The sequence below is a fragment of the Pelmatolapia mariae genome, linkage group LG2 (genome assembly GCF_036321145.2).
Source record: "Pelmatolapia mariae isolate MD_Pm_ZW linkage group LG2, Pm_UMD_F_2, whole genome shotgun sequence".
NCBI lineage: Eukaryota > Metazoa > Chordata > Actinopteri > Cichliformes > Cichlidae > Pelmatolapia > Pelmatolapia mariae.
Window position 1 is genome coordinate 31,197,203 of NC_086228.1, and position 55,978 is coordinate 31,253,180.

A 55,978-nucleotide genomic window follows, 5' to 3' on the forward strand; every position below is an offset into this window, starting at 1 on the left:
ACAATAAAAGTAAAGGTGAATCAAATAGACCAGTACGGCTGGGATGGTCCATTTGGTAAAGTAAATCCGTTGGGCATCTTTCTTTGCCTTTAGACAATAATTCTGATGGCAAAAGAACCAAACGGGACAGGCGGGGAAAAAAAAAAAAAAAAAGTAATGGTAAATGGTCTGTACTTGTATAGCGCTTTACTTGGTCCCTAAGGACCCCAAAGCGCTTTACACATTCAGTCATCCACCCATTCACACACACATTCACACACTGGTGATGGTAAGCTACATTGTAGCCACAGCCACCCTGGGGCGCACTGACAGAGGCGAGGCTGCCGGACACTGGCGCCACCGGGCCCTCTGACCATCACCAGTAGGCAACAGGTGAAGTGTCTTGCCCAAGGACACAACGACCGAGACTGTCGGAGCCGGGGCTCAAACCGGCAACCTTCTGATTACAAGATGAAGTGCCAACTCTTGAGCCACGATCGCCCCAATTATAGCGTTTTAATCTTACAATATTAAGCACCTTGAGATTTGGCGCTACATAAATTGAATTGAACTGTTTAATTGACTGTAGGACTGATATTTTTTTTTGTATGTATTTTTGGGATGAAAAGAGAAAGTGCAGGGGTGCACTGCTTACACAGGTTGTGGGATACAGAAAGGTATCCAGATCCAGCACTTATTAACATTGAAATCAGAGCAGTGGTTCAATGCTACATCTTTTCAGTGGGAAACAAAGTCCATGCTACTTAAAGCATGGACAGTGAGCTTGAGCAGACATTAAAAGCATTGTAGAGACAGAGGTAAGCAACATCACCTTGATGTCTTACTGATGAACAAGCTACATCAATGCTACCTAATCGCTCTCTGTGTGGACCATGCAGAGGGTGAAACAGCACCAAACACACACCTCTGCTACACAGTGGCTCCTCACACAGTACATGTATGTTGGCAAAGCCTGTGCCGTCTGGTTAATACAAAATACGCTATCTGTGAAATTATCATATACATTATGTACCTTTTGACTGTTTACTAATACTTGCAGATTTTATATGTTAATAAAAAATTATGTTAAACATTTTTCAGCATTTTGTAGAGAAAACGTCCACAACAATCAAATCTATGCAAGTTTCTAGAAAGTTTTTATACAACAGGAGAATTCTGTAAAATTTATCGGGAAAAATACAGTTAAATATAGTAAACAATTCAATCACTAGATGGAGAGACAGTGAATACTTTAGCTGTATTTCTTTAAACACATCCCTCTGTGTTGTTGGCTACAAACCCTTGTTCCATTGCAGTTTTCTCTTCCCACATTGTTCTCACACCAAATCAGGTGGCTTGGCAGTGATTGACTTTTTTAGACATAAAAAACAAATCCCTCCCTCCAGTGAATGAGAGGCCTAGAGGGAGGTATTGAATAAAATGACTTCTCTGGGAGAAGCAGAAGCACGTCATCTTTTCACCGCGGAAAAACAAAAAAGACAATAAAGTTAAATTCAACAGTAAGTCCTATAAAGTCCTATGAGCCATGGACTAAAGTTAAGGGTTTCAAATGTGTGTGATATGATTTTGAGCCTAAATTCCATAAATTAAATGCTTATTGAATGCATGTGCTTGAGAACAACATGTATGGCTACGGAACGGCGATTCTCTGAATGGATGGATGATCATTAGGTGGATACTGATGGGCATGAATGAGAGTTTCAGAATTATGAAAGAACCACGCATGTTTAATGTTGACTCGTGCAGCCCCTCATAGGCGGACTGTCGAGGCTCCATAGAGACATAGTTACCTCTGGATAGTGACAGGCGGAAGGAGAAGTAGTTCCTATCAACTAGGTGCTATGTTAGTGAAATCATGATGGTGGAGTATTTATTTTCATGTTAATATAAAATACACATTTACCCTGTCTATTAATCTTTCTCGTGCATAAATGCTGTTATCGGAAGTCGATGATGAGTGATCGGCACAGCCAACAGGTTCTCATCGAGTGCGCACTGAGAAACCTTTCGTAGCTGCTGCCTGCTGTGGCACAGGAGTAAACTCCCTCTACCATAAAGTTTTAGACAGAGAAGCAGATCATGCGTTAATGTCATGTCCAGCAGAAAGACTTCTGCGTACTGCCCTCGTACCTTTCTGCTGCTGCTGCTGCTGCTGTTTGACGCAGGACAGCTGGGTGTCGAGGCTCACCCGTTACTCGTGTTTTTGATCGATGGATTCCGCTACGACTACATGGATGATCTGCACGATTTACCCGGATTTCGTGAGCTTGTGGAAAATGGTGTGAAGGTTGACCACTTAACGCCGGACTTCCCAAGCTTGTCATACCCTAATTATTATTCCTTGATGACAGGTAATCCGTCTCTTTATGTGTCTCTGTAGCTTCTAACACAATAACTGATATTTTAAGAAGACATTAAGTGTAACTCCCAGCTGATCAAATCAAATACGTTTGATTTAATAAGCTGGGAAAAACGTTTTAGGTCCTAAACAACCAGATCTAATTACCCGGACATGTAAAACTTGTAAAACATGTAAAACATAAAACCCAAGAACATAAAAGTTACACTAAATCGTTGAGAGGCCTTTTAATTATACATAAAAGCTCATTAACTTTGAGGCCGTGAGAGGACAACAAAAAACACGTAAATAGAAAAAGTAGGTGATTAAAATCCAGTCGTCTACACGACACATTAGTCATTAGAGTCAGTGTGCGATTTGCACATTCCTGTGTTGGTCCAGCAGTGTAATGGCGGCTGGGATAGTTTCAAGCTTTGCATCCTAAGTCAGCCTCCTGACGGGAACAGTTTGTGTTCAGAACAGAGGGGAAAGATGAACTTCCCTACGATTTCAGCGGGGACTGCCTGCTCACAGACTGTGGAAGCTCATTGTCTTATTTTCTTCAAAGCTGTTTTGATGCTTTCTTTTTAAGTTGGGCTGCTGGTAATGCTTAACTGATAATAAGTGACTTCTCTGTAATCTCTGACTGCCTAGTTAAACATCAGCAACATCAATTCACAGCTTTATACTGTCTAAATAATTTAAAAAGAAAGTCTGTCTGCAGTTAGTTTAATTGTATAATATTTAATAACTGAAGTTAACTATCTAAACATGGCACATCAAAAGGCTTCAATCCACACAGAGGAGATTTAAAAATCACAATACTGATGAGTTTTGGGTTGTGCTGTATAAGAGAACAGGAAATATTCAGGGATACACACGGTACAAAGTTTATGACCAATACTGATATTGTAAATGTGTAAATCTGCCATTAAATATCTGATGCAGTCTCTGCATCTGTTGATTTTTTTATACAAAACAGAAAAAAATATGTCTCGATGCGTTTTGTGTACCTTAAAGTAACACACAAATATAAATTGTTAAAACATAAATATTTGGTTGCCCATAAATAATTTTAACTCAAAAAAATTAACTTTTGTTTAAATAAATAATTTGAATTTGTTACAATAATTAAGAGAGTATAACAGAAGAAAAATGTAATACAAAATTACAAGACAATTTTGGAGACTGTATGCAATGTTATTGTAATTTTCTATCATTTATACAACAGTAGAACTGTAATATGCTCAAATCCAGAGCAGTTACATTTTTTGTTTGCCAGAACTCTTGGCATGGTGGAGTGAGCTACAGCTTTCAAGATGCAAGATTCTTTATTTGTCACATGCGTGGTTATACAGGTATAAATGGTAAATGGTCTGTATTTGTATAGCACTTTACTTAGTCCCTAAGGACCCCAAAGCGCTTTACACTACATTCAGTCATCCACCCATTCACACACTGGTGATGGCAAGCTACATTGTAGCCACAGCTGCCCTGGGGCGCACTGACAGAGGCGAGGCTGCCGGACACTGGCGCCACCGGGCGCTCTGACCACCACCAGTAGGCAACGGGTGAAGTGTCTTGCCCAAGGACACAACGACCGAGACTGTCCGAGCCAGGGCTCAAACCGGCAACCTTCTGATTACACATAACACGCAGTGAAATGTGACCTGATACGCTCCTCGACTGTGCAAAGAAAAAAGAGAGAGACAGACAGAACTTTATATACAGTGAATGAGTATATACAAAGAGGACATTATGTGCAGCAAGTGGGTGAGTTATGTACATTATATAAATAGAAATAAAATAATAAAACAATTTACAGCTTGTGTACATTGCATGGGAAGGGTGTTAAAGTGTCTTGTGCTGTAGTGAGGCCAGAAGGATCAGGATGATATGAGGATGTGGTAATGAGTCCTGTCTCAGTCACTTATGGATGATGGGGGGGGAGGGGGGCTGATTCAACACACGAATGGCCTGAGGATAAAAACTCGTCTTGAGCCTCTCTGTTCTTCTTCGGATGGTGGAGAACCTTCTGCCTGATTTCAGAAGCTGGAACAGTTCGTTGCTGGGATGGGACAGGTCCTTCAAAATCTGAGTTGCTCTAGTCCAGCAAGTCCTGACGTAAATGTCCTGTAGGGAAGGGAGAGCAGTTCTGCAGCAGCGTTCTGCAGCAGCGTTCTGCCATACGGATCACTCTCTGAAGAGCTTTTTTATCCTTGACACAGCTGTTTCCATACCAGGATGTGATGTTCTGTGTGAGGATGCTCTCCACAGCGCCTGTATAGAAAGTCCTGAGGATCTCTGGAGAGACCCTGAACTTCCTCAGTTGTCGTAGGTGGTACAGGTGCTGCCTCGCCTTTTTGGTCTGGACCTGAGTGTGGGCAGACCATGTCAGGTCTGAGGAGATGTGGACACCGAGATACTTGAAGGACTGCACCCTCTCCACTGGAGCTCCATTAATGATAATGGGCTTGTAGTCTCTGTTTTGGGGAGCAGGAGGGGACAAGAGTGCGACGGTAAAATGCAAACTGTGTCCAGGACTGAAACAGCCTCATTTCATATGGATAACAGAACTTCAGAAAGCATCCACATAAACACACTAACAGAAAATAAGCCAAGAACTTGGAGTGATAATACAGTCTAGTGTATGTGAACCCCAGACCAGCAGCCAGACCTCAACCTAACAAAAGGCTTGTAGCGCTGTAGCCTCTGTTTCTTGGTGTTTCTACAGCACAGTGACTGTGGTAACTGTTCTGAAGTTTCTTTACACTTGATGTTTGCTTTGGGTTTCTTTGATTTTGTGCATATGTAAATACTTCATGAGGGTAGGGAATTGTGTTGGTGTGTGGGACTATAAGGTATATATTGTTAACTTGTGACAATGCATTCCAGGTAATTTTACAGAGTAGTGAGAAAGTAATGTAACAAGGGGTGAAACAGGTAACTTTCTCTGCAAATAATTGAGTAACATACTGCATTACTATCAATAAAAGTAATAAGTAATATATTACTTTTAAAAGACTTTTAAAGATAGTCATTGTCATTGTCAGCACAAACACAGCTCACACACTCTCTTATGGCACGCACCGGCGAATACCCACCTTTAAGTCTACGATACATATTTCATATTACATGTTACAGTCAATTAAACAGTTCAATTCAATTTATGTAGCGCCAAATCTCAAGGCGCTTAATATTGTAAGATTAAAACGCTATAATAGAGGCGATCATGGCTCATGAGCTGGCAGTTCGTCTTGTAATCGGAAGGTTGCCGGTTCGAGCCCCGGCTCGGACAGTCTCGGTCGTTGTGTCCTTTGGCAAGACACTTCACCTGTTTCCTACTGGTGGTGGTCAGAGGACCCGGTGGCGCCAGTGTCCAGCAGCCTCGCCTCTGTCAGTGCGCCCCAGGGTGGCTGTGGCTACAATGTAGCTGCCATCACCAGTGTGTGAATGGGTGAATGACTGAATGTAGTGTAAAGCGCTTTGGGGTCCATAGGGACTAAGTAAAGCGCTATACAAATACAGACCATTTACCTTTTTACCGTTTATAATAACCCGATACAAAGAAACCCCAACAATCAGACAACTGAGCAAGCACTTTAGCGACAGTGCTAAAGGTGTGAGAGAAGGAGAAACCCTCAGTGCATCATGGGAAACCCTAGCTGTGCCCTAATGAAAGGGCCTGTAATAAAAGGACGCAGCATGTGCGCTCTGAAACCCATTCATTTCTATTGCTTGCGCCACGCAATAAAGGTTTCCTGTTGTGCTCAGCAAAGCACAGCGTAACGAGGAGTACTTGCACATGCCGAGTTCAAACCGGTTGACCTTTGACCGCTGTGCATTGCGACGTACCTTCACACGACCAACAGAAACAAAGCCTACAGCTGTGCGAAGTTCAACCACATGATAAAGGAAACCACTCTGTGCGTATCCGAGTTCGGTGAACTTTTTGACAGAAGTTTAAGTGCATATAAAGGGACCTCCAGAGCCTTTACAACAGCTCTGCAGACCTCAGGGGTGTGGAAATGTCACACTCTTCACTAGTGGGGATAGTTACAAAGCTTTCTTCTTTATGAATGAGCTGTACATGTTTTTTTAATTAAACATCTGCACACAATAAAACACAAACTCTCATAGACGATATAAAGTCATATCCAGTACACTTAGAGCGGCCGCAAAAAATGACGTACAAGCGGAGCACAGCCGCCAGTGCAGCACAAATTTTGGGTCCTGCTAGAGGTGAGTGCAGCGCATGCCGCATCTGATGTGAAAGGGTCTTTAGTCTATTGCAGCATAACTAAGGCTGGATTCGGAGTCATCTGATGCAGCCATAACTCTAAGGTTTATCAAAAAGGAAAGTTTGAAGCCTAATCTTAAAAGTAGAGATAGTGTCTGTCTCCTGAATCCAAACTGGAAGCTGGTTCCACAGAAGAGGGGCCTGAAAACTGAAGGCTCTGCCTCCCATTCTACTGTTAAATACTCTAGGAACAACAAGTAAGCCTGCAGTGTGAGAGCCAAGTGCTCTAATAGGGTGATATGGTACTACAAGGTCATTAAGATAAGATGGGGCCTGATTATTTAAGACCTTGTATGTGAGGAGCAGGATTTTGAATTCTGGATTTAACAGGAAGCCAATGAAGGGAAGCCAATACAGGAGAAATCTGCTCTCTCTTTCTAGTCCAGTCCACAGCACAGAGCAGGAGGTATGAAGTGCATCAAACAAACCCTCAAGATGTACTTATAATAACCATTTTATAGACAGTGATACTATTTATAGTCGTGGGGGAGAGTGGGCGTCGTGAAATGTTTTCTTCTTCCTGAGGGGGGCGTAACAGAAAACAATTGAGAAGCACTGCCCTGAGTCAAGTAAGCTGAGAAAGGGAGATCAACTTGGTTGCTAAGAGTTGCATGCAACACAAGAAAGTGTACCAGCTAACAGCAACTGGATCTTTGGGAGTTGGAAGCAAATCTAGTGTGAATGGCCTGTAGTATGTTAACCATCGATCACCAAGCAACGACTTGCCAACTGTCTGCACGAAATCAAATATGGATGTCGACTAACAGAGCTCTCGTTGTGGCCCTACTCCAGATGAAGAAGAAGAAGAAGATGATGATGATGAAGAAACATCTCTTGACTTCAGCCATCACTCACTAACTGCAGCAGAAACCTTCATCCATGCCCTTGTCACCACCTGGCTTGATAACTATAATGGAGCAGCTCCAGTATGTCCAGTGCTCCTCCAGGCTTCTATAAGGCACTAAGCTCTGGAAACATCATCTCCACCCTCAGAAATCTCCACTATCTCCTGCTCAAGTCCCGCATTACTTACAAAATCCTTCTTCTCACTTACAAATCCCTCAATGCCCTGGCCCCTCAGTACCTCTGCTGCACCCATACACACAGTCTCGGTTGCTGCATCCTCAGCTACGGGTCTGCTTTCTGTCCCCCACACCCACCTCCATCCCTTTGGGGACAGAGCCTTCAGTGTGGCGGCCCCTCACCCTCATATGAGCCCCGTCACTGGAGAAGAAACTTCTCAAAACCTTGAACCTTTAGCCTTGTTTTTGTTTATTTATACTGTTGTAAAGCATCTTTGGGTTTCTTGAAAGATAAATACATTATACTATACAAATCTAAGTCATTAATATTATTATTATTGCTTGCTGAACCAGGGGCCTGAAGACTTGTGTTCACCTAACACGGCCTCTTAACAGGTTATAGAAGTAGGTCAAGTCTGGGTCCAGAGGGTGGCCAGATTGTTCTGTCATGATTACAGGTTAAGCTGTTTATTTAAAAAGGTGAAGTTTGTGTGGTGATAAAAGAATCTGAGCGGAGCTAAACATGACTGGCTATCAAGGAGCGTCTGTAAGAGAGGAAGAAGGTTGTCAGTGTGTTCAGGGTACGGCTGGATATGCAGTTACTTGTGATCTGGAGTAGCAGGCAGTCCGAGGGGGGCACAGTAAAGGTAGAGGAGGGCCTAGTGGCATTAAGAGATTTGATTGGACAATCCAGTGTGAGTAATGAAAATGAACCAATGAGCTGCTGTCAGTGTTTGTAGGGCCGACCCATCTTTGTAATTTGAGGTACTGGGACATTGAGGTGAAACTATTCTGAAAATGTTTAATTTCATTAAATTATTCTTTACCTGATATTTTTATTTAAAGTTATTTTGGGAGAAAATATTTCAGTATTGCAGCCGGTAATGTGTACACTAAATGTTTCCTGTGGCTCTGTGAGCCAATCCATATTATTGCCTGAGCACATGATGATCACTGTAACACAGGAACTAGAGAACCCGTAGGTTCCTCTGTGGGGTTCTCTAGGATTACAGGCCTTGCTCCAGGCAGCAGAACTATCATATACAACAAAGGTTTTTATGGGTTTAATAATGATTTACAAAGTGATGTGCTCTGAGCAGTGGGGCAACTTTTGTCTTGCATACAGTGTAATGCTTTCTAAAGTGCAAAAGCCTTGTTGCACTTCAGCAACAGTCCTTTTTTCAGTAATGTTACTTTTTATTATTATTGTTCTTATTGTTAGGCCGTCATTGTGATATTCATCAGATGACTGGAAACTACATGTGGGATGAAGTCTCCAAGAAAGAATTCCTAATTGGGACCAATCCTGACAGCCGATTGCCAATTTGGTGGGATGGGTCAGAACCACTGTGGGTCACCTTGCAGAAGCTGGGAAGGAAGGTTTTCATGTACTACTGGCCAGGTACGTGCACACGATCAATGTGAAAACTCATTCTATCTGAAGTTGTCTGTGTGTTAAGGTGGTAAGTGGAAATGCAATGGCAAGCTGTTTTTTGCAAATTTCACATTAGCTAAAAGTAGCATTTATCAGTGTTTACAGTTTTGGTGGCCAAAATAGGGCTGCAACTATTGATTAAGTATCAATTATTCCGTCAAGTAATCGAGTAATCGGATAAGAAATGCTTTCGTCTGATTATTGAGTGATAATAAATATTCAAATGAGAAAAAAACATCTTTCGTTGGTTTCTATTTTAGACATTGCAATGTTTTAAGGTTTAACTGCATACATGGTTAAAAGAAAACAAAGGAACCCTTGTATGGACGTGCTGTCATTGAAATCGAATTTTTTTAAGAAAAGATTTTCATAAATGCAAAAATATGTAAATCATCTTAAGTACAGTCAAAGTCAAATAAAACAAGATATGTACACAATCTAAGGTACAAAAGATTTACCTTCACTATTGTTTATGCTGCTGAAAACAGCCATTATAATGGCGTAGACTTTAATTAATAATAACCTAACAATCCTCAGATCAGTGTCTCGGAGATTTAAAAGCTTTATTTTTATATTTATAAATATTAATACACTTTAATTAACTCAATAGTTTATATTATTTCACTTTTAATCTGAAAAAATGTTACGAAAGCCTTGAAATTAATATGGTCTAGTACACCGCATGCCCCCCTGTAGACTTAAACCCTGTGTCCATGTAAAGAAAGGACGGCTGCCGTCAGCCTTCAGGAATCTGAGTAATTCAACCAGTCTGGTATCAGAGTAAGTTAACAGCTCAGGCCCAGTTCATCTGCTCAGTAAATGGCTGCAGCCGTAGCCACTATTAGCTATTTGTTATCACCTCCTCCAAACCTCAGTGATTTCTTAAAAGCCTGTGATAACTCACCTCCTGTCACCCCGAGGTGGCTGTGACTGTGCTGCAGTCTTCTGGATCAATGGGAGGCTTTTCAAGCCTCATGACAAGAAATTAAAAATAGTCCAGCCTAGAAGTAATAAGTAATAAATGCATGCTTTATTTTCTCTGGATTTTCTGGATCTTTATGGAATTGGTACAACCTTCAGTTTGCTTTAGAAAGGTTCACTCCTGTGGGGGGGCACAGCAGTGTGGCTCTTAGTGCTGTGGTGTTCTGTGTGGATTCTCTCTGGGCACTGTGGCTTTCTCCCACAGTCCAAAGTCATGCACACGATTAGTTTAATTTGTGATTCTCAACTGGTTGTAGGTATAAATGTAAGCATGAATGGTTGACTGTCTCTTTTCCACGAGTAGCTACTTGGCTCGAATGGACGCAGCTCCACTAGACTTGACGCGGTTTTGGTTGTTTTTTATTACCATTGAGTACCACTTAATGTGCTTGGGGTCGTTATAGCAACGTGGCCAAAGGTCCAGTGTTCCAAAAATGGCAGTTTTGATTTTCGTGAAGGAGACGCTTTCATGACTTATCAAGTGACGCAACTGAGTACCTGATTGGCAACATGCAGTCTGTTGATGTCACATTTTCTGGTCACCTCAGATCGATTTGAGCCTTGACTAAGTAGGTACTGAAAAGATTCCTGTTACCAGGTACTACCACCTGATGGAAAACCTAAAACCGAGTTGAGCCGTGCCCAGCTGATTGAAGTGAAAAAAGGCTGTATATGTCAGCCCTGTGACAGACTGGTAAAATTTCCAGGGTGTAGCATGCCTCTCTCTCTGTGACAGCTGGTATAGGCGCCACAAATAGGGGCACCAAACACCTTATTCTATGTCTTGATGCATGCTCAATCATCCAGGTAAGGAAATCTCCAAAAGTTGATTCTGTTCATCTGGACGTAGCGTTTTGTGGGAGAAATGTTTCATCATCATCCAAGTGACTTCTTCAGTCTCAGCTGACTGCAGGTTTCAATCTTATAAACAGTACATTTGCATAATGACTGAAACCAGCCCACTGAAGGAACAATGGGCTGGGAGGTCAGTTCCTTAATCTTAATTATGCAAATTCTCATGACCATTGATCAACAACCACTGACCAAAACCCACTGATCAAAGAACACTGATCAATGTCCATGAGTACCATTCACAGAGAGTTGGGGAATGGCTGCAATCACAGCATTGTAAGATGGTGACAGATGTACCCTTAGGCCCCCTCCTCCATTCAGAGATGGTCTTTCCCTTTTCACGTAAATGGCCTCCTTGACTCCGCCCTCAAACCAGCGTTCCTCCCTGTCCAGGATGTGTACATCCTCATCATTGAAAGAGTGTCCACTGGCCTGTAGGTGTAAATAGACTGCAGAGTCCTGGCCTGACGAGGTAGCTCTTCTGTGTTGTGCCATCCGCTTCGGCAGAGGTTGTTTGGTTTCCCCGATGTATAAATCCTGGCAATCCTCCTGCACTTAACAGCGTACACTATGTTACTCTGTTTGTGTCGGGGGACCCGATCCTTGGGGTGGACCAGTTTTTGGCGCAGCGTGTTTTGGGGTTTAAAAGCCACAGAGACCCGGTGTTTAGAAAAAATGCGTCTCAACTGCTCCGATACTCCTGACACGTACGGGATCACTACAGGTTTTCACTTAGGCAGCGGTTGTCCTTCTCCTCCCTAAGTTACGCTGCAATAGGTCTAGGCTGCTGGGGGATTCCCATGATGCACTGGGTGTTTCTTCTTCACTCACTATGTGTTTATACACCACTCTGTGTTTAATCATTAGTTATTATAAATCTAAATCAGGTGTAAATATAGATCAGGTGATCCTGAATCCTCCCTTAGTTACGCTGCAATAGGTGTAGGCTGCTGGGGATTCCCGTGATGCACTGGGTGTTTCTTCTTCACTCACTATGTGTTAATAGACCTCTCTGCATTGAATCATATCTGTTATTAATCTCTGTCTCTCTTCCACAGCATGTCTTTATCTTGTCTTCCTTCTCTCACCCCAACCAATCACAGCAGATGGCCCCGCCCCTCCCTGGTTCTGCCGGAGGTTTCTTCCTGTTAAAAGGGAGTTTTTCCTGCTGCTAATCTTAGTATATTTCCGTTGTGTGATTCATTTTAATGCTTTCTCCAAAAATGTTGGCTGTGAAAGGAACACTCCAAATGCAACATGTCCTGCAACAGAGTGTCCAACCTAATATTTAATTAGTTAGTTAATTAGTTATAGGTGCAAAGGTAGGAGACGATTAACACGTCATTAGCATTTAATCTGGTTTATCACAGTGAGCAACCGTGCAAACATCTCTCCCAGCCCCACAGATCAGGTTTTTTACCTATGTCATCAAGATTTTACTAACAACTGACATCTGTTTTATACATTTTCTGTATTGGATCTTGTGATTGTTAGTCACTATGATATCATCATCATCATCATGATATCATTGAGTCTCATCAACCAGTCTGTCAAATTAATCAGAATATTTGTCTGATTTTTAAATTGCTGTTTTGGGTTTTTTGTTTTAAATGAAGCTTGAGGATTGTGGCTGTAGCTCAGGTGGAGAACAGGTCACCTACTAACTGGATGGTTGGTGGTTCAATCATACCAAGTATCCTTGGGCAAGATATTAACCCCATGCTGCTCTCCGATGCATCCATCAGAGTGTGAATGTTAGCTAGGACGTGCTTAGAAACAATGAATGGGTGAATGATCAAGTTGTGTAGATCGAGTACGAAAGCACTTTATAAGAATCAGTCCATTTACCATCTTGATAAAACTGATTTTAATACGTCTACAAACTTCCTGACATCATGTTAAATTTAGCATAAAGTGTACCTTAAAAATACATAGAAGTCATTTCCACTTAATGGAGTGACACAAGAATATGACAGAATATGCCTTTTTATGCCTACTTCACTTTTTTGCCCCTGTGAGCGTGCCACTGCTGATTTTCCGGATGTCATCCCGTACTCGCCTCCCACTTCCTGTCTGTCAGGTCAAGTTTGTGATCTACTGACATGTTCAAACTATCATCCAGTGACCTGTTTGACCAGTAAACAAACTGTAGGGGGGCTAGTAGGGAGGATGTGATGTCAACATCTCTTAACTGGAGATGTCAGACGACAGGTCTGCAGTCATTAAAGGTTTTTTTGGGAAAACTGTGGCTTGTTTGACACAGGAGGGAACTTTTTTCACATGTCCTTATAGGTGTGGGGGAGGGCAGGGGAAATGTTACGTGGCTGGGGAGGCTAACTGGGATTGTTAGCCAGTTGTTACCTCTCCACAGTGTGGGTCGATGGTCTTCTGTGGCTGGTGACCTTCCAAACTGATGCAGGGTCGTTAGCTGAAAACTGGTAGGCAGCTTTGAGCGTGTTTTCTGGAAGGTTCCACGAGGTTACTCTGAGGTGTTCTTCTATCGAGGTTTGTTTTTACTGTGTGTTTGGGATCATTGTCATGTTGGACAATGAAGCTGCTGCCACATGGTGGATCAAATCAGGATTAATTACTCCATAAAACAAAATATTCATCTTCAAGAATGAAAATTTATTTTAAAAGCAGCTAATGTCCAAACAATTTTAAAATACCTCCATAAAGCCTGAAGAGTACTTAAAAATTATAGTAGGTAAAAGTCAGGTTTCTCTTACACAAAATATCAGTAAACAACTCGAGAATTTTGCACAACATCAAAGATTTTGATAGGATTCATGTGAAATATGAAGTGGTAAGCTAAGACAAAAAATGGAGGTAATACTGTTAAATGAAACAGCTGTCTGAACAGGAAATATCCCAGCAAATAGAAGGAAACAATTCAGTTCTGCCATACTCGGATATTACATCTGGTTTGGATCTATGAAAAATTTAAATGAAAAACAAACAAAGAAAAAAATATTCTTGCACACAAACTGTTTATTAAGTTGAAAATGGATGAATGAAGAAATGTTAGCTGGGAATAGTTTTTATGATTTGCAGTACAAAAGGTCTTAAAGGTCAAACTCACTGTAAAGTTTTAATCATTTATTTTACTTCTTTTCAAAGCTTAACTTTGATTACATTTTTATATTTCAATGACTGAGGATATTGGTATAGTTGCCAGTGGAACTTGATCACTAGTGTTTACAGATTTTGCAAGTTCAAGTGAAAAATGAATTAAAGAAACGGGATATTCTTCAATGACTTAGACGGGCAGCTGATCTGAGCTAAAAAACAAAAGAAAACATACTTTTCAGTCGTTAAAAACAAAGCAATATGCTCAAAGACCTGTAAAGTAACGACAACTGAAAGCTACGGCAATAAAGTCGTGGCCGAGCACTGCAAAATAGAAAACTCAACATTTGGTGACATCCATTGGTTCTAGACTTATGTGATCATGGACTGCAAAGAGTTTTCACCCAAATATTAAGCAGATTTAGCTGTAGCACCTTACCTTTAACTTCCATTAAGCTGTAATGAATGTGGTAGAACTATTTCAGTGCTATTGTCTGAACATATTGAACACATGACTGCAGCCAGTGTTCATGGCCGCCTACAACTGCCAGACATTGTTATAGCATAAAAACTATGATGCCATCCAGATACTTGGGACACACCTCTGTACCACGGTGGATTGTAACTCAAACATTTAATATGTGATTTGTGGAACAGACTTTTTGGTTTGATTCAAGGAGTTTTATAAAATATTTGATTGAACAGTTTAACTATTGTATCCATTCTGTCTCCCAATGAAAAAAGACCCACGTATAAATTACACAGATATAATAAATCATGTTTTAAAAACAAAAGAAATAATAATAGAAAAGTGCAGTAAGTACGATAAAAGAATCAGTCTCGGTCAATTGTCTCATTAATTCTGAACTTCCTGAAAAAGGGGAATATGTATATAAATGGATGTAATTCTTAAACAGTTCATGAAACTTTTCTGTAAAGCCCTGTTTAAATTCAAATTGAAAGTCTGCACTTCAATCACATTTTGATTATTTCACTGCATTTTAACTGTGTCCAGAGGCAAAACTACAAAAATGATGTCATTGTCCTAAACATTATGGAGGGCTGCATTCAAAAAGCAAGCTGCTTAAAAAGTTACGTGGCAGCTCTTTGCTGCCAGAGGCCTTCAGATATCCAGTAGCATTGTTTGAACCCAGTGGCCGAGGGAAAGAGCAAGTGTGCAAAGAAGCATAAGTAGGGAACAAAGGCGCTTGGCCAAAAAACAATTCTGCTGCCAAGAGCTTCAGCAGAAGCACACTTAGTAACACAGGCACACTCAAAATTTCTTCAGAAATGTTCTTTTCTAGTTATTGTACAACTTGTTCTACCTGAAATTTTGAATAGAAAGTTGTGTCACAGATTTGAGATACAGGTGTCAGGACGTGTGGTAGAAAGTGTACTGTGACTTTTGGTGGCATTTTGTCAGATGGGTTTTGTGAAAATTGCAAAGAAACTTCTTTAGAAATTTTCTTTTCGACTTTTTTTTAGTCCAATAACAAAAAAATGTTACCTTAAACATATATGATAAACAGGCAGTATCATAGACTTAAATAGTTCTATTTCTCTCATGCTCGGCTGAGGGCAGACTGTATGCACTCTCCTTATTTTAAAGTATATTTCAGTAACTTTTCCAGCAAAACCTGTTTTCTACTTCTGTGATAATCCAAATGTCTAAATGTAAAAAGTTATTTAAAATCTGAGCTGAGTATATTTTCTTTGTAGAGATTTATATTTTCTCAATTTATCAAAATATTCACAATTAATTCAATTCAGTTTTATTTATACAGAAATCATAACAACAGTCGCCTGAAGGTGCTTTATATTATAAGGTAGACCCTACAATAATACATACAGACAAAAACCCAACAATCATATGACCCCCTGTGAGCAAGCACTTTGGCGACAGTGGGAAGGAAAAACTCCCTTTTAACAGGAAGAAACCTCCGACAGAACCAGGCTCAGGGAGGGGCGGGGCCATCTGCTGTGATTGGTTGGGGTGAGAGAAGGAAGACAGGATAAAGACATGCTGTGGAAGAGAGACAGAGATTAATAACAGGTACGATTCAGTGCAGAGAGTACTGAGTGATGAAGAACCCAGTGCATCATGGGAGTCCCCGGCAGCCTACACCTATTGCAGCATAACTAAGGGAGGATTCAGGGTCACCTGGTCCAGCCCTAACTATATGCTTTAGCAAAAAGGAAAGTTTGAAGCCTAATCTTAAAAGTAGAGATAGTGTCTGTCTCCTGAATCCAAACTGGAAGTTGGTTCCATTTTCATTTCATAGCACACCTTTACAGTGGACCACATGATCAGGAGCAGTCACTAAAAGAAGAAACAAAAATGAAACACATTCAATCTGTTTACTCATTTTTTTGTTTGTTTGTAGAGTCATATCATGCTTGTCTCTGCATTGGTTCTGTAGATTACCAACAACTTGATAGAAAGGCTAGTTTTAGTGCTCCACATAGTATGAACCTAGTAAGCAGTTGTGATGATAGTATATGGTTAAGACTGAATCTACTTTGTAGTTTGTAGACTCCTCTGCTTAAAAATAAAAGCAATTTGATTTGATTAAAATTGCATAATGGGTGAAAAATACTAAAGTCACTAAGAAAAATAAAATAAAATAAAGTAAAAATAAGTCATTGTTACAGTTACTGGTACTGACCTGCAATGATGATAAAAAAAATATTAGGTTTCATCATTCATATGCTAAAAAATGTGAACTTTATTGCTATTTTCTCACAAAACTTAGTAATAATACGTAATCTGACTGGTATTCAAAGGGTATAATTTCTGAATTTGAATTATATTTTGGTTTTCATGACTAGGACTGGAGCTAATTTAAAAAATCAAGTCAATGAAAGTAGAAAAATGTTTTAATATATATGAATTTTATAGCATTTTGTAAATGTAAACAGGGGGTGGCCATTTTTGGCCACGAACAAGCTGAGAGGGATTTTTTTTGTTTTTCTGTCACTGCACAAAAAACCCAAAGATGCATAAAACTCATTGATATTTTTAATTATTGCTACGCATCTAACCTCCACCATGGTTAGAAAATAAATCAGATGGTATGTTTCATTTGGAAATAAATTGGGGTTTTATGATTTTTTCTATTTATGAGTTCCTAGGATTATGTGATCTAACTGGTATTTAAAGGGTTAAAAATCTGAATTTTGATTTTCATGAACAGCATTGATGCCAATTTAAAAAATTAAGTCAATGAAAGTGGAATTTTTTTTTAATATATATTAATTTTATAGCATTTTGTAAATGTAAACAGGGGGTGGCCATTTTTGGCCACGAACAAGCTGAGAGGGAGTTTTTTTTATGTTTTTGCTCTCCCTGCACAAAAATAACAATGCATTATAATCAATGTTGATGTGAATCAATTACATGCCCCAGACTCTACTATTAATAATACAAGAAATTCCAGTAGCAATGCAATTATATAAAATTGTGAGATTTGAGGTTGTCTTCCAGCTAGTGCAGTGGACAAACAAACTGGTGTTTAAAAGGTTAAAAATTTAAAAGTAATAACTATTTTATATTTATGAAAAGAACTGAAGTTAGTTAAAAGCTTTATGCAGAAAAAATGGCAAAAAAACCATAAAAATAATAAAAATTACAGACCTAATCTGTTGGTGGCCACTTTTGGCCACGAACAAGCTGAAAGGGTCGTGATTTTGAACAAACCCAGAGGGTTAAGTATGGATGTAATTGTTATTTAATGTGATAACATCCAGTGATTTATTAATTATTTTTCTTACATGCGTAAGAAAAACATATGAAACAAATTAATTTTAAAGCTGTGAAATTTTGTGTTCGGCACCGCCTGGCTTCACTGCAAATGGCGGCTAACTTTATCACAGTGCTGGTCTGGGGTCAGCTTTAACATCACTCTGGGTTCTTGGCTGGCTTAGCGTTACCATGCTGTCTGTGCGGGTGCTTGTGAAGAGCTGCAGTTGTGTTTAACAGTATGATGCAGTTGTTTCTGTCCTGGAGCAGTCTCCACTTTAACATCTTGCTCTCATCCTTTTGTGCAATGAAAATAAAAGTAATGTCCATATCCTCTGACACACAGACTGAAATCAGCTGCTACTTCACACACGTGTTCTGACTTTCATTCCTCTTCTCTCGAGGGCATACCTCCACCTCTCTAGGCTCTCTTCCATCTAGATTCCTACTCTCACTACAGATCCCAATGTCCTCAGCAACCCCTCTGAGACACCTACCTGACCTCATCTGTCCGTCACCACTGCGAATAAGAACGGGCTTAGAGTTGGTTTCTTTACCACTGTCTCACTGTCCTCATACATGCACTGCACCAGCCATTCTCTAGATCCACAGTGCAGCTCCTTCTGGCTTTCTTTACACTTCTCCATCAACACTCTTAAAGCTAGCATCACATCTGAAGTGCTCTTTCTCAGCATGAAGCCACAGCAGTTCTCACAACTCAGTAAGTCACTCCATAATATGGCCCATGCCCTGAAAAGTATAGCGTACTGAAGATGTGGAAATAAATAAATACATGTACTTTCAGTGCAATTATTTCATTGTTTCCTGTAAAAACCTGACTTGTTACCTGACATTACATGTAATTACAGGGTACTTGCGCCTTAGTTGCAGGTTGCAATAGAAAGTGTTACCAACTTATACAAACCATCAGAAAATAAACAAGACGAGTAAACACAAGGGAATAATGAAGCTAAATTCCAGCAATAACAGAACGATAACCAACTAAAAACAAAGATTACAAAACTACAAAGACTCTTAACCCCAAAAACACAAAACCCAGGTTCAGAGACCCTGGGACAATGACAATCAAGGGAAATTGCTATAATTTCTTTTGTTAGAATAACAACACACATACATTCTGATGGCTGCTGGTCAACATAATAAAAGCAATTATTACCAAGTATATGACATACAGGTAATGGGCTATCATAGTATGTTAATTGTTTACAGAGGTGCCTGTAAATGATGGAGTAATTTCATGTATGTTTCAGGCTGTGAGGTGGAGATTCTGGGTGTCCGTCCATCTTTCTGTGAGGAATACGTGTACAACCCCTCAGAGAAAAATCTCACAGCATCAATAACAAATGCACTAACTGTCTTAAGGTAACATGATTTACTTCTGCTATCACATTAATTAAGGCTTCAACTTCAGTTCTGACTGAACTTTGAACTGCCAGGTTCACAGTGCCAAAGGTGATATTAGAATGAATTGTAGGAGGGTGGGCAGGTGAACGGTGGTGATGACTGCAAAGGAACAGACCAAGAACAAGAACAGGGAAATGGATCTGCACTATGAACCAGTCCTTACCGACGTACAGCGAAATGTGGACATAAAGACATTAAACTCAGAAGGAAGACGGGACACAGGGGACTGGAAGAGAGTGATTTAATTTGTGAGACATAAAAAAATGAGATGAATTCTAAGAGAAGCAGGTGGCTTTAACCAGACAGTTATGGGGCTTGTGATGGGTTGAATTTCATACGGTCCATTGTACTAGGGAGCGAGTTTCTTGGAGAAGGGAATTTCTCTAGAAGATAAAGAAACTCTCTGACCTTGACTACAGAGGGGGCCCAGTGTCCACCAGCGCTCTGCCACCCAACAAATCTGGTCTGTTGTGCGCTTCTGTGCAGCTCTAGTCTTCACACACCTCCACAGATGGGCACTCCCAATTCCTCCTCTAATGTGAAAAATAGGGGTGGTTGATAATCTAAGGATGCTTTGAAAAATAAGAGCCCTGTGAGCATACTCATTCCAGGACGTTTGGGAACTCCAAGAGGAAGGGTTACTAATAACCAGACAGCGAAGAGTGGCCTCTAGTCCCTGGTTAAGCTGCTCAGTTTGATCATTCATTTGAGGGTGGAACCAGAACATAAGCTGACTGTAGCTGCTAAGGCAGCCAGATTGTTTTCCACACATGTGAAACAAATTGGGGACCTCTGCCAAAAACAGTCTGGGCCAGGAGGCCAGTTTTCAATGAAAGGGGCTGACTGGAGAATCTTTAAATTATGGAAACAATCAGTGTCTTTTTATTAGAGGCAGGCAGACTAGTGCAATATGAAACCAAGATTTACTGGGAGATGAGAGAGATTGCAACAGACCCGAGGGGGCCCGGGAAATGCTTTCACTATGGAGCATATTACACAGGCTGCTATATATTCTCTTACATCTTTCTCTAGAAAGGAACATTGGAAATACAATTTGACAGAAAGGAGTGTTCTGCTTATCTCGAGGGTGGCCCAGTGGATCTTTGATGAGGCTGCAGAAGAGTGATGGTTGGGGGGCCAATTACCTGGATCAGGACTGGTTTGCATGGCCTGTTGGAAGGTGTCCTCTATTTCCCATTCGAGGGTGCCTACTACACAGTTACTACACAGTTACTACACAGTTACTACACAGTTAGGAGGGAAAGATTTTTCTGGTTTGATGGATTCCTTTTCTGACTCAAACTGATGAGACAGAGCATCTGGTTTTACATCCTCAGAGCCTCGATGTAAGTGGTGGAAAAGCTAAATCTACTGAAGAACAGAGACCAACACAGTTTTCTTGACTTTAATCGTTTAGCAGACTATATGTAGGAGAGGGTTTTATGATCTGTCCATACTGTGAATACCAGTTCGGCCCACTTCAAGCAATGTGGCCACTCTTCTAGCTCGACCCCCGGCAGCTCACAGTCCTGACATCATCTTTCTGCTCAGTAGACATTAGATGTTGAGAAAAGAAAGCCCAAAGATGGAAGCGGAGTTTTAATAACACCACGCCTACCCAGGAGTCTGAAGCATCCACTTCCTAAGTAAACTAAAGTTTGGGTGTGGTTGGATTAAGATGGGTGTGGAGGTGAACTACTGCTGGGCCACACCAGATACTGACTGGTTTTCTGCTCCCCCCAGATTCGTGAACAGTATTTGAGAGTAATGGCTCTTTTGTGTAAGTAGAAAATGTTTCAGATCTTTGAATTCAGCTCATGAAAAATGGAAGCAAAAACAAAAGTGTTTATATTTTTGTTTAGTGTACTTAACAGAAGGTTGGTGATTCAACCCCTAACAGTCTGCACGTCGTTGGGCAAGATACCCGAACCCTAACCCCAAATTGCCCTCCATTGGAATATCAATGTGTGTAAATGTTAGCTGGATAGAAAAACTGGCTGTACGAATGGGCGAATGAGGCAAGTTATGAAAAGCACTTTGAGTGCTTAGTACAATAGAAAAGAGCTATAGAAGATCCGATCTATTTACGATCTGTTTTGCACAGGGAGCGGTTGTTTGCTGACAGAATTCATTATTGTTGTTGTTGCAATTTAAATCCAGTTTGAATCAACACATTGCCTATGTTCCTCCATCAACTGAGCTCAGTCCTTTCTGAATGAGGTCTGCATCAGCTACGATGACCACAAGTGTCCGCTGCAACACTTAACAGCTGAACAGTTCCTCCAATAACTGTTGCAGCTTCACTGACATAAGGACAGTTACAGAAAATGTATACCTCACATCACAATAAGATGTCATACAATGTAAGCACCTTATTTTATTAGTTTGAGCCTGTGTTTCATTGCTTTTATTAACTTTACTACTGGAACATGGGTGTCTGAGGTAACTAGAATGCAGTGTCAGTTGTGGAAAGTAGGAAGGCACATTTATCCAGAATGAGGAGACTAGAGGTGAGAGTCCTAGGTGATGCACAGTGAGCTGATTCAAAGCTAAGATAAGTCTGGGTAAGAAACACATCACAGAGAGAGCAGAAGAACAGACAGTGCAACAAGAGACAAAGATGACCGTGACAGTTTTTGGTGCACTTAATAAAATAACACTTAGAGAAGGTCGTAGAACAAGACCGAGGCCGAGTGTGAAGCCATGACATCCACGCATTACATATATGTTTTGTATTTGTTTTATCTATATTTGCATTTCTGGAACTTTTATTGTAATGTGTATGACTAACCATTTAATCTGTGTGTGTGTGTGTGTGTGTGTGTGTGTGTGTGTGTGTGTGTGTGTGTGTGTGTGTGTGTCTTAGCTCAAACCAAGCAGACATGGCAGCAATATATTATGAGAAAATTGATGTGGAGGGCCATCACTTTGGTCCAGACTCTCGTCAGGTCAAAACAGCTGTGCAACAACTGGATCTTGCAATGCAGAAACTCAACAGCAAAATCAAAGTAATAACACTATAACTGTCATTACAACTGCAGATTCTGCAATTTTTCCTGTCATGTGGTTTGTTTTCATGTGCTTCTTGTTTTGCTTGCTTGCTGCAGGAGATGAATATGGTGAACCAGCTGAATATAATGTTGTTTTCAGACCACGGTATGACAAAAATCCACTGGATGGAGAAGGTCATAGAGCTGGATAAGTATATCAACATGTCAGACATTGTCAAGATGATGGACAGAGGCCCAGTGGTCAGTCTTTGGCCTGAAGAAAACAAGTTCCAGGAGGTGAAACCAGAATCATTGGTTCTCTCTGTGCACTATAAGTCGTTTCTGTGAGCACTCGCACTCTTGTGCTATTGTGATTGTAATCACAACCATTTTATGTTATGAAACTTGTGACTGTCAGGAAACTACACCTTAGTCAAATGAATGAGCCAATATTGGTTGTACTACATTACAGAATAACACATTGCAAAGTAGTGCATTAGATCATAATATTTTTCAATAATGCAGTGTTTCAGCGTACTAAATTCAATAATGACAATACAGTTACAATGATGTCATTACATCAAATATCGTTTTTTCCTGAGCACTTACACCAGTCTATAACTTTTGAGGACTAGAGATATGAAAAGGATTTTGTATTTTTATTGCATGACAAAACAAGATAAAGTGCAAACTGTGACATAGGCTGAACTACATTATATGCTAACACATCAGCTCTTTGCAAGCATCCACACAAAAACACACAGAACTCTGTGGAACTGTAACAAGGTGCAAAACTTTGGCAGAAAACATGTAAAAGACCCTGACCAGCTTGGAGAGCTAAAACCAAGATGAACTTTTAACATAATTATGGGATGAAAATGGTTGAAGAAGGAAAGGAACAAAGGATTATCTCAAAGCTCACCACATTATCTGTCAAACACGATAAAGGCAGAGTTATGGAATGCACATATAGGTTTACCAAGAGAGTCAGGTCCTTAGTATTATTAATGTTGTGACTGTTGATATAAGTAGTAGGATAAATTCTCAAGTGTACAGGGCTTTACTGCTTGCTCAGATTGAGACAAATGCTGCAAAATGGATTGGACAGCACTTTATGGTGCAAATGAATAATGATGTAAATCATACTGCAAAGCAACACAACTTTCTCATGGCAGAGAAATTGGATATTTCTTCGTGGTCAAGTAAGTCACCTGATTTCAGTCCATTCATTTCCTAAATAACAAGTGGAGGTAACTGTAGTAAAGGCTAGAGATGGTAATTAATAAGAATGTAGGGATTCTGATTCTGTTATCGATATTACTTATCAATTCGATTGCTTATCAATTCTCTCATTGGTTGTCACTGGGTTCTCACTAGCTCCACTTTACATTTGTGCAAATTAATTGCATGTTGTAAAGCTGAGGCTACAGTTGCACACACCAACACATATCCAAATCCTGATGAGGACACACATATGATCTTTAGCATCAAAGCCAACAGCACAAAACAAAGATGAAACCCAGCACAAAGAGACTTCAAAGCGATCGCCACGGTGATTCTACTGTAGAAACCTGAGAAGGTAGAAAGGCTGTTTCTTACCTGAGTTGCAGCTCACAAAGGACCGCCCACTTCCCCGTGGTCCTGGTCTGGGATCGGCATTCATTCAGCAGACATCACTCTGGGTTTTTCGCTAGCTTACAATTAGCATGCTATCTGTGCAGGTGTTTGCAAAGAGCCAAAGTTGTGTCAGCAACTTAATACAGTTGTTTCTGTGCTGGATGCAGCATTACACGCTTGTCCCTTTGTGCAATAAAAATAAAATGAATGTCCATATCCATGCTGTAAACTGCCCCACTATTTTCCTCCTCTGACAAATCAGCTCATTGTAGCGCAAGAACTGATCAGCAGAATCGATAGGCAAGAGACTGACAATTCCAAGGAATTCTACTAGGAACCGCTTCGCTAGAGGTTGTTTGGTTTCCCCGATGTATAAATCCTGGCAATCCTCCTGGCACTTAACAGCGTACACTATGTTACTCTGTTTGTGTCGGGGGACCCGATCCTTGGGGTGGACCAGTTTTTGGTGCAGCGTGTTTTGGGGTTTAAAAGCCACAGAGATGTAGTGTTTATTAAAAATGCGTCTCAACTGCTCCGATACTCCTGACACATATGGGATCACTACAGGTTTTCGCTTAGGCAGCGGTTGTCCTTCTCTCCTGGATCAGCTGGAGCTTTCTTTAGGAGCCTTTCCAGCTTTGACAAAAGTCCAGCTGGGATAACCACATTTACTCAGGGCCTTCTTGATGTTCTTCTGCCTCCCTGGCCGCTGTGTCAGTGGGGATGGTGTTCGCTCTGTGTTGTAGCGTCCTGGTGACGCCCAGTTTGTGCTCCAGTGGATGATGAGAGTCAAACCTTAGATACTGATCCGTATGTGTAGGTTTATGGTACACGTCAGCTTTTAGATGTCCCCCATTACTGATGGAAATCTCAGTCTAAGAAGGCTAACCTGCCACTTTTCATATCCTCCCTGGTGAATTTGATGTGTCGGTCCACCGAGTTAATGTGATCTGTGAATTGTGGAAAGTCCTGAGATTTGATTTTCACCCAGGTGTCATCCACATATCTGAACCAATGGCTTGGTGGTGTTCCAGGGTAGGATCGCAAAGCCCTCTTTTCCACTTCTTCCACGTACAAATTGGCCACGATGGGTGAAACTGGGGAGCCCACGGCACACCCATGTTTCTGCCTGTAGAACTGACCCTTGTATGTGAAGTAGGTGGAATGAAGACACAGTTCAAACACACTTGGTCGATGCTGAGAGTGGTCCTGTTGCTGAGGTTGGTGTCATCCTGTAATCTCTTACGGACTACCTCCAACGCTTCCGTGACTGGGATGCAAGTGAAGAGAGATGTAACATCGTACGAGACCATGGTTTCATCTGCCTCCATCATGACATCTCTCACCTTCTCAACAAAATCCAGGGTGTTCTGGATGTGGTGTTCAGAGCTGCCCACCAGCGGGTTGAGGATCGAAGCCAGAAACTTGGAGATGTTATAGGTGACAGAGTCTTAAAGGTGCACCCTGTTTATGTATCTTCAGTAAACCATACGGACTTGGTGTAGACTCCCCTGGGTACTATGGAGGACCACAAGAGCCACGCGCATCGAAATAAAAATTTCTGTGCTTTAATAATGAATTGTAGAATAAATTCTGCAATTGTAAATTCATTTTTGAATTCCAATTTAATAAACTGCATTTCAAAATCCTTTTTCCAATTGCATTTCAAAATCCTTTTTCCAATTGCACTTTAATAAACTGCATTTTAAAATCCTTTTTTCAGTTGCACTTTAATAAACTGCAGTTCAAAATCCTTTTTCCACTTGCAATTTAATAAACTGCAGTTCAAAATCCTTTTTCCACCTGCAATTTAATAAACTGCAGTTCTAAATCCTTTTTCCACTTGCAATTTAATAAACTGCAGTTCAAAATCCTTTTTCCACTTGCACTTTAATAAACTGCAGTTCAAAATCCTTTTTCCACCTGCAATTTAATAAACTGCAGTTCAAAATCCTTTTTCCACTTGCAATTTAATAAACTGCAGTTCAAAATCCTTTTTCCACTTGCAATTTAATAAACTGCAGTTCAAAATCCCTTTTCCACCTGCAATTTAATAAACTGCAGTTCAAAATCCATTTCCCTTTCCTGTTCGCTCCGGGATTAGCTGCTGGATTAGCTGCTGGATTAGCTGCTGGATTAGCTCTTCGATTAACAACTTGCTGGAGGCTATTCAAATTAGCCACACCGTGGGATGTAAGGAGCTCTCTGATTGGTTGGTCAGACACAGGCTGTCTGCCAGCCTGGATTTTTCTAGCTCATAGCTTCGCCCTGCTAAGAAGCGTGTGTGCTTGTACAAAGGCCGTTCAGCCTCGGGATTTACACTCGGCTCGACACGGATATGTGAAGAATGAACGGACCCTGCAGCGAAACGGAGAGCGCAACCTCTGACTGAGTGCCTGTCTACACAGTCTGACCACCTGTTGAAGGTAAGGTGCTAACGTGGCTAACGCTAGCATCACCGCACGTAGCCCCGTTATTTTAAGGACATCTTAGTTTATGAAAGTTTTACGTCGCAGCTGTACGAGCTAGCTACGTGTTTTGTAAGCTGCTGTGCTCTTTACAAATAAAGCTGGAAGCAGCTCAGACTGTTAGAACCAGCACTGAGCCCTGTTACATTTATACAGTGTTAGAGCAATGGCTGCAACCTACAGCCTTTAAACTAGCGATTAAAATGCTGACAGTAAACTCGTCAGTCCAGATGTTACCACATTACTTTGTGATACTTAAAACAACTGAGACAGGCTGATTAAAATAACAGCTGTCAGTTCTCTCATTCCTTATATCAAGACTGGAGATCGCACTACTGATTTCAGTTCATTTAATATGTGAGTGCACAGATTCATTCTCAACTGGACATAAATGATGATCAAAGGTTGTATATATGATGAATTCATCAAATCCCAGCCTCTAACACAGTGTGCTGAATCTTAGCTTTGAATGTCCAGTATATTCTAATCAGTGCAATGTAAGCATTCACTGAACCTATAGTATCTACACCTGTGTGGTAAATGTGTGGTAAAGATACAGATAATGAAATTTAATTATTAATACAATATACATCATGAAAAATGAAAGCTGAAATTGATTCAGTTTAGTACTTTTCTCTGTATGCTCTGTGATTATAAAGGCCTTAAATTCTGTGATATATACTGTAAATGATTTTCACAGAGGTCTTAAAGTACTTAAATCACTGCTGATAGTCTGGTTGTTTATATTTTCACGTTTTTGTGTCTGTAGGGCTGTTTGATGACGATTTGGACTCCTCTGGGAGATGAGGACACACCCACATCTGTTCCATACTGCAGCCATGGATGGTGTTACAGCTCCGAGTCAGCTTTGGGCCATCAGACGCACACACTGGAAAACCAGCACCTGGACTTCATGCAGGAGAGATGGCCTCAGTGATGTAGGTTCATAAGTGAGTTCAAACATTTCTGGCCTCTTATCACTTAGATTCCTTAATCTTAAAAGTGGATGCATTTAAAGCAGGAACTGCACACCTAGCTGTCAAAAGTTTGGCAGCATGAGTAAAGTTTTGTAGGGTCCTTGTTAAAAATTCCACAAGCACCACATTTGTCATATATAGTTCATTTTCAGGGCTCGCAAAATCGCTAGCCCGACGTCCCGGGGCTAGCGATTTTTCCAGTCGGGCTACCAGAATCTATCCCTGCCCTGCCCGTCGGGCTATCATAGGAAGGAAAAATATATGTCAATGCTTTTGCATTCTTTCGGAAATGTAGCTGGGTAAATATGTCATTGGCATCGGTGAACCACTGTCAATATGTGACTAGGGCTGCTCAATTAATCGAATTTTAATCTAAATTACGATCTGGGCTTTCAACGATCATTAAAAATGACTGAGCCGATTATTAGCACCTCCCTCGTGCTTTACTCTCGCGCTGCTCCGTGTGGCAAATCGAGCGCACCTCTCTGCGTTTCGAACACGCCTCACAACAATTAAGAGGAGCTAACAGAGGGAAGCTCGGAAAGCTAAGCAGAAGTTATTTGGAGAGGAGAGTGACTGCCGTTGGTTGAAAAGAGGTTAAAAAAAAAACCCTTCAGTGGTGTGGAAACATTATGGGTTCGCGGAGTCAGACGTGGATCAAGTAGACATAGTGTGTAAACTTTGGTGTTGTAGCTGCACCACAGAGCGACATGGCAAAGTTCACTAAACATAGATGTTTACATTTTATTTTTTATATTGCAAACATTTGCACTGTTATCAGTATTTGCACACTATTTTATACTATTTTTGACAATCTTTAAAGCCATTATTCAATACATTGTTATTGTTAAATAAATATCATCAAATAATCGAGATCTCAATTTCAGTGAAAATAATCGTGATTATCATTTTTGCCATAATCGAGCAGCCCTATATGTGACATATTGAAATCGCATTTGAATTTGCGCTTGTTTTTTGCTTTCACTTTGCAATCGCGCGAACTGCGTATAGAGAGCGACAGTACTGATTGGTGAGTGACGATAATTTGCGCACCAATTCCTCTGACATCGTCTTATCAATCGTTAGTTTGCTATCAAACATGACAAGTGAAATCTCCTGCAGGAAGCTTAAACATGTGAGAGGTTGATCGCGCAGAGAATCGCTGAGCGTTATGTGAGTGCGTGTGTAAAGGCAGCAGGATATATATTTTAGTTCTGCTGAGCCAAATAAGACCAGTCAGGGTGAAGAAGTGACAGCCAAAGAAAAGCTTACCACAAAACGGAAAAGTTATGACAAATCAGACTATAAGGCAAAAAGAAAGTGCAGCTTTATGGTTTCATGGACAAAAGAATTTCTGTGGCTGGAATATGACAAGCTAAATAACCAGGGGTGCACATAAGTGGTCCGCAGGTGCGCATTCGCTGTCAAAATAAAATACGCGCACAAGATAAGAAGTTGCAACGCGTGTTTGCGTCCATAAGATTTTCTGGAGGAGGACAGACATTTGTTTAGAACTCTTAAAGATGTCGAAGAAGCTCCTTTAAGCAATTACTTTGGTGTTCCTCCACCTCCAAAGAAATGTCAGATGGAGTCCGAACCACAAAAGAAGCGCGTATTCTAGGAAAAGTGGTTGCAGGAGGTGAGCTGGCTTTAAACAAATGATGAACAGAGATTTGGTGCAGAATGTGCCGTGAAAATCCCACTCTAGCAGACAAAAACACTGCCTTTTATATGGACGCAAACGCGCGTTGCAACTTCTTATCTGGTGCGCGTCTTTTATTTTGACAGCGAATGCGCACATGCGGACCACTTATGTGCACCCGTGTAAATAACATAATGTTCTGCCGGGTGTGTTGTTGGTTTCCCTCGATTTCTGAGTCGACAAGTGCCTTTGTTACTGGGACCAGTAATTTTAAGAAAGGCCCCCATTAGAGCCCATGAGAAATGCAAGAAATTGATTATTGCTCAGTCTGCAAATAACATACTAAAAATCAACCTGAAAAATCTGTTAAGAACAGCCTACTATGTTGCAAAGAGTGAACTACCACTGGCAAAATTTAGCAGTCTTTGCAAACTTCAAAAAGCAAATGGCCTAGATCTTGGTTCCACTTGCCTCTTACCCGTGACTCCAGTGGAAATTTCAAATTCAGGATCTGACACAGACTGATTCCTGTTGTACAGTTCTTACAAGTTCATAGAAATTTCTGTTCAATTACAACCAAGTATTTGAGTTGATGATTGTAATTTTTATACAATATTGTAATTTGTGTTTCAACAATTTTTTGATTAATGTTTTTTTTCCGTTACGGAAACAAAACAGGAAACAAAACATAAAAAAAATTGCTCCCTTATTTATTCGGGCTACTTAAATTTATTTTGGGCTACCAAAAACTGAAGAGTCCCTGCCCGAAGGGCTACCAGGGATTTTGAAATTTTGCGAGCCCTGATTTTGTACAGGACATTTTTGAAATTATAAACTATATATTCTAGTTATCCACTTGTCAGTAATTTTTGAGTAAATGGATGGCACTGATAAATCAGTGGTGATTCACCTGCAAATGTTTTTAACAAACTTTGTTTTTTGTAGAATTCATCAGCAGCTGTGAAGAGATGCATTTGAATATCTTCTGGTTCCACTTTTCCTAACCTGGAAGCTGAGGATGGCTGATTTCTGACAAGGACACACACCTCAGCGCTTATCATGGGTGTTACATCCTCCGTGCAGCAATTCCAGAGAAAACGAGAGAGCAACGACCACTCATTAAGACCAGACAGAAATCTGTCCCTTTTTGGCAGCTGTGGAAACTTCCAATAAGAAAGTTTGCATTCTTAGAACAATGCTGGGTCGTGTGTGATGTGTCATCATATGAGGATATTACATTTTGACTTAATTCTGCTCAATTAAGTGTTTTGATCGTTGATCCAGTATAGCAGCTTTGTGTTGTGCAGCAAGTTAAAACCCATTGTCCTCACGAGCACAGCATCTAACAACTCTCCTTAAAAAAACCGAATGACTTTAACTGGACACAATGGTTTCCAGTGGGAGATACATTCATCACTCATCCGTGACACTGGAGAAGTCACCTGGATGAGTGATAAAACAATTTTCCATGGAAAATCCAGAGGAACTAAACTTTGTTGTTGTTTCTCTGGGCTCAATTTCAGCCTCAGGAGCATCTCTCAGAAGAAAACATTTTGCCAATAATCAGATAAAAAGATTGTTGAACCAGGTGGTATTCTCTGGAGTTTAAGACCAAAACTGAACTCAGTGAATTGACATTAGACTGGAATTCATAAGATAAATTGAAATACTGCTGAAGCTGATATATATATATATATATATAATATATATATGTGTGTGTGTGTGTGTGTGTGTTTTTTCTCCAATTCACCAGGTCTGTAAAGTTCAGTATGACTGTGGTACATGATACAAAAGAATAAATACAGAAGAATAAAAACTTTATGTGAATAACTTTACTCTTCTTAAAAATAACTCATAAAACAAGTAAAAGTACAAATGTGTACAAGTTAGAGACTTCCTCAGTAAGTTTACACTCTTTTGGAGTGATTTTAATTATGTGTTAAAGAAGAAAGAGATTAGGAGGTGAGGTAGAGGATGCAGAGTCCATCATCACTGAGGCCGTCTCTCCTGCATGAAGTCCAGGTGCTGCTTTTCCAGTGTGTGCGTCTGATGGCCTAAAGCTGACTCGGAGCTGTAACACCATCCATAGCTGCAGTATGGAACAGATGTGGGTGTGTCCTCATCTCCCAGAGGAGTCCAAATCGTCATCAAACAGCCCTACAGACACAAAAACATGTGAAAATATAAACAACCAGACTATCAGCAGTGATTTAAGTACTTTAAGACCTCTGTGAAAATCATTTACAGTATATATCACAGAATTTAAGGCCTTTATAATCACAGAGCATAGAGAGAAAAGTACTAAACTGAATCAATTTCAGCTTTCATTTTTCATGATGTATATTGTATTAATAATTAAATTTCATTATCTGTATCTTTACCACACATTTACCACACAGGTGTAGATACTGTAGGTTCAGTGAATGCTTACATTGCACTGATTAGAATATACTGGACATTCAAAGCTAAGATTCAGCGCACTGTGTTAGAGGCTGGGATTTGATGAATTCATCATATATACAACCTTTGATCATCATTTATGTCCAGTTGAGAATGAATCTGTGCACTCACATATTAAATGAACTGAAATCAGTAGTGTGATCTCCAGTCTTGATATAAGGAATGAGAGAACTGACAGCTGTTATTTTAATCAGCCTGTCTCAGTTGTTTTAAGTATCACAAAGTAATGTGGTAACATCTGGACTGACGAGTTTACTGTCAGCATTTTAATCGCTAGTTTAAAGGCTGTAGGTTGCAGCCATTGCTCTAACACTGTATAAATGTAACAGGGCTCAGTGCTGGTTCTAACAGTCTGAGCTGCTTCCAGCTTTATTTGTGAAGAGCACAGCAGCTTACAAAACACGCAGCTAGCTCGTACAGCTGCGACGTAAAACTTTCATAAACCAAGATGTCCTTAAAATAACGGGGCTACGTGCGGTGATGCTAGCGTTAGCCATGTTAGCACCTTACCTTCAACAGGTGGTCAGACTGTGTAGACAGGCACTCAGTCAGAGGTTGCGCTCTCCGTTTCGCTGCAGGGTCCCTTCATTCTTCACATATCCGTGTCGAGCCGAGTGTAAATCCCGAGGCTGAACGGCCTTTGTACAAGCACACACGCTTCTTAGCAGGGCGAAGCTATGAGCTAGAAAAATCCAGGCTGGCAGACAGCCTGTGTCTGACCAACCAATCAGAGAGCTCCTTACATCCCACGGTGTGGCTAATTTGAATAGCCTCCAGCAAGTTGTTAATCGAAGAGCTAATCCAGCAGCTAATCCAGCAGCTAATCCAGCAGCTAATCCCGGAGCGAACAGGAAAGGGAAATGGATTTTGAACTGCAGTTTATTAAATTGCAGGTGGAAAAGGGATTTTGAACTGCAGTTTATTAAATTGCAAGTGGAAAAAGGATTTTGAACTGCAGTTTATTAAATTGCAGGTGGAAAAAGGATTTTGAACTGCAGTTTATTAAAGTGCAAGTGGAAAAAGGATTTTGAACTGCAGTTTATTAAATTGCAGGTGGAAAAAGGATTTTGAACTGCAGTTTATTAAATTGCAAGTGGAAAAAGGATTTAGAACTGCAGTTTATTAAATTGCAGGTGGAAAAAGGATTTTGAACTGCAGTTTATTAAATTGCAAGTGGAAAAAGGATTTTGAACTGCAGTTTATTAAAGTGCAACTGAAAAAAGGATTTTAAAATGCAGTTTATTAAAGTGCAATTGGAAAAAGGATTTTGAAATGCAATTGGAAAAAGGATTTTGAACTGCAGTTTATTAAAGTGCAACTGAAAAAAGGATTTTAAAATGCAGTTTATTAAAGTGCAATTGGAAAAAGGATTTTGAAATGCAATTGGAAAAAGGATTTTGAAATGCAGTTTATTAAATTGGAATTCAAAAATGAATTTACAATTGCAGAATTTATTCTACAATTCATTATTAAAGCACAGAAATTTTTATTTCGATGCGCGTGGCTCTTGTGGTCCTCCATAGGGTACAGCCTGTGGTATGAGGTCCGGTCGATAGCCTTGTCTTGTTCTAACTGCTTCAAACAGTCTATCACCCTCTTCCTGTAGCCACTTCCTGGGTCTCGTTTCAGGGGCTCATAAGTGTTTTTGTCACTGAGCAGTGACAAAATCTTCTCATGATAGTCTTTCTGGTTTATCAATACTGTGCACCTACCCTTGTCTGCCGGAAGGATGATAATGTTGTTGTCATCACTAAGTGATGTGAGTGCCTTCCTCTCCTCCATGCTGATGTTGGATGCTGGGGGCTTTGCATTGCTGAGACAGGCCGAAACTTTCGTCCACAGTTGCTCTGCGTTTCTCCCACTGAGAACGCTACGCCCATATAAACAGAATCAACTTTTTGGGGTTTAACCATTATTATTTTACATTTTAATATGGATTTCGAAATTTGTAATATTTCAACAGATTTTAAAATATGACCATTTTAACATGGTCACAAACAAATAAGTTAATTAATTGAAATAAATAAACTAGTTTAAAAAAAAGGAAAATTTAAAATAAAAAAAACACGTACTGAATAAATCGATAGGCTAACACATAATAAATTGTTGATAAATAATCCATATTCATATGTAACATATTGATAGCAACAATGTAAATAAAAGAATATTACTCATGTACATTTTCCTCAACATGACTTCCAAAAAAATTACCAAGCTTAAAGTTGAAATCTTGACATCTAAGGTTGAACGTCCAAATTTGGACCTAGTTTGGACGTCGTATAGATGTCCTGAATTGCTCAGGGACCAACTCAATGTAGATGATCTGAATGTTTATCCAACGTCCAGTGTTTAGAGGATGGGCTCTGGCAATGACACTCACAGAGAGGTCCCAAAGCCTTTGTTATGTTGGCTTGTCCTGTTGGAAAATAAATCCTCACCCCAATCTGAGGTCCAGAGCACCGTGGTGCAGGTTATCAGCAAGGATAACCTGCTCTTTACTTTGACTAGTCTCACAGTTCCTTCTGTGAAAAACTGTGCCACCACTATTCTTCACTGTAGGGATGGTATCGGTCAGGTGATGAGTGGGGCCAGACATGAGGCTTGGCCTTCAGGCCAAAGAGTTCAATCTTTGTTTCATCATACCAGAGAACTTTCTTTTACAAGGTCTGGGAGTCTTTTGGCAAACTCCAGGCAGGCTGTCATGTGAAGCCACCGGTGAGTGGCTTCTGGTTGTCCTTCTGAAAGGCTCTTTGCTCTCTAGAGAGCAATGCTGGAGGTCTATCAGAGCGACCTTCTGGTTCTTGCGTCACGTTGAACCCTGTCACGTAGCCAGCTCTAGGAAGAGTCCTGGTGGTTTCAAACCCTTTTCATTTATGGATAATGGAGACCAGTGTGCTCCATTATCTCGAAGACATTCAATACTGCAGAAATTTTTCTGTACCCTTCCCATATCTCTGTCTCAATGCAGCCCTGTCTCTGAGATCTACAGACAGTTTCTTGGACTTCATGGCTTGCTCTTTCTCCCTCTCTTCCCCCGTGTGTGTGTGTGTGTGTGTGTTCCTGTCTAGCTATCTTTGTGAGAACCAAAATCTGCATTCTACTATACTTGTGAGAACCAGCAGTCACTTGTGAGGACACACAACCCGGTCCTCACAAATTTGAAGGCATTTAAAGGCATTTTTGAGGCTCAAAATGTGGTTTTAGTGTCAGGGTTACAATTAGGTTATGGTTAGGTTTAGGGTTAGGGTTAGGCATTCATTTTTAATGGTTAGGGTTAGGGGAAGGGGCTAGGGAAAGCATTATGTCAATGAAGGTCCTCACTAAGATAGCTGAACGGGGTTGTGTGTGTGTGTGTGTGTGTCACCAGTTTAAACAAAGAGGATCCAAATGCAGATGCACGGAGACCAGATTTATTTTTTGTCCTTAAGCCTTTATTGGAATAAGACAGTGCTGCGTGTTTTCCCCTCTCTCGCTCCCATGTCCATGTACAAAGGGCCGCAGGTCAGATTCAAACCCGGGCCTACTGCTCTCCGACCGTACGGCATACGATCACCTGCTTACTCAATGAGTTAAACCGGCACCTGTGGAGACCAGATCTTAACAAAAGGCAAGCCATTTATTTGGCTCAATGTCCAGATACAAATCGGAGCATGGATTACGAAGGAAACTTAAACTTTCAGATCACAGGAACTGAATGAAGCAAAATACAAGGAGGGACAAGGAGCTGGGAAACACTGGGGAGATGATGTTCCAGCAAGGAACAAAGGGAAAAAGACCGAAAAATAGACAGACAGGTGATTAGGAGAGTGGAAACAGCAGAGGAACACAGCTGGAACAAACAGATGTAACAAAACAGGGGAAGCAAAAGTGGACACAAAGCACATGAGACGAGGACGGTCTAAGACAGGAAACAACGAAAATAGAGACAGATACCCAGAGTCAAGACACTTAAACTTGACACTGGAAGAGAATAACAAACACATGACAGACAGACATGATAGGGCCGAGAGACAGAGGGAGTGAGAGATACACAGAGAGAGAGAAGACAGGCTGGGGAGACTACGGGGACGTGGAAGACAGAGACAAAAGGACTTAGGGACAAGAGGAAGTCAAACAACCTAAAGTCATCTGAATTACACAAAAAGAGACTTAAACTGACAGAAAATTCATAAGTCTCTGTTGGTACAAACTGTACCAACAGAGACTAGGAACATAAATCGATTAGCAAGATCACAACAATGGAAAGTAAACAAGATTCAAAAGTGCAAAAAACACCAAACACGGGGTCTGTTAGGTTTTGTATTGTTGATTGTCATTTATGCTTAGAAATATCTACTCATATATGCTTAGAGTTTTATAATTAGTTGTAGATTAATAGAGGTTTGATCCTTAGTAGTCTGCAGACACACGTTGTGTGCATTCCAGAGCACTCTGGCTTTCACACCCACATCCTGGGAGCATGGGATAGGTCGTACCTTGTCTTATTGTTTTATGGTAGGATAAACGTATCTATGCCTGTTTTAGTCTAAGTGCATTTTGTTTAGATGAACTGCTGGACTTCCAGGCCAACAGGGTTAGAAAGTCATTTTATGGCCACACACACACACACACACACACACACACACACACACACACAGGGTATTCTTTGTTCACATGTATACCTGGGTATGCTGTTATATGTTAATGAACCTATGCATATTCATGTAACAACAATAAAAGAGCAGTGCTACGGGGGAGCGGACGAGAGCAACTGGGGTCAAGCGAAGGAACGGCGCCTGTCCAGTTCTCTCCCGTGCACGTGAAACATAAAGAATGTTGCCTACTCGTGTCTTGCTTGCTGTGTGATTACATTGCCTTCAACGTTCCAGCGAATAGGTTCAAGCTACAAACCTATCAGGGTCAAACACTGCTTTTCATTTTGTTTATTATTCCAGGTATATGCCAAATTGTCTGAGGTCCCTAACATGGATGTCTATGCCAGAGAAGAGATCCCTGAACGATTCCATTACAAGAAAGGAAAGTTTGTTTCCCCCCTTACACTAGTGGCTGAGCCAGGATGGTTTATCGCTCCGGTAATGGACAATCTTCCTTGATCTTAACTTGCTGTTATTTTGCATTATATATACTATATATACTATATAGCAGTATGGTCCCAGGGTTGTATTGTTCATTCTGTCTTGGATTGCTGCTTTCGATTCGTTTTCAGATTTCTTATTATTCTAGTTTTACACGTCTTTAGAAGCATTTGGTTACTTTGTCTACTAATCTCTTCTAATAATTTATAGTTTTTGTGTTCTTGTGTTTTGGTTTATGTTTATTTCATCTCTATCTTGTTTATTCATGCCTGCCAAAGGTTTCGTATAAAGTCTGTGTGACTTTACAGTATTTCTATCTGTGTCAGTTTTCCATACTATCTTCCCTGACTGTTGGCACCTGTTGTTAGTTGTTTTGACTTCCCTTGTGTTTCTCCCTTTCCCGTTGTCCAGTATTCCAGACAAAGAAAGGGTGCAACTCCCAAGTGAACAAAGTTTTTATATTATGGTACAAACAAGACATGAATGTGATTGGTTAAAAACTCGGGGAGCAGCTGCAGTTTAGACTTGGCTCTCCCTTATTGGTGTTCAGTCTGGTGTCCGGCTAGTGTTTCATCTCTGCTCCAATCAGACGTCTTCTTCCATCAAAAAAATTCTTTCTACAACAGAAATCAAATCTTCTCCCATGTCTGTAGCAGAAGTTCCCATAAATGTGGACCTTGTAGCTGCTTTGCTTTCACTCTTCTGTCCAGTTCATCCCAAACCAGCTCGATGGGGTTTAAGTCTGGAGACTGTGCTGGACACTCCATGTTTCCAAGCTCACCATCTTGTTCTTTGTTCCTGAGGTGGTTCTGGCACAGCTTGGACTGTTTGGGGTCTTTATCCTGCTGTAGGATGAAGCCCTGACCAACTAGGTCCATACCAGAGGGTCCTGCATGGTGCCGCACAATGCTGTGGTAGCTGTTTTGGTTCAGGGAGCTTCTCTGTACAAGTCACCGACCCTGGATTCAGCAAACAGCCCCAGACCATCACACTTCCTCCTCCATGTTTGACAGTTGATGCCACACACTGTGGAACCATCCTTTCACCTACTCGACGGCGTACAAAGATCCTGGGTGATGAACCAAAGATTTCACATGTTGATCCATAAAACCTTCTTCCAGTCTTCAGTAGTCCAATGGTGGTGTTTCATGGCCCAGACGAGCCTCTTTGTCTTATTCTGACGTCTGGCTTTCTTGCTGCAGCTCGTCCTGTCAAACCTGCAGCTCGAAGTCTTCTCTTCACAGCTGAAACTGAGACTTTCTCACTACGACCACCATTAAGCTGCTTGAAGCTGTTGTCCTGTGAGCCGCCATCACACAAGCTGTTAACTCTCAGAAACTTCAGTTCAGTCGTGTCTTTGGGTCTGCAGACCTCTTCCTGTCAGTTTGTTTCTGAGCCTTTGAAGGAAACTGTCCTCACTGACACCTTGACTTTCTTTGCAGTCTCTCTGTAGCACAGATCTACATTTATAAGTGTTATGATGGACGGACCTGTTCCTCACTACTTTCTGCAGTACAATACTGTTCAACTTACCTTTTTTTTACATGTAATTTTCTGTCTCTTGTGTTCCTTTTGTTCATTGTGTGTATGAATTTGGGTCTTCTTTGCTACAATCCACGGACAAATTTATATTTTAAGCTTCACACAGTTTTGAGTACTTCTGAATCTCATCATGTGCTGACTTAAAAATGAACATGATATGATTTTAATGTTACACATATACAGTAATGTAGGGTACAGAGTTTTTCTGTATCACATACAGTTTATTATGAATATATATCTATGAAACCTACATTTGTTTGTGTGTGTTTATATCTGTGTCCTTTCCAGAACAAGGCAAGTCTCCCCTATTGGAAAAATGACTCTGGGGAAGCGTCCGCGTGGCAAAATGGCTGGCATGGGTATGACAATGAGTTCCTTGACATGAGAGGCTTCTTCTTGGCAACAGGACCTGGTAACAAAGACATTTTATAGACACACACATTGCATACAGAGTAAAAAACACCAGACTGATCCGTGTATTTGCATAAATGTATGCATCAATGGATGAAGTCATGTTTACAGTGCACGTGGCTCTGTAGCAGTATTTTCAGTAATAGGGGTACGAGTCATGATCTCATGGTAAATTATGCTTCGTGTTCATCTTATTCACCATCTATAGGTCAGCTGTTATGTAGAAACTTCAGGTTTATACAGTGAAAATATTTTGTAAAAGAGCAGCCTGTGCTGTCAGATTTATTGAAGAATTTGGCCTTATACGAAAAACATATGGATTATCCTTTAATTGAATCAAATTGACCTGAATTGTCACGCTGTCTGAGAAAAAACATCATTAGCTGTGGTGTATAGATGGTATTATTCTGCTTAGGTTCAAAAATGAGCACACGAATAATCACCTTTTTGCTAGAATACATTCATTACTAGTCATTAGTAAATCTGGCCGTATTTTTGGAATATTTACATGTGTAAAGATGTTTGTTTGCTTCATTTCTTTTAGACTTCAAGATAAATGTTCGGGCAGCTCCAATTCGATCGGTGGACATCTATAATCTGATGTGCTGGACGTTGGGAGTGGATCCTCTGCCCAATAATGGGTCCTGGTCTCGGGTCGAGTGCTTGCTGAATAGTTCTAATGGTGTATCTCATCCCTTCTGGATCTACTCCATTGGTCTACTAGCAATCATACTGACAACATAGTCCGAAATGATTTAACAGGTTTGTTTATGGCGTTTGATAATAGCTAGAAATTATTTTATTTTCTAGAAACATTTAACTATGCAGAGGTTAATATTTGTGAAAGAAAGTATCTGTGAGAGGACAGGAATAAATCAGCTTGAGATCGTTATAGTATACAGAATAAAATATCAACAACACATAAACTGCATCCTAAAACGCACAATCTACCTGTCTGCCCCCTGTCTGCAGATATTTAACAGACTATTTTTACATTGCTTTGGTGCCAATAAGCCCTTCAGTCTTTGGAAAGTGGACGAAATTGCGGGCAGCAAATCTGGTTGAGAGCAACAGTTTTTTGTGCTGTAAGTGAGAGCATCGTGGCATGTCACACATTTCCTCTTTAGTTTGACAAAAGCATCTGTGTTTGCTGTCAGTGCAGGCCTTTCACAGGTCCGTAACACTCACCTCTGATTGATTTTGATTGACTGTTTTCACTTCTTATTGTTGGGTGATTTTAAAATCCTTTTCAGTCTTTATGGTGTTTGATTATTGGTCCTTGTTTTCACGTTCTTTCATTTAGCTGTCTTAAATCTGTGTTAGATCTGCAACAGCCTGTGTAACACACCTTTTGTGAAAAGTGATCTATATGAATAAATTTGAAAAAGTGCTGAGAGTGTGCTTGTCATTGTAGTCATGTAGTAGTGCAGTTAGTATTAATGATGTGTAACACAGTGTCCTGAGCTCCAGTATATAAAACTTGAGAAATAATGGATAACTAATTTTGATGTGGATATTAATTTAATTTGATTTATACAGTGCCAAATTACAACAGCAATTTATAATAATAGTAATAATGATAAAACATTGTATTTATAGGCGCCTTTAAAGACCCTAAAGAAGTATGTAAGCATAAAAGCTAAACAAGGTAAAAATAGACTAAGACGGAGTCATGATGAAGGGTATGCAATTCTGAATAGATGGTTTTAAGCTGCGATTTAAAAGTAGAGAGTTTGTAGTCCAGAGATGTGGAAGTGGAGCAGGTGGAACAGACAGAAGGGAAGCTGAAGAAGAGCAGTGAGTACGTATGAAGATCAGATAAATATGGAGGAGCGAGGTTATGAAGCGCTTTGAAAGTAAGAAGCACTGAGGTGAACTGGAAGCTTATATTGTAAGTAAAATAATACAAAGAAAACTGAAAACTGCAACAATCATTTGACCCCCTATGAGTAAGCGCTTTGATGACAGTGGGAAGGAAGGTGATTTATTAAATGTATAAATGTTATTCTGCTGCTGAGTCTCTTACGCTGATGGATAACACCGAAGCAAGAACACCTGTTCAGCCAATCACATTCATTCCACTTTGATCTGTGACAAACTGAAGCAATCATCTCTTGTCCTTTTTGTAACATTGTTGTGTTTAACTGGTATATTTGTATGTTCTGTATATTGTAGCTTTTCACATCTCTGGAAAAGTTGGCAGTATTAAGGATCATTTTCTGTGGAAGAGCTGTGAATAAGACTCATGGCTGACCATTGGATTAGTTTGATGCTGCCAACACTTTCATGTGCCCACGCTGGGAAACCCTGGGTTAAGTTAGAAAGCTGATAACCAGCTTTGCATGACCGTTTATCCTGGTCCCAGTGTTAGGGTCAGCGAAGCCAGAAAATGGAAAGACATCCTGGATATGCTGACCTCGCTCCGTGGTATACGGGACTCTGGGACAGCAGCTGGACTGTACTCAGTTACTACATGACGGAAACACCAATGTCTTCTCTTTTAATAGTTTATACTGTATACACAGGTCATGCTGATTATTAAAACAAAAAACACAAAGATCAGATGTTAATCGAATTTATTTTCTCTCACTTCTCCTTAAACATGTTTTTAATGTTAGTTTTACCGAAACAAGTATGACTCATACGAACAACAGGGGAGGAAGACCTGATAGATATAACCTCAAATAAAGTCAGTGTTCAGCCTCCGAGAGGCGACAGTCAGCGAGGGTTATGACAGCAGTGTACCAGGAGCCGTGCTTTGAGGAAGGTATAAGAGTCTGACTGCTTGTGAGGCGAGCAGGTCTGTCGCAGTGATACTGTGCTTGGCAGACATCTCCAAAATCATCAAAGCACTTTTGCAAACAGGCTCTCTCTTGACAAGCTGACCAGATATCTGAAGATTAAACCACTACATGCTAAAAAAATATGAAAAGTGTACTTGGTGAGACACAAACAGGATATTTTAAGTATAGGCGAGCTTTGTTAGTTTCCACATTTCTGTTGTTGGTGCTGAGAAACACCTACTGAAACAATGGTCGCCAGGCAAAGCAATGGATTTGACTCGATCAGCTTTAACCCCGCCCCCTGACTTTGATGGGTGAGTCTGACAGATAAAATTTATTTTATTTATTTTGGCACTCCTGGCCCTGCGCCTGTGTTCATTAATTAATATATCATTAAATAACTTACTAAACATGTCAATAATTAATTAATGAAAGAATTAATTCATTATTTAATGGCGCATTTAATTAATCAATTTTGGCACTCCTGGCCCTCCATATTTCACATGCCACTTGAGGAATATTTCAGCTAAAATTCATTAATGTTAATTGTTGAAAACAAAATAATGTAAAAACAGTCAAACAGAGGATTCAAAGCTGCACTGATAATAAAAGATAAAAACTTAGTTTAACAATATATTTTTCTCAACAGTCATCAGGTTATACTAATAATTTCTTTCTTTTTCTTTTTTTAGCGGAATGCCTTAGACTGTCAGCTTAGTGAATGAAGCATAATAACCACTGACTCTGTGACTCTTCATCACCAAGTGTTTAGTACAAATTTATTGTTTTTTAAAAATCTATTAGTTTTCCTTTAGCTGCAGGAGTGTTGCACTAAAATAAGGTGCAGTAAAGAAAGATCTACTTCTTTCAGCTCTCGGTGAGCTGAAGGATGGCTTCATCTACTGTCCACTGGATGCTCTCAAGTGGCCTGAAAGGAAGTGCCTGATTCTAGAGGAGATCCTAACCATCCTTTGTCTGCAGGAAGTGCACTACTACTGTCACACTTTAGCAGCTGGAGCCCCATAGGCTGGTGTAGGATGCAGCATGGAGGTATGGACCATAGAGGGAGGAAATACATTGTGTATCCTCAAACAGCATCTTGAGTGAGATATTTGCCTGCTTTTTTGCCATGTTTGTGGATGTTGTTTGCCATAATAAAAAGTGAATTTGAGTTGACTGCCAAGACTAATAAACACTCTAAGCTTTAATACCCTCCATTCCATCCATTTTCTGCTGCTTATCCAGAGCCAGGTCACAGGGGCAGCAGCCTAAGCAGAGATGCCCAGACCTCCCTCCCTCTCCCCAGTCACCTCCTCTAGCTTATCTGGGAACACCAAGGCGTTCTCAGGCCAGCCAAGAGATATAATCTCTCCAGCATGTCCTGGGTCTGCACCGAGGTCCTGCCTAGGAGGATCCTCGTCAGGTGCCCGAACCACCTTAACTGGCTCATTTCAATGTGGAGGAGTGGCTCTACTTTTAGGCTCTCCTGAATGGCCAAGCTCCCCACCCCATCTCTAAGGGACAGCCCAGCCACTCTTTGGAGAAACAGGGTCGCCACCAAAGGGGACACAAGATGGACAACCAAAGACTTTGAAAACACTGCCAGACAAACTACTTCGTTGATTCTGCTGGCTGCAAGAATCAGCATGAGTTCGTTGAACCAACGTGTGTCAACAGTCCAGCTGCTGAGATGAGAGGCCTCCTGTTTCCAGATGAATGCCAAATGTGCAAAACTGATGTGAACCTACACAGAACTGAAACCCGTCATATGGTTTGAAGAGCAGGAGAGGAAATATGAATTACCCAACAAGATTTTTTTACAACCAATTAGAAGCCTGGAATGACTTTACCCACACTTACTGTCACAGTTCTCTTCATGAGGAAAGAACACCGCATTGTGTAAAAGTCTTGAGTCATCCCCCATTTCTTTATATTTCCTATTTAAGGAGCCCAACTTTCATTTTTTTAAGGTGGTCTTGAACAATAGTGATTTAGGATTTTTGAAGGTCTTTGAAAGTTGTTCATTGACGACTCCCCCCCCCCAACTAATTTTCAGTCTAGTTGACCATTTTCAGTGGAATGTTTTTTTTCTAAATTTTATTAAGCCTGAGTTTATTAAGCTGAATATTTGTGTTTTGTCTGCTGCCATATTCGGGGTGTTTTGGAGTCATATTTAAATGAGAGGATGAAACAATATTTATCAGCTAACAACAGCTAGCTAGGTTAGCAAGTTGCATTCAAAAGCAGAACAGGTGCAAAGCAGAATCAGACATTTGCTAAGTAGCAAGCCAACAGTCCAACATTTCACTCACTACTGAAGATCAGACTTGTTGAATGGTCTGTATTTCACAGCAAGACATTTCATTTGATAACCAAGACTCACTTTTAGAGCCAGCCTCAAGTGGTCATTGGAAAAACTGCATTCTTGGCACTTCAGTACTGGTTTCATTTTTCAGACCCAGGAGTTATTAACACTAACAACACCAACAGGCAGTACACTTCTGTGTATAAAATATGAGAGCTGCTTGTAGATTTTTCACATATTGGGCTATTTCCTAGGTAAACTAATAGGAGTCATGTTATACTTATAGAATACTTTTTGTGCATGGACACTGAACTGAATCTGTAGGTTGAGCAGCAAAGCATTTTTCTGTGTCCATCAGAGCTTTTTAATAAATCACTAAGCTACTGTTCAGATGGTTAAATGAACCCACTCCAGACATTTTTAATTAACATTTGTTTTATACATATTTCAGTAAAATCTACTTCAATACACTGAGAGTACAAGAAAAAAAATCATAATATACTTCTGCGGAGCACACAATCAGTTCTTTTTTCTGGATGCAGATATCCTAGACCCCCACTCTAGGGACAGTAAAAAAGAGGATAACAGTGGGAAATAGTGACAGTCCTGTTGAGTAAGTTTAGGAGAGCTCTGCAGACAACCCATGAAAGCCTGAAACAAGTGCCAGTTTCAGTCATTGTGAACGTGTCTAAAGCAATGCCCCCAGTTACTCTGCCATTTAAAGTTTTACAGTCTTAAACATCCAAAGTCTGTAACCCCAATGTGAAAGGGGCTACAGAGGAATTCAAACTACATGTGTACTGATACATACTTGTCGAGTATCAAAAATCCTTTTTAAGCTTCCGTTTACAATGAAGTCCTGCTAGGCTCTTATGTTAGCTTTGATTACAAAAACAACTTGTCATTTACAATCTAAGGCTGCCCACGTTTCTGAGCTCTGAAGCATCAATGAGTATGTTTAACAGTCCCTTTCATCCTCTGCGAGGCTTCAGCAGCCAGATAGTCAAAGTGTCTCCCTAGAGACCAGCGTCGGTCGGACGGTCTAAGCCAATAAGGGAGAAGCTCAGTTATGTGTCAAGAGGAGGTGGTGTGGGATGTTCCCTGCACTTCCTCAGTAGTGTCCACAGTCACTTTCTGTACATCCCTCTCCACACCAAACCCCCTTGGGGACCCTGGTTCTCAGGATGATAGTTTTTCCACTGATACTGCCGGTGAGCTGGAGGTAGGCAGAGCCTCTGCTGCCACGTCTGATTGTACTGCTTCACGCTTTGGGGGCTGAATGGAGCTTTTGGTAGGGGCTAACTGAGACTGGACAGACATCTGTGGCAGCGCCTGAGCCATTGTGGCTGGTTTGGCCAGGATGAGCTGCGGTTTGATGGTGGCCTGCGCTAGCTGTGCAGTGACAGGTTTGGCCTGGATGAGTTGCGTGACCTGGCCTGATGGGTTGGCCTGCATGAGCGTTGCCAGCTGGTTGGCTGGGATTGTGATGATGGTGATCTTCTCTCCTGCTTTTGACCCAGCAGGAAGCATGGTGGGCAGTGCCTGGATCACAAGTTTAGGGGCAGTGCTAGCAGAGGTGCTCGCTACAGTCACCGGGACTCCTGTGGTAGTTGTGAGGATGGGTGGAGAGTTTAACGCCATTTGACCTAGCGAGTTGGTCATGACCACTGGCATAGCTCGAATGGGCCTGCAGGAATAGACAAGCAAAAAAAGCAAACACTGAATACATAAATAAATAAAATCACCACACATACGCAAGGGGGAAGACAAAATGTCAGGATCCACACTAAATGTGCTCAATGCTGATCATACAAACTTGAAGCATGTGATCCTAAATGCACCACATCCAAAAAGATAATTTCTTCTATTAGGCCTGTATAAGACCAGAGTTTCATGATCTAATCAAACAGGCGTTGTCAGCACAAGGTTTCCCCTAAAACAGTCTTTGACAGTTTTGTAGAGTAGGGCTCCATAGTGTAAATTAGCCTTAATATATGTCATGTTTTTGTTTAAAATAGGGCAATCACATTCTACAGGGCACAGGAATACTAAATGAGCACATTTGTTCGACCTGGTGGTGGTGTTGCTGGGGATGACAGTGACGTAGGTCTGCTGAGGCTGGGTGGTGGTGAGAGACGTAGTGCCCAGGGTGGCCTGGCCCTGCTGGCGAGCCAGATTCTGAGTGGATACCACGGTCTCGCTATCCTCCACTTCCTCTGCCTCCTCGTGATCATCGATCACTCGAATGTTTTTGGGCATGTCTTTAAATTGGTAGGCCAGCCGCTGACCCTCAACTTTGGCAAGGATGCCACGCTGGTAGTAATACCTATACAGAAACAACAAATGGAGTATAAACTCTACAGAACATCATGGGATAGGCTGTCAAAACTCATGTCAGAGAGTAAAAACATAAATTACTTTCCCCCTGATTTAATAAAATAATTATGAGTCATTATTTTGTCTTTCTGTTTGTTTGCATCTGATATGTCTTGTCTTTAATCATCGTGTCCTGTTAAATCAAGATTGCAGACTGTAATGCGTTCATGGAGCAAAACAGCTCACCTTAGGGCCCGGCCCATAGTCTCGTAGTTCATATCAGGCTTATTTTTGTGTTTACCCCACAGTTTGGAAACAGCCTTTGAATCAACAAGTTTGAAGATGCCCTTCTCTCTGTGCATCCACTTGATGTATCTGGGACACGTGTTCTTATCCTGCAGAAGCTCCAGCAGAAACTCCCAGAGGTAGGTGGTGTTACCTGTGGGGAATACATGATACACGGACTTTCAACACTGAGGTCCTGAAAAATGCAGAAAAACAGTCAAGTTCAAAGACTAGTGCAGAATATAATTATTATTGGTGACGCCTGTCTCGGCCCTGTGTTTTTATTTTATTTTTTATATTATTCAAAAGCAACCAAAGGAAATTCATTCAGCAGACCTCATTCAACATTTTTTGTTTCATTTATTAAAAACAGTCTACATGACCCAGTGTAAAATAGATTTACCCGCCTTGATAAATGGCACTATTACACCTGACTGTAAGCTTTTCCAACCTGATAGATCAGGTTGATTGATAGACTCAGTTGGCCGGCTTCTCAGCAGCAGCCGATCAACTGAAATTACTCAAAGAGCACATCAACGACTCGTCTAGGAGGCCCAAACAGAACCCAGAACATCATCTAAAGAAATGCCTCTGATATTCAACAATAAGAAAGACACTTGTATGGTAAAATGTTGATATCATTTTTGCAATCCACATTACCCTACAAGTGATATATTTTGTACTTCTGTGGTATTTCACCATATTATTATGCTGGTAGAGCTAGCTCGAGCCACCAAGGAGGCTGTTTTGGGTAAGGTTGGTATGTTTCTCATTCTTTCTTTAAATACAACAGCTTAAAGACTTTGAATGAATGCTGATGAAATTTGTAAGGAATATGGAGTGTGGTCATGCATGCACCTTTGACCTCTTCAAGGTAGAATAAGGTGAAAATGTCTTAAAATTCTCCTTCCTTTGCAGCGCTTAGGGAAAGATCCTGGTACATGGGAATTCTACATTTTTTCACCCAAACGTCAAATTTGACCTGCAACCTTACTTTTACATTTCAAAATTGACCCCAAAATGCATTTTTGTTTTTACTACAAACTTGTTAATGTACATTAAAATAATAAGCTGCCTTGGTGAAGGGTTTGTGCTCATATTGTGCTTGTTGTTAATTGCTGGTAATTGCACATTTCTATGGATGGGATATATGTGCTTAGTCGTGGGGATAGCGCCTGTGTTTCAGCAACTCAGCCATAAAATGGCAGGCCGCGTAAAATCAAAGAGTGGTGTCAGCAGATGCTGAGGTGCCAACTTCCTGGATAGTCGATCGCTACAGAGCTCCAAACTTCATATGACCTTTAGGCTGGCTCAAGAACAGTGAATAGCGAGCTTCATGGGATGGGTTACTATGGCCAAACATCACCAAGTACAATGAAAAGTGTTGGATGTAAAGTACGGATACCGACTACGGAACGCCGTTCCATGTATGCGTTCCCTGCTAGCATCTTGCACCCTGCTGCAATGTGCTGGATTGTCTCAGCTTACTGAATGCCACTGATGCATTTTTTTCTTTAAGAAAAATGAATCACAAAATTTTTCACATTACTGTTAAAATCCGGTCCAGAGTATGTTACTAAAACTGTTGTTACTACATCTGCAGACTTTGTGACATCATGTTGAATTGATAACAGAGTGTAACTTAACCATATAGAAGTAATTTCTACTTGACGAATGATCTGATAAGCCAGAACATTAATTTATGTCGGCTCAGTAAGAGAAACAGTTTTCAGGCAGCGCTGCGTTCATGAAAACTCCGACATCTGATTATTTTTTTTCTCTTGGGGTAACTGTGAGAGCATGTGCTCGCCTCCTTGAAACAAATTGAATGTTTCAACAGAAACAAAAAAAACTGAATATCAAATATGTAACCTTAAATTTATGGTATTCACATAGTAGTGTAGACTGCATTTATTTGGTAGTCTTCTAATGTCCCATTTTTGTGAAGACACCATGAGGTTGCTTCAGTAGTTTTCTCACATTTCCAAAGACCCAAGCCAACCAGCTGATAAGAGTTACACACCCACGGACATCTATCACGTTAACACTGGTCTGACACTGGTCTGACAATAGAAATATTTTTGGTGATTTGCAGTGTAAAATGTCTGAATGGTCAAACTGAGTGTAAAGTTTTATTTATTTTATATTTTCAAAAGTTAAGTTTAAGTTGTTATATTTTAATGGGTGAAGAGGTTTTCATGAACGTTATCAAAATAATATGTAATATAATTCAGTTTTATTTATATAGCCTCAAATCAAAACAGCGGGCTGTGAAAATAATCCAAGGTTGTTGTTTGTTTTTTTTAAAAGCGCCATCTCTTGGTCACACTCTGCAACTGAGTGAAAGGGGCGTGTTTATAGTGGAAACTACCAAAGGTTAAATGGGGGGACTCTAATCGGCTGATGTCAGCTGACGGCTGAAAGTGGCAGTTTTCAGTGGTTGTATCTGTACTATAGATGTGTCACATAACAGATTTTTTCCTGTATTTATTTTTTGCTCTTGCCCAGGCACATCTGGCCAATGAGCAGACTGAACATTGTCACATGGTTTTTAGTCAAATTTTGATTTGCTTGGAGTCGGAATTTTCTCCAACCCACAGGGAAAAACTTACAAACTCATCAACTGGTTTGGACCAGAGCACTTTACTGGAAAAAGCTGGCGGCGGTCCTTCATCAAACCACCTGATCAACAAACTCTGACATGAAGAAAAGTGAACCATGTAGGTGCTCGCATACACCTCGGCTTTTACACAGCAAAAATCTACAGTAAAGCTAAAGGAGTTAAAATATGCAGATGGACTGTTAGCATAGCTTTATACCATGTTTAAGTGGTGAGAGCTCCCGTTGGGTTTAGGTCAGCAACAGCAAATAAAAAAAAAAATAAAAAAAAAGAAAACATAAAAGGAACTCCAATCTCTTCTAAAATATTCATTTTTTTTTTCAATTCAATTTTATTTATATAGCGCCAAATCACAGCAACAGTTGCCTCAAGGCGCTTTATATTGTAAGGTAGACCCTACAATAAAACATACAGAGAGAAAAGCCCAACAATCATATGACCCCCTATGAGCAAGCACTTTGGCGACAGTGGGAAGGAAAAACTCCCTTTTAACAGGAAGAAACCTCCGGCAGAACCAGGCTCAGGGAGGGGCGGGGCCATCTGCTGAGACCGGTTGGGGTGAGAGAAATATCTGTTTTCTGTAGAGCCCCAATACACTCACTCTCTCCTCTCAACCAACCTTTGTCTGCTGTGACGTGCCTGGGAATACCGTAATTATCCTAATATCACTAAAAAGACCAGAGTTGCTGCTTTTAGGAAGCCCTGAAATTCTGTCAATTGAGCAAATGGTACCAGAGTTACAGGTTTTACAGATGTTCAAAAGTGCAAAGTGCCTGTCTGGCACAGGTTAGGCTTTAGACGGTTACATTTGGCAGCGTGCTGAAGTCTAATGGCAGCTAACCCATTAGCTATTAGCTACCTTGATGAACATTTACACCATCAGAATGTTATTAAATGTGCAACCACCACATGCTCCTGTATAAGGTTACAACAACACATATTCGTTCACTAGCACAATTAAACACAGACAGCTTACCCAGGAGATAAAATACTGTCAGAACTATTTTTTATTTTGCCTTCCACTAACATTTAATCGGTTATCACAACATCACAAAATATTACTAAGACTAATAAAATAATCGATAGCTGCAGCTCCCTTTAAGTAAGACAAATATGCAAAAAACTAAGAAATCATAAAGTGGGAAAATACTGTATCTGGGTTATATCCAGTCATTCTAGGTTAGCAGCTAACAGAGACAGGAGCTGTCTACAGGCAGAGAGCAGCTACAGACCTTTTCCCTCTCTTGGCCTCTTCTTGATGCCCAGATCGAAGGAGCCATTGGAGGAAGGCTGGTGTGTCTTAGCCTTACGTCCGCCTGTACAAACCCACACACAGATCAAGCTTATTCTTTAAAATAAACCACAGATGGATTTTTAGCATTGTCAGCATTTCAACAAGAATACAATAACTATGCATGGCCTGCCACATTGTCTGTTAAGCTGATCGACTTTTCATACTTAATGTTACCTTACTCCACTCATAAGTTGGAACAAATCTTGGCATACGGCAGCTTTCAGAGGAAGTTGTCTTTACCCACCGTACTAAACTACCTTGTTTGTACTAACACAGCTTCATGCTTTAAATAGAGAGCTACCTACTGTTGCTTTAAAGTTGTACAGCTTTAGAATGAAACACTGAACATCAGTAAACAAAATAAAAGGTGACAACAGGTGAGCTGTGCTGACACCAACCTCCTCTCTTCTTCTTGGCTACAGGTTCACAGCCAGGAGGGATGGGGAAGCTCTCTTCCTCCATGGGTCCACACTCTGTAGACACCTCCACCACCGTTTCCATCATCACATCATCTGCTGAGGTAACACAAAACAACAGTATTCTCCTTCTGCTGCATCATGAAGTGAGACAGACTTTCAAATTGTGTACAACAATAAATCTGGTTGAATTTGAAGGGGGCAGGACGGGCAAAACAAAAAACCCATACTCATATCAATCCATTTATCCATGCATCACTCCAGCCACCTCCTATAGATCATCCGGGGGGACACTAACATGTTCCCAAGCAAGCTATAATCTCTCCAGGGGCATACCCAGGACTGCCAGGAGGCATTCAGGAGGCATCCTAGTCAGATCCCCAAACCACACTGACTGGCTCCCTCAGTGGCCCGCGATGTACGTTTGTAACTTTTCTATTTTCACAATAATTTATGTTTCTCATTTTATTGTAGTCAGCTTTATGACCAATTTTAAAATGCAGGCAGTAACTGGTTCAATGTTGCACAGTAAACTCTTGTTTTTATACCACACTAGTTTACTTTTTACTTTTTCTACATTCATTTAATTATTTAGGAGGTTGGTGTTTGTGTTGTTTGTTGTTCCTTTGTTTATTAATAGGTCCTTAAATACATTTTAAAATTCATGCTTTGTAATAAAACAATCAGAATAATTTGTTTTGGCAATATTTTTGTGAGCATTAAGCTGAGATTCTGCCATTTCTGGCAAAAATACTTTTATATTTAAAAATCGATTCAGGATTTAATGAATCGATATCAAATTACTCAAACTAAAATCGATTTGAATTGGAAAATGTATTTTTTTAACCCACTTATAATAACAAATGACAACATGGCTGATATTGTCATGGTGGTACGACTGTGAGTGGCTCAGCGTGCAGCATTTTGGTCCCAGACTTCATCTGTAGAGTGGGAGGCAGAGCCTTCAGTTTTCCACCAGCTTCCAGTTTGGATTCAGGAGACAGACACTATCTCTACTTTTAACCCTCTGGGCTCTATCCTGGCCATTTGTGGCCACTTCACTTTTCTTTTTTCAACCATTTTCGTTCTGTTAATGCAAATGGAATGAAACTTCCCAAAGGTGTGTATTTTTTTCCAGATTTTTTAATTTTCAACATCAGCTCCTTAATAATGTCAATAATATACACTGTACACCAAATTGTTCCTCTTGGTTCTATCGTGGCCATTTTTGGCCAGTTGAAACCCATTATAACCACCTTTTTTGATTCCTTGTTATTGACAGTAATATATCATGCAATTTAGGTAAAATTGCTTTCATTCTAAACTCAACACTTTAAAATTGTAGTTTTTAATGTTTTTTACCAAATAACATCATTTACCCATTTTTGGCCAAACAAGCAATTTCATGTAATATTCTTAGTTTCCAATAGGGGCGTTTGATGGGTTACCACACTCCAATGGACCAAAAGAATGAAACAATTTTGACATAGGTTTGATCTAAAGGATCTAATAGTTTGTGTTTGTCCATGACATTGCAGCACAAACATGTATTTGCAAGACAGACTGGGATCAATTATGACGCATCAAACATTACATAGGCTGCGGTGAATTTCTGTGGATGCAGGATATTGAGCTTTGAGGTTCCCAGTCAAACTTAGCTTTGGAGCACATGTTAAAAGCACTTTTACTCTTGTATTTTTCATAAAAAGATACCATACTCAAAATATCAACTCTAGAAACAAAAACAAAAAAAAACCAATCACAGGACATTTTGCAGAGTTCAAACCTGCAGCTGCAGCACAAACAACAACAAACACTATTTGTAAACGTGTCCTGGAGTTTATGCAGGTGCAGACAGAGCTACTGCTGTAAGTAAGCCTAACAGCTTCCAGATCATTTATTCTGGCAATATGGCAAGAAGGTCATCACTGCTTCAAGCACTGTCTATATGATCTGGTCAGACAGCAAGCAGTCCTCTGCCCTTAAAGAACAGACATCTGCCCAAGATGAAGAAACTTCCTCTCCAGAAGATAAGGGGACAATCTGACTGCATCACCACTGATGATGAGTACTAGCCAGTGCCTGAATCCTCTTCTTTGGGGGGGATTGGGGTTGGGGGGCATGGAGGTGGAGGCCGAGCAACTGATGGAAAAGAACATAGGAGCATTTTCTGAGACAGAGGAGCCGGTGACTGAGTGGATCCCTCATGAAAGGAAAACCATGTGGGTCCCACTACTGAAGAGAGACTGCTCTACAATCCAATACCCACTGGTATCAAACCAGGGCTCACCCTGTATGCAGTTCCCTGCAATAACAGCCTGAGATCTACTTTTGACTTTTTTATAACAAAGGAGATCTTTTAGCTGCTGTGCACCCTTACAAACCTGCACGGGAGGTAAAGGTGTGAGGATTGGAGGATTATAGATGAAGTGGAGATGTGAGCCTAAACCAGAATAAAGCAATACATAGCATGTTGGATGACAACACTGGAAGTTCTCAGGAAGTAAAAAAAGGGAAAGGGGTTCAGACTCCAACTGACGGAGGAGCTCCGAGGACAACGTCTTTCCTTCGGTCACCTTGGCAGAGGAACTCCTCAGATGGAAACTGGCACAGGGGAAACAACCCAGAGCTTCCTCCCCAGCTCCTCCAGTTGCAACAGAGGAAGATTTTGTTGTCTGTCTTTGGCTTCACCAAAACTACCACGGCAATATCCCACATGCCAAAGCAACGGAGGAATGTGCTTCTTTTGACAGCAACACACAGGGAACCAACAGTCAGTGATGGGGAATAAAGGATGCGTGAAAGCAAGAAGCAATCCTGGACTACAATAGGCACAAATACAGCTTGGATAACTTGGAGAGGGTGTTGGCACCTCGAGTTGTTGAAGGAAAACTAACTGATGGCTGATGGCTCTTTTCTCCAATTTCCTGGATGTCTTGGGAAACGATGTCTTTGTCCCGCCGGAAACAACTTCACTGAAGTGGGGGAGTCCTCTACAACCTACAAATGAAGAGTGATCCTGGAAGAGCTGGGGCACATGCTGGTGACCTCAACAACTGCAAGACACCCTTGTCCCTGATTCTCAGCCACTTCTGCCATTGATCTCAAGATACAGTAGACTGAACCAGACTGTGACCCACACCCCACCAACAAAATGAGAAGAAGGTGCAAAAGGTGCACCTCCAGGTTTGGAACAGCAGCCCCTTGTACCAGGTGTAGAAAGTGTGCCTACAAAAACCACTCTACTGTGGTTAGCACATCGTGCTGCTAATGAGGATGCACACAGAAGCACACACACTGGAATATAAATTGTGATCATTTTATTGGTCATTTCAGTGGTTATTTAATCATTAAATGGCCTTTCTGGCCACTAACACACCATGTGTGATTTTCTTTTTGGCCATTCATCCCCCCCCCAAAGAAAAAAATAAAATAAAAAAAAGTTAAATTAAATCATTGTTACAGTTACTGACCTGCAATGATAAAAAAAATGTGAACTTTATTACTATTTCCCCCCAAAAGCGTAGTAATAATACATAATCTGATGGGTATTCAAAGGGTATAATATCTGAATTTGAATTATATTTTGGTTTTCATGACTAGGATCGGTGCTAATTTAAAAAATCAAGTCAATGAAAGTAGAAAAATGTTTTAATATATATGAATTTTATAGTATTTGGTAAACATAAACAGGGGGTGGCCATTTTTGGCCACGAACAAGCTGAGAGGGATTTTTTTTGTTTTTCTGTCACTGCAAAAAACCCAAAGATGCATAAAACTCATTGATACTTTTAATTATTGCTACGCATCTAACCTCCATCATGGTTAGAAAATAAATCAGTTTGCATGTATTATTTAGAAAAAAAAATGGGGATTTTATGCTTTTATCCCTATGTAAATCATTAAAATTATGTGATTTAACTGGTATTTAAAGGGTTAAAATTATGGATTTGATTGAAATTTTGATTTTCATGAACAGCACTGATGCTAATCTAAAAAATCAAGTCAAAAAAAAAAGTGGAAATTTTTCTTAATATATATGAATTTTATAGCATTTTGTAAATGTAAACAGGGGGTGGCCATTTTTGGCCACGAACAAGCTGAGAGGGAGTTTTTTTGTTTTTTTTGTCACTGCACAAAAAAACAAAGATGCATAAAACTCATTGATACTGTTAATTATTGCTATGCATCTAACCTCCATCATGGTTAGAAAATAAATCAGATGGTATGTTTTATTTGGAAATAAATTGGGGTTTTATGATTTTTTCCATTTATGAGTTCCTAGGATTATCTGTTTTTGCTCTCCCTGCACAAAAATAACAATGCATTATAATCAATGTTGATGTGAATCAATTACATGTCCCAGACTCTACTATTAATAATACAAGAAATTTCAGTAGCAATGCAATTATATAAAATTGTGAGATTTGAGGTTGTCTTCCAGCTAGTGCAGTGGACAAACAAACTGGTGCTTAAAGGGTTAAAAATGTAAAAAGTAATAATTATTTTATATTTATGAAAAGAACTGAAGTTACTTAAAAGCTTTATGCAGAAAAAATGGCAAAAAACATAAAAATAATAAAAATTACAGACCTAATCTGTTGGTGGCCACTTTTGGCCATGAACAAGCTGAAAGGGTCGTGATTTTGAACAAACCCAGAGGGTTAAGATCAGGCTTCAAACTTTCCTTTTTGCTAAAGCATATAGTTAGGGCTGGACCAGTTCTGCTGGAGGCTTCTTCCTGTTAAAAGGAGTTTTTCCTTCCCACTGTCGCCAAAGTGCTTGCTCACATATGATTGTTGGGTTTTGTTCTCTGTATGTATTATTGTAGGGTCTACCTTACAATATAAAGCGAGCTGACTGTTGTGATTTGGTGCTGTATAAATAAAGTTGAACAGAATTGAATCTGGCACTTGGTGAGTGCAATACTGAATCAGCTATTTTGAAATGAGAAAAAATAAATAAATAAATAAAACAATAAAAGAACTGAATAAATAAATAAATAAAAAGTTTAGCGAGTCAGAGCTAAATATTTCTGTTGACCACAAGACAATTATTTTCATCTACCACTTATGAAAGTGAAACTTAGTTTATTTATTTATGTCACTATCAGGTAGGGCTGCTCAATTAATCTAATTTTAATCTAAATTACGATCTGGGCTTTCAACGATCATTAAAAATGACTGAGCCGATTATTAGCACCTCCCTCGTGCTTTACTGTGTGGCAAATCGAGCGCACCTCTCTGCGTTTCGAACACGCGTCACAACAATTAAGAGTACCCGAGGGAAGCTCGGAAAGCTAAGCAGAAGTTATTTGGAGAGGAGAGGATAACGGCTGCTGAAGAAAGAATGCCGTTGGTTGAAAAGAGAGGTAAAACGACTTCAGTGGTGTGGAAACATTATGGGTTCGCGGAGTCAGACGTGGATCAAGTAGACATAGTGTGTCGTAGCTGCACCACAGAGCAACACTACAAATTTATTCAATCACTTGAAGACCGCTCACAAAGTGACATACGATCAAACAATGAAGGAGCATAGAGAAAAAGTCTCAACAACACCTGCTTCATCCTCACAGACCTCCATTCACGCTACCCTGTACAACGCGACTAAATATCC

At 40.4% G+C, this 55,978-nt stretch overlaps 2 protein-coding genes and 1 long non-coding RNA gene across 5 annotated transcripts in view; 2 read left to right on the forward strand and 1 right to left on the reverse strand.

Annotated features, from left to right (window-relative positions):
• The first annotated feature begins 1,954 nt into the window (after window positions 1–1,954).
• enpp6 (ectonucleotide pyrophosphatase/phosphodiesterase 6) lies at window positions 1,955–39,737 on the forward strand. The gene is made up of 8 exons (XM_063498622.1): window positions 1,955–2,351; window positions 8,883–9,062; window positions 19,008–19,119; window positions 22,028–22,169; window positions 22,269–22,448; window positions 36,250–36,387; window positions 38,221–38,344; window positions 38,888–39,737. Exons 1-8 carry the CDS (start codon window positions 2,093–2,095, stop codon window positions 39,085–39,087), a joined length of 1,335 nt encoding a protein of 444 aa, XP_063354692.1. The 5' UTR covers window positions 1,955–2,092; the 3' UTR covers window positions 39,088–39,737.
• On the forward strand, window positions 26,016–29,908 carry LOC134637132 (uncharacterized). Its single transcript, XR_010095074.2, has 3 exons — window positions 26,016–26,194; window positions 27,006–27,186; window positions 29,801–29,908. It is a non-coding gene; the product is annotated as an uncharacterized LOC134637132 (long non-coding RNA).
• Window positions 39,738–43,851: 4,114 nt separating the features above from the next.
• LOC134645254 (ETS-related transcription factor Elf-2-like) overlaps window positions 43,852–55,978 on the reverse strand; it is a 20,926-nt gene continuing 8,799 nt past the window's right edge. For 2 of the 3 annotated variants that reach the window (XM_063498640.1, XM_063498634.1), the window contains exons 5-9: window positions 50,345–50,461; window positions 49,885–49,968; window positions 45,994–46,186; window positions 45,503–45,757; window positions 43,852–45,118 (exon numbers count right to left, since the gene is read on the reverse strand). In XM_063498640.1, coding sequence (XP_063354710.1) covers window positions 44,611–45,118; window positions 45,503–45,757; window positions 45,994–46,186; window positions 49,885–49,968; window positions 50,345–50,461 — 1,157 coding nt within the window. In that variant the 3' untranslated portion in view covers window positions 43,852–44,610. The remainder of the gene's footprint in view (window positions 45,119–45,502; window positions 45,758–45,993; window positions 46,187–49,884; window positions 49,969–50,344; window positions 50,462–55,978) is intronic. The other variant, XM_063498650.1, reaches the window with a different exon arrangement.

Excerpts from the sequence above, each read along its gene's own strand:
- enpp6 (XM_063498622.1), top strand. The coding sequence starts at position 2,093 with ATGTCCAGCAGAAAGACTTCTGCGTACTGCCCTCGTACCTTTCTGCTG. Across the intron at positions 19,120-22,027 it reads AATGCACTAACTGTCTTAAG|CTCAAACCAAGCAGACATGG; the intron begins GTAACATGATTT and ends TGTGTGTCTTAG. Across the intron at positions 22,449-36,249 it reads AAGAAAACAAGTTCCAGGAG|GTATATGCCAAATTGTCTGA; the intron begins GTGAAACCAGAA and ends TTATTATTCCAG.